Source organism: Mus musculus, chromosome 5 (genome assembly GCF_000001635.26).
Source record: "Mus musculus strain C57BL/6J chromosome 5, GRCm38.p6 C57BL/6J".
In the NCBI taxonomy this organism is placed as follows: domain Eukaryota; kingdom Metazoa; phylum Chordata; class Mammalia; order Rodentia; family Muridae; genus Mus; species Mus musculus.
In genome coordinates, this window is record NC_000071.6 from 138,588,282 (window position 1) to 138,659,926 (window position 71,645).

At 41.3% G+C, this 71,645-nt stretch overlaps 2 protein-coding genes across 4 annotated transcripts; one reads left to right on the top strand and one right to left on the bottom strand.

Annotated features, from left to right (window-relative positions):
• Positions 1-15,370: 15,370 nt before the first annotated feature.
• Positions 15,371-31,462, bottom strand: Zfp68 (zinc finger protein 68). 3 transcript variants are annotated; one of them, NM_001163797.1, is made up of 6 exons: positions 31,328-31,462; positions 28,774-28,886; positions 28,189-28,278; positions 23,758-23,884; positions 23,543-23,632; positions 15,371-19,540 (listed from the first exon to the last, which is right to left on the bottom strand). In NM_001163797.1, exons 3-6 carry the CDS (start codon positions 28,207-28,209, stop codon positions 17,958-17,960), a joined length of 1,821 nt encoding a protein of 606 aa, NP_001157269.1. In that variant the 5' UTR covers positions 28,210-28,278; positions 28,774-28,886; positions 31,328-31,462; the 3' UTR covers positions 15,371-17,957. The 3 variants fall into 3 exon arrangements, with proteins under 3 accessions (NP_001157269.1, NP_038872.1, NP_001038212.1); NM_013844.2 differs by having other exon boundaries at positions 28,189-28,284; NM_001044747.2 differs by lacking the exon at positions 28,189-28,278.
• Positions 31,463-34,577: 3,115 nt separating this feature from the next.
• A430033K04Rik (RIKEN cDNA A430033K04 gene) lies at positions 34,578-60,636 on the top strand. The gene is made up of 4 exons (NM_183025.2): positions 34,578-34,707; positions 47,883-48,009; positions 51,214-51,306; positions 57,833-60,636. The coding sequence occupies exons 1-4, from the start codon at positions 34,669-34,671 to the stop codon at positions 59,614-59,616; spliced, it is 2,043 nt and encodes a 680-aa protein (NP_898846.2). The 5' UTR covers positions 34,578-34,668; the 3' UTR covers positions 59,617-60,636.
• Positions 60,637-71,645: the final 11,009 nt, after the last annotated feature.

Below are 71,645 nucleotides of genomic sequence, written 5' to 3' on the forward strand. Positions count from 1 at the left end.
CTTCCCCAGCAGCTTCCTCTTCCTCCGTCCTTCTTGCAGCTTTTCTTACAACCTCTTCACTTCGGCAAGGGTAACAACAACCAAACTCCTATACTCGAGTCAACTGACCTCTTCTAGCTCCACCCCACCTCATCCAATCAGAATTCACACACGCTCCAGGCACAAACTCAGGTCGGTCACTGATAGGCTGACAGGTCTGGATCATGAGGAACACTCCAGCCTGGCAGGCAGCCCACACATGCTTTTTCACTGCTCATGCTCGGGCAAGGCAGTAAACAAGTGGGGTTCACAACCCTGGCAATGGGCCAGGGCGCCATTCCCACACAAGATAGCTCTCTAGGTAGCTCAGCTCTTGCAGATCAAAACCCAGTCTTTAATTTGCACCAGCTACTTCCTTAGGAATTGCATATCATTTCAATCACATACCCCATATTCTCTTTTGATTATCTCATGAATCAGCATTTTATGACCTTAACCCCTTGACTCTTAGGAAAAAAACTGAAATACAGAGCACATTTGAGACAAAAGAAACACAGCAAAATCATTTTTAACATAGCAAGTCCTATGAAGTTTGCTAGGTACAATATTTATGGTTGCCAATTCTAGACATTAGGCTATTTTTATGTGAGAAACTTAGCTTTCTGTTTTGCAACTCCTTCACTGTCTATGCTTGGTTGACTTGGAACTTGCTCTGTAGACAGACCTTAAACTCAGAGATCTATATTGGCTCTGTCTCCTGAATGCTGGGATTAAAGATATGTAACACAACACCTAGAACTAAGCTTTTCTTCCACTATAATTTGCTCTGTTCTAGACCAGTCTTGAACTCAGAAATCTGCCTGCCTTTGTAAACACAAACAATAAGCTTAGATCGTGCCCTGAGATCTCCACTCCATAAATTTCTTTATCTCCTTCTTAATATCTTTCTGACAAGCTGACTCATTAGTGCAGTTCCCTCTGATCTTTTAGGTCTGTGAAGCCTCTCATACAATTTATATTGTGTGCTGGGCCTACCGACATGAAGTCAAACAGCCTCTGAGGAGGGAATGAGGATGATTATAGGAAAGGTCAAATAAGAATGCAAGAGTCAGATACAGGAGGGCTGTAGGTCAATACCATATCAGCCTCTAGTTTATTTTTCTTAGATTTTTACATTTCAAAATACCTTGGGAAGTAAAGCCACAAGCTAGCAGAAACAATTACTGAAATATACACATAAGTTATCATCCAAAATCTTTTCTGTTCCTTCCAAGAAGGTCAATAGAATCTTCAGTCTCTTGCCTTGAGCTTCAAGTGCACCTCCTCTTATTGTTCCATGACTCAGCAGGTCAGGAAATCTGCCAACAGACCTCAACCTGACTTGACTCTGCCTGATAGGCAGATCTCTCTCTCTCTCTCTCTCTCTCTCTCTCTCTCTCTCTCTCTCTCTCTCTCTCTCTCTCTCTCTCTCTGCTTCAGAGAAACAGGCAAATGGCTCCCAGCAATATTACATCCTTATATTTTGCATAGTTGAGAAATCTCATAAAGATAAATTCTTACACTGATTCATATATATATTCTTGAACACATGTGGTTCTTTCCCACAGCCTCAAGGGCTTTTCTGAAAGTCTCAGATCACAGAGACACATTCTCAATTCCTGGAATTGTGCTGTCTCTGATTATCAAGGAGTCGTTAACCATGGCAGGAAGAACATTCCCCAATAACTTTGGCATGAAGAGCATTCCCTGAAGGAGGAACATGAAGCAAAATATGTACATTATTATACAAAAAAGCCTTACATGTACAACAACCATCAGCACTTGAGAAGACCCATACCCTGCTGGCTGTGCCCCAAGGGTAGGAATTGTATCACACTGTCTCTTGCTTGGCCATGCTAGACCTGGCATCCTTGATCCTTCTATTTACCTAAAGATTTTATGATCTCATACTTCTTTAAAGCTGTAGATATTATCCTGATACCCATAGATAAGTGTAGCTATCACCATCATGAAAGGAACATCTCTCTACAGGAAATGAAGACCATCATAGAAAAGCAAAACAGGACACTTTGCAAAGAGCAATAGGTAGTGGAGAACCCTCTGTATGAATACATCTGCAGCACAATTTCAAAATCTATGGCTCAGTGAACACTGAAGCAAAGGGAGTGGGTATAGTGTAAGAATCAGAATAATAGGAAGTCTGCTGGGAGACTGTCTCTCTTAGAAATAGCTGCATAAGTGAAGCCTCACCAGGATCCCACCACTCTGAACAAAAGCCAGGAGTGCTCTTTCAGTAGGTTGTGTGGATTAAAGGGTTTTTGCAATTGGCGGGTCTTCAGTATGATCGTTAAATTTAAGATTTAAAAATGACTGGTCAGCACCTCCACCTGCACCCATGACAAATGGGATGGTTGCCCCTACCATGGGGTCCAAAGCCTGCCTGTCTCCCAGGAGTTATGCCCTAACCAGGAACACAGGTGAGACCCCTGCCTCAATAACAGCTGGAATCCCCACAGAGTGCAGTAGATGTAGAATCTATCCCATACTGTCTGAGCCCCACCACCCTTCCAGGCCACACTTCCATGTACACCTATGAGCAATTGGTATGTGTGCCCCCCCACCACACTCTACAGCCTACCTGTCTCCCAGGAGGTCTGCCCTAACCAGGGACATAAGGGGCCTGTTCTAACTAGGGAAACAGGAGGCCTTCCCTAACCAGACACAGCACTGCCTGCCTCCCAAGAGGCCTGATCTAACCCAGGTCAAACAGCTCTAACTGCCCCCAAGAAGGCCTGATCCAATATGAGACATCCAGGCCAGTTAACACCAGAAATAACCAGATGGAAAATGCAAGCACAAGAACATAAGCAATAGAAGCAAAAGTAATTTGGCACCATCAGAACCCAGTTCTCTCACCACACCAAGTCTTGGATACCCTAACACACCTGAAAAGCAAGATTGTGACCTAAAAACCCATCTCATGAAGATGAGAGAGGTCTTCAAGGATGATATAAATAACTCCCTTAAAGAAATACAAGAAAACAGACAAACAGGTAGAAGTCCTAAACAAAAAAAGACAAATTAATCCCTTAAAGAAATACAGGAAAACACAATCAAACAGGAAAGAAATTGGGAAAAAAATGGCCCAAGACCTCAAAATGGAAATATAAACAACAAAGGCATCAAAAATGGAGGCAAACCTAGAGATGGAAAACCTAGGAAAGTGAACAGGAGCTACAGAATCAGGCATCATCAATGGAATAAAAGAGATGTAAGAGTGACACTCAGGTGTAGAAGATACCATAGAAAATGCAAAGTATAAAAAGATCTTAACCCAAATTATCCAGGAAATTTATCCAGGACTCAGTGAAAAGACCAAACCAAAGAATAATAGGAATAGAAGAGGGTGAAGATTCACAATTAAAAGGGTCAGAAAACATCTTACAGTTAAAAGGGCCAGAAAATGTCTTCAACAAAATCACAGAAGAAAACTCCCTCAACGTAAAGAAAGAGATGCCCATAAACATAAAAGAATCCCATAGAGCATCAAATAGACTGGAAAGGAAAAGAAAATCCTCCCACCACATAATAATCGAAACTCTAAATGTATAGACCAAAAAAAAAAAAAAAGAATATTAAAATCTATAAGGGAAAAAGGTACTAATATATAAAGGCAGACTTATCAGAATTACATTAGACTTCTCAACAGAGACTCTAAAAGCCTGGACAAGTGTCATGCAAACCCTAAGAGACCACAGATGCCAGCCCAGGCTACTATACCCAGCAAAACTCTCAATCACAATAGATGGAGAAACCAATAAATTCCATTACAAATCCAAATTTAAACTATATCTTTCTACTAATCCAGCCCTACAGAGGATATTAGAAGGAAAACTCCAAAACAAGGAGGATAACTACACCCAAGAAAAGATAAGGAATTAATCATCTCACAACAAACCCAAAAAAAAGAGAATCACACGCATATAATACCACCCCCAACAACAAAAATAAAAGGATCTAACAAGCATTGGTCTTTAATATCTCTCAACATCAATGGACTCAATTTCCCAATAAAAAGACATAGGCTAACTGAATACATAAACAGGATCCAGCATTTTGCTGCATACAAGAAACACACCTCAGTGACAAAGACACACTATCTCAGAGTAAAAGACTAAAAAAAGTTTTCAAGTAAATGGTCCCAAGAAATAGGCTGGAACAGCAATTCTAATATTCGATGAAATAAACATTCAACCAAAAGTTATCAAAAGAGATAGGGATGGACACTTTATACTCATCAAAGGAAAAAAATCCAACAAGACGAAGTCTTAGTTCTGAACATCTATGCCCCAAATGCAAGGGCAACCATATTCATAAATGAAACTTTACTAAAACTCAAAACACACATTGAACCTCACCCAATAGTAGTGGGAGATTTCAGCACTTCACTCTCACCAATAGACAAGTCATGGCAACAAAAATTAAACAGAGACACAATGAAACTAACAGAATATATTAACCAAATGGATTTAATAGGTATCTACAGAACATTTTACCCTAAAACAAAAGTATACACCTTCTTCTCAGCACCGCATGGTACCTTCTCCAAAATGGACTATATAATGGTACATAAAACAAGCCTCACCAGATACAAGAAGACTGTACTCAGTGATAATTTAGTCAGGGAAGAAATAAAGAAATTAAAGAAGTTTTAGAATTCAATGAAACTGAAAGCACAGCATACCTAAACTTATGGGACACAATGAAAGCAGTGCTTAAAGGCAAATTCATAGCACTAAGTGCCTTCATAAAGAAATTGGAGAGATCCTACACTAACAACTTAACAGCAAGCCTGAAAACTCTAGCAAAAAAAGAAGAAAACACACCCAAGAGGAGTAGACAGCAGTAAATAGTCAAACTCAGGCTGAAATCAATCAAGTAGACACAAAGACAACAATGCAAAGAATCAACAAAACCAAGCAATGATTCTTTGAGAAAATCAACAAGACAGATAAACACTTAGCCAAACTAACTAAAAGGCACAGAGACAGTATCCAAATTAACAAAATCAGAAATGAAAAGAGAGGCTTAACAACAGAAATTGAGGAAATTCAAAAAATCATCAGATCCTACTACAAAAGCCTATACTCAACAAAACTGTAAAATCTAGGGGGAAAAATTGATGATTTTTTAGACAGATATCATGTACCAAAGTTAAATTAAGATCAGGGAAATGATCTAAAGGTCCCATAGCCCCTAAGGAAATAGAAGCAGTCATTAAAAGTTTCTAAAACAAAATCAGACCAAGGACCAAATAATTTTAGACTTTCAAAGTAGAGCTAATACCAATACTCCTCAAACTATTCTACAAAATAGAAGCAGAAGGGACAGAACTTAATTCATTCTATGAAGCCACAACTACTCTGACATCTAAACCACACACACACACACAAAAAAAAAAAAAACAACAAAGAAAGAAAACTTCAGACCAATTTCACTTATAAATATCGATGCAAAAATACTCAATAAAATTCTCACAAACTGAATCCAAAAGCACATCAAAAAAACATCATTCCCCACAATCAAGTAGGCTTCATTCCAGAAATGCAGTGATGAATCAATATATGGAAATCCTGTAATTCTTTAAGAGATTTTTGAGTTTCCTCTTTAAGGGCTTCTACCTGTTTACCTGTGTTCTCCTGTATTTCTTTAAGGGAGTTATTTATGTCCTTCTTAAAGTCCTCTATCATCTTCATGAGATGTGATTTTAAATCAGAGTCTTGTTTTTTCCGTTATCTTGGGGTATCCAGGGCTTGCTGTGATGGGAAAACTGGGTTCTAATGATGCCAAGTAGCCTTGGTTTCTGTTGCTAATATTCTTGGCCTTGTCTGTCACAATCTGGTTATCTCAAGTGTTAGCTGGTCTTGCTGTCTCTGACTGTGGCTTGTCCCTCCTGTAAGCCTGTGTGTTAGCACTCCTGGGAGACCAGTTCTCTCTGGGAGGAATTTAGGTATAGAGAGCTGTAGTACAGGGTCAGCCCAGGGCACAGACAGAAACCTGAAGGATCCTGTCCCAAGCCATTCCTTGGTTCCTGTTTCCTGATGGCTCTGGGGAGACCCATCTTGGGCCAGGAATTTGAGCAGAAGGCATGGTCTCACCTGTGCTGTCAGGTACGTCAGCACTCTTGGGAGACAAGCTCTCTCCCGGTGGAATCTGGGTACGAAGAGCTGGGGCACAGGGTCTGCTCCAGGGGCAGATGAAAATGAGAAGGGTCCTGTCGCAGGCTGCTCCTCAGTTCTTGTGTCCCGAGGACTCCGGGCAGGTCTCTTGAAGCAGAAGAGAGGTCCTACCTGTGCTCACAGCTGTGTCAGTACCCCTAGGAGACCAGCTCACTTATGGCGGGACCTGTGTATGGAGAGCTGTGGCACAGGGTCCGCTCCAGGCACAGATGGAAACCAGAAGAATCCCATCTCAGGCTGCTCCTCAGTTCCTATGTCCTGAGAGCCCCAGACAGGTCCCATAGAGCAGAAGTGGTGGTCCTACCTGTGCTCTCAGCTGTGTCAGCACCCCAGGGAGACAAACAGAGTGGATACATAAAACAGGACCCAGCATTTTGCTACATCCAGGAAATGGATCTCAGTGACAAAGACAAGCTGGAGTAGCCATTCTAATATTGAATAAAATTGACTTAACAGATATCTATAGAACATTTCATCCTAAAACAAAAGAATATAACTTCTGCTCAGCACCTCATGGTACCTTCTCTAAAACTGGCCATATAATTGTTCACAAAACAGGCCTCAACAAATACAAGGAGATGGAAATAATCTCATGCACCCTATCAGATCACCGCCATAGACTAAGGGTGGTCTTCAATAGCAACAAAAACAACAGAAAGACCACATACATGTGGAATCTCAACAGTTATCTATTCAATGATAACTCCGTCAGGGAAGAAATAAAGAAAGATATTAAGGACTTTTTACAATTCACTGAAAATGAAGGCACAACATATCCAAACTTATGGGACACAATAAAAGCATTGCTAAGAGGAAAACTTATAGCTCTGAACAAAAAGAATCAAATACACATAAGAGACTCCTCTTGGGCAGGATATAATCAAACTCAGGGCTCAAATCAACCAAGTAGAAACAAAAAGAACTATACAAAGAATCAACAAAACCAGGGCCTGGTTCTTTGAGAAAATCAACAAGATAGAAAAATCCTTAGCCAGACTAACTAGAGGGCACAGAGACAGTATCCAAATTAACAAAATCATGAATGAAAAGGGAGTATAACAACAGAAACTTAAGAAATTTGTAAAATCACTAGATCCTACTACAAAAGCCTATACTCAACAAAACTGGAAAACCTGGATGAAATGGACAATTTTCTAGACAGATACCAGGTACCAAAGTTAAATCAATATCGGATAAACCATCTAAACAAACCCATAACTCCTAAAGAAATAGAAGCAGTCATTAAAAGTCTCCCAATCAAAAAAAAAAAAAAAAAAAGCCCAAGACCAGATGGGTTTAGCGCAGAATTCTATGAGACCTTCAAAGAAGACCTAATACCAATACTCTTCAAACTACTCCACAAAATAAAAACAGAAAGACTACTACCCAATTTGTTCTATGAAGCCACAGTTATGCTGATACCAAAACCACACAGACTCAACAAAGAAAGAGAACTTCAGACCATCTCTCTTATGTATATCGATGCAAAATACTCAATCAAATTCTCAAAAACAGAATCCAAGAACACATCAAAACTATCATTCACAACAATCAAGTCGGCTTCATTCCAGGGATGCAGGGATGGCTCGATATATGGAAATTCATCACTATAATCCACTACATAAACAAAATAAAACAAACAAAAACATGATTATATCATTAGATAATGAAAAAGCATTCGAAAATTCAACATCCCTTAATGTTAAAAGTCTTGGAAAGATCAGGAATTCAAGGCCCATAAATAAACATAGTAAAAGCAATATACAGCAAACCAGTAGCCAATATCAAACTAAATGGAGAGAAACTTAAAGCAATCCCACTAAAATCAAGGCTGCCTACTCTCTCCCTATCTATTCAATATAGTACTTGATGTTCTAGCTAGACAACAAAAGGAGGTCAAAGGGATACAAATTGGAAAGGAAGAAGTCAAAATGTCACTATTTGCAGATTATATGATAGTATACTTTAGTGACCCTAGAAATTCCATCAGAGAACTACTACAGCTGAAAAACAACTTCAGCAAAGTGGCTGGATATAAAATTAACTCAAAACAAATAAGTAGCCTTCCTATACTCAAAGGATAAACAGGCTGAGAAAGAAATTAGGGAAATGACACTCTTCACAATAGTCGCAAACAATATAAAATATCTTGGTGTGACTCTAACCAAACAAGTGAAAGATCTGTATGACAAGAACTTCAAGTCTTTGAAGAAAGAAATCAAAGATCTCAGAAGATGGAAAGATCTTCCATGCTCATGGATTGGCAGGATTAATATAGTAAAAATGGCCATCTTGCCAAAAGCAATCTACAGATTCAATGCAATCCTGACCAAAATTCCAACTCAATTCTTCATAGAGTTAGAAAAAGCAATTCTCAAATTATTTTGGAATAACAAAAAAAGCCCAGGATAGCAAAAAACTATTCCCAAGAGTAAAAGAACATCTGAGGGAATCACCATCCCTGACCTCAAGCTGTGCTACAGAGCAATAGTGATTAAAAACAAAAAAAAAAAAAAAAAAAAAAAACCTGCATGGTATTGGTACAGAGACAGGCAGATAGATCAATGGAATAGAATTGAAGACCCAGAAATGAACCCACACACCTATGGTCACTTGATATTTGACAAAGGAGCTAAAACCATCCAGTGGAAAGAAGACAGCATTTTCAACAAATGGTGCTGGCACAACTGGCAGTCAGCATGTAGAAGAATGCAAATCGATTCATTCTTATCTCCTTGTACAAAGCTCAAGTCCAAGTAGATCAAGGACCTCCACATAAAACCAGATACACTGAACCTAATAGAAGAGAAAGTGGGAGAAAGCCTTGAATACATGGGCAAAAAGGAAATTTTCCTGAACAGAACACCAATGTCTTATGCTCTAAGAACAAGGATCAACAAATGGGACCTCATAAAATTGAAAAGCTTGTTTAAGGCAAAGGACACTGTCAATAGGACAAGACAGCAACAGCAACAGATTGGGAAAAGATCTTTCCCAACCTTATATCACTACAGGGCTAATATCCAACATATACAAAGAACTCAAGAAGTTAGACTCCAGAGAACCAAATAGCCCTATTTTAAAATGGGTAACAGATCTAAACAGAGAATTCTCAACTGATGAAACTCGAATGGCTGAGAAGCACCTAAAGAAATGTTGAGCATCTTTTGTCATCAGAAAAATGCAAATCAAAATGACCCTGAGATTCTACCTCACAGCAATCAGAATGACTAAGACAAAAAATTCAGGTGACAGCAGATGCTGGCAAGAATGTGGAAAAAGAGGAACACTCTTCCATTGCTGGAGGGATTGCAAGCTCTGGAAATCAGTTTGGCAGTCCCTTGGAAAATGGACATAGTAGTAACTGAGGACTCAGTATATGCCACTCCTGGACATATACCCAGAAGATGCTACAACCTGTAATAAGAACACATGCTCTTCTATGTTCATAGCAGCCATATTTACAATAGCCAGAAGCTGGAAACAACTCAGATGTCCCTCAACAGAGGAATGGATACAGAAAATATTGTATATTTACACAATGGAATACTACTCAGCTATTAAAAACAATGACTTCATGAAATTCGCCGGCAAATCTAGAAGATATCATCCTGAATAAGGTAACTCACTGATAAGTGGGTATTAGTCAAAAAGTGTGGTATATCCACGATACAACTAAGGGACCACATGAAATTCAAGAGGAAGGAAAACAAAGAATAGATGATTCAGTCCTTCTTAGAACAAAATAATCTAGGGAAATAGAGGGTGGAGGGACTTGGGAGGAAGAGAAGAGGGGAAAGCAAAAAAGAGAATCAAGTATGGGAGAAGATGGAAATGTACAAAGGGTCAGGAAATTAAACAGAAGTGTGTAGCAATGGGGGATGGGGAAGTAGGGGTAGCAACCAGAAAGTCACAATAGGTACTCACTGATAAGTGGATATTAGCCCAGAAACTTACGATACCCAAGATGTAAGATACAATTTGCTAAACGCATGAAACTCAAGAAGAATGAAGACCAAAGTGTGGACACTTTGCCCCTTCTTAGAATTGGAAACAAAACACCCATGGAAGGAGTTACAGAGACAAAGTTTGGAGCTGTGACAAAAGGATGGACCAACTAGAGACTGCCATATCTGGGGATCCATCCCATAATCAGCTTCCAAACGCTGACACCATTGCATACACTAGCAAGATTTTGCTGAAAGGACCCAGATATAGCTGTCTCTTGTGAGACTATGCCGGGGCCTAGCAAGCACATAAGTGGATGCTCACAGTCAGCTATTGGATGGATCACAGGGCTCCCAATGGAGGAGCTAGAGAAAGTACCCAAGGAGCTAAAGGAATCTGCAACCCTATAGGTGGAACAACAATATGAACTAACCAGTACCCCAGAGCTCTTGACTCTAGCTGCATATGTATCAAAAGATGGCCTAGTCGGCCATCACTGGAAAGAAAGGCCCACTGGACTTGCAAACTTTATATGCCCCAGTACAGGAGAATGCCAAGGCCAAAAAGTGGGAGTGGGTGGGTAGGGGAGTGGGGGGAGAGGGTATGGGGGACTTTTGGGATAGCATTGGAAATGTAAATGAGGAAAATACCTAATAAAAATATTAAAATATATATATGGAAATCTATCAATATAATCCACTATATAAACAAACTCAAAAAAAAGTCACATGATCATCTAATTAGATGCTGAAAAGGCCTTTGACAAAGTCCAAAACCCCTGCATGTTAAAAGCTTTAGAAAGATCAAGAATTCATTTAAGCATAATAAAAGCAATATACAGCAAACCAACAGCCAACATCAAATTAAATGGAGAGAAACTTGAAGCAATCTCACTAAAATCAGGGACACAACAAGGCTACCTACTCTCTCCCTATCTATTCAATACAGTACTTGAAGTTCTAGCTAGAACAATTAGACAACTAAAGGAGATCAAAGGGATACAAATTGTAAAGAAGAAGTCAAGGTATCACTATTTGCAGATGATATTTTAGTATATACAAGTCACCCCCCAAAATCTACCAGAGAACACCTACAGCTGATAAAGAACTTCAGCAAAGTGGCTGGATATAAAATTAATTCAAACAAATCAGTAGCCTTCCTTTATACAAAAGATAAATGGGCTGAGAAAGAAATTAGGGAAACAATAGCCTCGAATAGTATAAAATATCTTGGTATAACTCTAACAAAGCAATCTACAAAGTCAATGAAATTTGCATAAAAATCTCAACTCAATTCTTCACAGACATGGAAAGAGCAATTCTCAACTTCATATGAAAAAACACAAAACAAAAAACCAGGACAATAATTCTGAACAATAAAAGAACTTCTGGGGGAACCACCATCCCTGAGCTCAACCTTTACTATAGAGCAACATTGATAAAAACTGCATGGTATTGTACACAGGTCGGCAGGTCAATCAATGGAATGCAATTGAAGACTCAGAAAAAAAAATACATACACTTATGGACAATTGATCTTTGACAAAGAGGCCAAAACCATATAGTGGAAAAAGAAAGCATCTTCAACAAATGGTGCTGATCTAACTGGTGGTCTGCGTGTAGCATAAGGCAAATTGATCCATGTTTATCACCATGTACAAAGCTCAAGTCCAAGTGAATCAAGGACCTCAACATAAAATCAGATACAATGAATTTAGTAGAAGAGAAAGAGAGAAATAATCTGGAAATATTGGCACAGGGGAAAATTCCTGAATAGAACACTATTCTGTAAGATCAACATGTTGTAAGATCAACAGTTGATAAATGAGACCTCGTGCAACTGAAAGCTTCTGTAAGGCAAAGGGCACTGTGAATAGGACAATACAGCAACCTACAGGTTAGGGAAAGATCTTCCCTAACCCTACATCCAGTAGAGGGCTAATATCCAAAATATATAAGGAACTCAAGAAGTTAGCCTCCAAAAAAAACAAATAACCCAGTTAAAAATGGGGCACAGAGCTAAACAGAATTTTCAACAGAGGAATCTCGAATGGCCCAGAAGCACTTTAGGAAATGTTCAAAAACCTTAGTCATCAGGGAAATGAAAATCAAAATGACCCTAAGATTCCACATTATACCATTCAGAATGGCTAAGATCAAAAACTCAAGCAACAACACATGCTGGGGAGGATGTGGAGAAAGAGGAACAAAGATTGCAAACTGGTACAACCACCCTAGAAATCAATCTGAAGGTTTCTCAGAAAATTGGAAATAGTTCTATGTGACGACCCAGCTACACTACTCCGGGCATATACCCAAAAGATGTTTCACCATACTACAAGGACACTTGCTCCACTATGTTCCTTAGCAGCCTTATTTATAATGGCCAGAAACTTAAAAGCAACCCAGATGTCCCTTAACCAAAGAATAGATACAGAAAATGTGGCTCATTCACATAATGGAACACTATTCAGCTATTTAAAATGAGACATCATGAATTTTGCAAGCAAATGGATGGTACTGAAAAACATCACCCCGAGTGTGGTAACCCAGACCCAAAAGGACATGCATGGTACTCACTCATAAATGGATATTATCCAAAAAGTATAAAATATCCATGATACAAGTCACAGACCATCATAAGAATTTTAACAAAAGGAAGGCCCAAGTAAGGACACTTCAATCTCACTTAGAAGGATGAACAACATAATCACAGGGGGCAAAGGGAAGTAGGAACCTGGGTAGAAAAGAGAGGGGGAATGGAAAGGGGACAGTATCAGGTATGGGGGAAGATGAGAAAAGCCCAGAGGGTTAGGAGAATGAACAGACATATGCAGCTGCTAGGGGTGAGTGGTGAGAGGAACCTCTAGAAAATACCAGACCTGAGATGTAAGAGGCTCCTAAGACTCAATGGGGATGATCTTAGGTGAAATGCCCAACAGTGGGGAGATTGAACCTGAAGAGACCACCTCCAGTAGATAGTCAAGGCCTCCAGTGAAGGCTTGGGGTCACCAACCCATCCTCAAAATGTTTGACCCAGAATTGTTCCTGTATAAAAGAAATGCAGGGACCAAAATGGAGTAGAGACTGAGGGAAAAAATCCCAGCTTGGTGTTCACCCCATGGGCAACACCAAACCCTGACACTACTACTGATGCTATGTTGTGTTTGCAGACAGCAGCCCAGCCTCTAAGAGGCTCTACCAGCAGCTGACTGAAAGAGATGCAGATACTTAGAACCAGACATTGTACTTAGGTCTGGGACCCCTATGGAAGAGTAAGGGCAAGTGTTGAAGGAGCTAAAGAGAATGGCAACCCCTTAGGGAGACCAACAACAGTGTCAACTAATCCGGAACTCTAAGAGCTTCCAAAGACTAAGCCACCATCCAAAGAGCATACATGTGCTGGTCCAAGGCCCTCAGAACATATGTAGCAGAGGACTGCCTTCTCTGGCCTCAGTGGAAGAGGAGGTGCCTAATCCTGTAGAATTCAGAAAAGGGGGATGCCAGGAGTGGGGAGCACCCTCTCAAAGGTAAAGGGGAGGGGGCAGGGTGAAGAACTATGGGAGTGGGGACCAAGATGGGGGGACAACATTTGGGACCTAAATAAATAAAATAAATTTTTAAAAGATTATAAAAGAAAGAAAGGAAGCAAGATAGGAGGAAGGGAGGGAGGGAGGGAAGGAGAGAGGGAGGGAAGGAGGGAGGGAGGGAGGGAGGGAGGGAGGGAGGGAGGGAGGGAGGGAAGGGAGATAGATTTGCATAAATGTGGTTTGGAAGAGAATGCCCCCCATAGGCTTATATGTTTGAATTCTTGGTCCCCAGTTGATGGAACTGTTTGAAAGGACTAGTTGGACTTTATTGGAAGAAGTGAGCCACTAGAGGGTACTTTGAAGTTTCAAAAGCCCATACCAGGATCAGTCTTTATCTGTCTCTGTCTTTAACTTGAAGTTGTAAACCCTCAGCTGATCCAGCACCATGCCTACCTGCCTACCTGCTGCTATGCTCTCTGCCATGGTTGTCATGGACTCACCCTCTGGAACTGTAAGCAAGGCCCAATTAAATGCTGAAATAGCTATTCATTGTTTCAACTTAACTACATCTAGAATTAACTAAAATCCAAAAATGATTTGCACACCTGGGAGGAATATTTTTTTTTCTTAAATGGAAGTAGGTAGATCTATTTCTAATTCGGAATCCAGAAGACATAAATTTTTAATCCAAATTTTGAGATAGGAAGACACACCTTTAATCTGGGACACACCTTCTGCTGGAAACCTATATAAAGATATGAAAGAGGAAGCTTTTAGTCTTTGCTTGCCCTCACCTTGCTAACAAATCCATTCCTTCATAGGCACTAGAACCTACATCTTAGGAATTCCAACATGTGCTGAAAACCAGAGAAGGCATCCAGCCTCCGGGACTGAGGATCTGCTGGATTCTTGGAACTTTCTATTCACAGGCAGAAATTGTTGGATTAGCTGGACTGTATATAGCCTAAGTCAATTCTAATAAATCCCCTCTCTATAGAGAGAGTCATTCTATAAGTTCTGTTACTCTAAAGAACCCTAACACAAATAATTTCTTCTATAAATTGCCTTGATCATGGCATCGTGGACAATGTTTTGACACATTTTCTGGAATTTGATATATTCCACACTCTATACCTTGGCCTCCACCCTGGTAAGACACTCTACCAAATAAGTTTGAGATGTTCTGCTAAATTCCTACATAACTAAAAACCTTTGCAAATCCCCTGGCCTTGCAATTTGGTGGTTAGATCTTTTAATAATTTTTTTCTCCTGTTTGGGGCTATACTAACTTATGAAGGTAGGCTTAAGAGAAAATAAAGCTTGCTTAATTCCAGTTTAAAAAAAAAAGTCAGTGATCTTTACTCTCATTTAGTGGCACTAACATGACTACTGACAAACAGAATTATTCTCTCCCAGAAATGAACCCCAATTAGTTAGATTGATTATCCACTTTGTAGTGGTCAGTCCTGAATCTGCATACACACCAACAAAAATGACCTCAATGGGTTATAGTTATGTATTTGTAGGTATACCTGTATCTATAATAAAGAGGCTATCAATTTGAGTGAGGAGTTGGGCACTGGACAGAGAACCCAGAAAGGAAAAGGGTAAGGGAGGCAACTGGTACTTTTATATTAACTAAAAGGGGGAAAAAAAAGAAATTAAAATGAGAATTGTTTACCAAAAATGCTTTAATCAGATGTCAACTATGTACCAGTTTCTGCATTTCAACATGACTTTATATTAGACAGAATATGAAGTCCTATGTTGATTAAACTTTGAAAATGCAGTATCAATAACCCACTTGGAGCAGTGGATAGCTTGTCAGTTTCAATCTGAATAGTTTTATAAAAATATCCATACAACACTATATGAACATGATATATTTAACAACATATGAATGGGTTGGTTGTTTACCGTGAAACTGCATATATTGACTTGGATCTGAAATGTTCCCTGAAGGCTTATGTATCGGATGCTTGATTCTCCAATGGTGGCAATACTCTAGGAGGTGATATAAAAAGTCCTTTTGCTTGCCTTTTTTGTGGGAGAGGGGATATATTTGTTTTTCATATACGTTGCTGTTGTATATCGTTAAAAAGTAAACCTGGTACTCAGCCACTTCTTTGCTGTTTCCTATTTGTTTTAATGTTAAACAGTGCTTGCTAACCCTCTCGCCGACCATGACCTATCCATGGGAAGGGGGTCAAGTAACTATTGACTATTTGAAATGATGGCCTAAAATAAATATTTACACCCTGAAACTGGTTCTGTCAGATAGCTGGTCACAGCAATACCAAGTTAAATCATACAACCACAGTGATTTAATACTGTTAAGTCTGAAATTGCAATAAGAACTATGAACATAAAAAGGCCATGTACCCTACCTCTTTGGTCTCTCGATGCATTTGTTTCATTACATATATTACAAATTTCATGTACTTAAGCTAAGTGCCTTCATTTGGATTTCTAAAACTATATAATACAGAATGTACTTATGAGCTTGTCCACTAGATTCCAGTATCACTATCAACTTTCATTTATGTCAACCACAAATGCCCCAGAATGGAGGTCAACTTATGCTGACTGGGAATGACCATCCTGCTTGTTCATACACAACTGCTGAATACAACTTAAAATAATATTTTTAAATCATTTATTACTTCCAATTTAACACTCAAATAATATAATCAGAATACTTTTACATTGTAGGATTTTAATACAGTCCAAATGAGAGTATGTTGTATTTCACTATTCATTCTTTTTCAGCTTCCCCGACTTCTTTTCTGTGAGGGCCAAGATACAGAGACCTGATGCAGCAAACTTTGAAATTTCCCATTACCATCATTTCTCTTGATGTCAAGAGATTTGCCATCCCTTCACTGAGCTGTAAAATCAGATCTTTCATTTGCTCAATTTGTGTGTGTGTGTGAGACACACTGATGGGGTATTTAGAACATGAACATAGTATCCAGTAACTCCAGAAATTTTCATTAATTTTTTTATGCCTTAAAATTCTATGGGTGGGCATAGTAGCACATACATTTAATCTGAGCACTCACAAAGCTGAGGCAAGATAAGGAGGACTTTGCTATCAGCCAAAGCATTTGTGCCAAGACCTTATCTGCAAGCTGAAGTTAGGGAGACTTAAAAAAAAAGTGATAAAAAGAAATGTCCTTCCTGTCCTTCCCAGTAGAGCATTCTGGACTAGGTGAAAATACCTCCAGAATTACTTGTAACTTACAACAGTTGTTAAGTATAAAATACAAAAGCAGGAGAGATGGCTCAGAGAGTAAAGATGTTTTCTGCCAAGCCTGATAACCTGCGTTTGATACTAAGAACCCGCCAGGTAGAAGAGAACTGGCCTTGGGATTTGTCCTCTGACCTTGATCTATGTGCTGTGGAGTGCATGCACAGATAAAGCCTCTAAGGTGATAATATTTATAATATGTGTAATTTATATGAAAGACAGGTTACAATAATAGCAGCCAAACACTTCACTGAGCTACATCCACAACCCTAACTGCCTAAATTCAAGTGGACTCTTATGAGTGAAGCTCAGGGTCATGTAATTTCCACAAAGTTCCACACGTTTCCACATAATTCACACAAATAGGACTCTTATAGCATCTCTGATTCAAATGGAAGTGAGGTATAGCAACATTTAACCCGATCTGTATTGTCCTTTGTCCCCTTTATATGGTTTGTGAAGTTTAGATTCTCAGATTCTTATTTTTAATCAATTGTCTTTAAAAAAAAAAGTCCTCATGTACCCCAGGCTGGGTTTGAAATTGCTTTGTAGCAAAGGTTAGACTACAACTCCTCACCTCTTTCTTCACCCTGCCAAATATTAAGATTACAGGCATGTCCCCAAACACCCAACAATGAGTTCCAAATTGCATTCAGAGTTTGGGGCACTCCTCACTTTCGCTGGTTTCACACCCCTGGGTTCTGGTAGTCAGGAGAACCTCAAGTAGAAAACTGCCCTATTTGTTCTTAAATCACGGTGTCTTCCTCTATTGCCTGAGTGCAAGTGATCCTCTACCATAAACATCGGTCTTATGTTGGGTTAATGTACCTGGCTAAATTATCTGCCACAGTCAATTGTGAGTTCTTTGATAAACAAACAAAGATCAAGGTTTTCCTTCACCGTTTATTCATTTGGTTTAATCCCTTGAATAAGTGCTCCAATGTACAGTAAGATCTGACCTTTGGATAAGTGTTTTCCAATCACAGGGTCCCCTTAGCTGTAAGAAGAATGTTTAAGTAAAGTTTGTTTTCTGGTGGAAAGCTTTCTTGCATTCTTCATATTCATAATACATCGTCTGATGTTGAGAAGTATCACTCAGAAAAAAGTTGTTAGACTGTTTGCTCTCAGAGGCTTTCTTCATACTATGAATCTTCTGATGCCGCTTAAGGTTTGACTTATCATAGAAAGCTTTCCTACATTCCTTACATTCATAAGGTTTCTCACCCGTATGAGTTCGCTGATGTACAATGAGGTGTGAAGTGCAGTAAAAAGCTTTCTGACATAATTGACATTCATAGCGTTTGTCACCTGTGTGAGTTCTCTGGTGTCGAGTCAGGCCTGACTTACGGTAGAAGGTCTTCATACACTGCTTACATTCGTAAGGTTTCTCACCTGTATGAGTTCTCCAATGATGACTGAAACTTGACTTACAGATAAATGACTTCCTACATACTGTACATTCGTAAGGTTTCTCACCTGTGTGAGTTCTCTGATGGACAGTTAAATAGGACTTAGTGGAGAAGGCTTTCCCACATTCTGCACACTCATAGGGCTTCTCACCTGTATGAATTCTCTGATGTAGAGTAAGTTGGGGCTTTTGGCAAAAAGCTTTCCCACATTCCTTACATTCATATGGCTTCTCACCTGTATGAATTCTCTGATGGTCAGTAAGCTCTGATTTACGATAGAAAGCTTTCCTGCATTCAAAGCATATGTATGGTCTCTCGCCTGTGTGAACTCTCTGGTGCTGAGTGAGGTGTGACTTCTGGCAGAACGCTTTACTGCATTCTGTACATTCATAGGGCTTCTCACCAGTGTGAGTGCTCTGATGTCTATTGAAGCTGGTTTTCCAATAAAAGCACTTGCCACATATTTTACATTCATAGGTTTTTTTCCCTCTGCGGATTTTCTGATGAAGACTCACTTCTGACTGCTGAGAAAACTCATATTCCTTCTGGATAAAGAGCTTCTCATGCTGCCCCTTATGTTTTGGAAGGTATGATTCAATAATAAAAGGGTTCTCAAAGTTACTACATTTGTAATGTTTCTCTCCCATGTGCGTGGGTTCATTTTCATTAAGGTCAGACTTGCTACAGTTTATCTCTGATACATTACATTCAAAGGATTTCACCCTTATCTGAGCCATCTCTTTGTCAATAAATGCTGTATCACCTAAGGATTTTGCATATTCACTGAACTTATGAGTAAGTAATACTGCTTTTGTGTTGAAGGATTTCCCTGGTATCAGACTTTGAAAGTAACTCTGTGACCTTTGAAACCTGTATAGACTAACTTGCTCGGGGTGTGTGACAGATTCTGCAGTTCCATTAAGATCTTCAGGTTCTTCTCCAACTTCTATCTCATCAGCATCAGTGTGGAGATACACGTCCTTCCACAGAATAAACTTTCTAGGACTCATTCCTAGTGAGTTCTCATTCTTGATAGTCTGATCTGAAATATGGTTTGTGCTCACATTGCAAGTATTCCCTATTCCAGCCAACTCCTTTGATGTTTCACTGTTGAGGGCAACTTGCCACACGTGTCTTGCTTTGGTATCTGGACTGCTCTTATTCAGGGTACTCATATTCTGGAAATCTAAAATGATAGTTAAGACATATTAATAAGCACAAACTGGACATCCTAGGATAACACACACACACCACACAAATTCTTAATCTATGCTTTACCCATCTATTTGCTTTTAAATCATTTTACCAAAAACGAAAAATCTAAGAAGTTGTTAGATTGCTTACCAAAATGACATGAATTTTCCTTTACCTAACTCAATGTCATATGTGACTTCTAAGTTTAGCATATTAATATGTATTGTGTTTTTATCCATGTATACCATTGAATACTGTCTTGGTTTTGTATGTGAACACGATGTACAGTGATGATGCTCATCTCTACTTTCTTGCCCACGCCTGCAGGCTCTCTCCCTCCGTCCACACACTCCCCTTCTACCTGCAGGCTCTCTCCCTCCGTCCACACACTCCCCCGCCCACGCCTGCAGGCTCTCTTCCCTCCGTCCACACACTCCCCTTTTACTTTTCTGAGTTTACTTCGTCCTAGGAGATTTAACTCCCATACTTTTACGAGCCACTGATCACTCAAAACTGTTCAAACACATATTTGTTTCTTTAATTTCTCTGGCTATTGGGTTTTAGCATTTCCGGTTTTGATTTTAAAAGATTAAAGAAATTATTTTCAATGTTTTTTTGTTTATTAGAGATAGCTTTACAACTTCAAATTTCATTTGTTTTAGACAAAGCTTAGATGTGTATTTCACAGCCACTGGGACAGTATACACTAAACCGTCTCTGCAGGCTCATTGATGCACACTATTGTTCAACTATAAAGTTTCCCTGCGAAATCTTGTTCCTGAGTTAGCTGTTGATGATAATAAACTATTTTAGCTACTTAACTCGAGTATTTCATTCATGAAAGCGGATGTCGCCTCAGCCGGATGTCTTTGCTGCATTGTCGCTGATGCACATTATTCACTCCAGGGATGCTAATTAATTAATTAATGCACATTATTCACTCCAGGGATGCTAATTAATTAATTAATGCACATTATTCACTCCAGGGATGCTAATTAATTAATTAATGCACATTGTTCACTCCAGGGATGCTAATTAATTAATTAATGCACATTATTCACTCCAGGATGCTAATTAATTAATTAATGCACATTATTCACTCCAGGACGCTAATTAATTAATTAATGCACATTATTCACTCCAGGACGCTAATTAATTAATTAATGCACATTATTCACTCCAGGACGCTAATTAATTAATTAATGCACATTATTCACTCCAGGGATGCTAATTAATTAATTAATGCGCATTATTCACTCCAGGACGCTAACGCGTGATCTAAAACTTGTCTTCTTTGGTTTTTTTTAATGGAACCCAGAACACCAAAATTTAGTGCATAAGAATTTGGAATAATTATATTTTAATGGATTGGCTCCTTTATAAATATTCAGATTATTTCTTTATCCCATCTAAATTAATCTGGTGTGAGGATGGCTTACTGAGGAGTGCCTTTACAGTATTTGTCTCAAAAAATATTATTCATATTTTCGGTTCATAAGTACTTTGGCCAATAAGAGGAGATGCTACATAGAGCAAGTAACATCTTAGTTTTTATTCCACCTGGCCATCTGCTTTATATTTAAGAAGACTTAAATTTAGGATTCTTATTGGAAGATACTAATTAGATCTTTATCTTAAAAGGTCTTCCAGTTTGTTCAATTAATAATGGTGAAAGCATGTCTATACTCTCTGTGATGTGTGATTATTTCTTGATTTCAGGTCCACAGTCTCTCAGTCTCAAAAACAGAATGAGTGCCACCACAACTACTTCTCTCAAGTTGGATTCTAGGTATAGCACTTGAAGGTAAGGGAGCAATCTAAGTGGTTTCTCCTCCAAGGCTAGTCTGTAATGAAGTCACTTTCCGACAAGGAACACTCAACTGGATCTAGCCTTTTTGACAACTGTGGGTTTCTCCTCTATCCAGTTGTCCCTAGGGCTGCCTACATTCTCCAGACTTAGCCTGCGCTTACTGCTTTGGGTTTTTTCTGCACAAGGAGATAATTATAGGCTACTTAGTGTGTATGTGCATTATAGTTCGGGGGGGGGGGGAGGCTATGGGGGGGGGGGGCATGCACAAACGCATTATAGTTTTGTTTTCTTCTTTTTAGTTGCCCTAAAGACTTGGGATAGTTTGTCCTTTGCTACCTTCTATCTTTTTGTTCAGAGAATCGTAAAGCACTCTGAACCTACTGCTTTACTCTAGAACACTCTAACGCTATTCTCTCAGCTGCTTTACTCTAGAACACTCTAACGCTGTTCTCTCAGCTGCTTTACTCTAGAACACTCTAACGCTGTTCTCTCAGCTGCTTTACTCTAGAACACTAACGCTGTTCTCTCAGCTGCTTTACTCTAGAACACTAACGCTGTTCTCTCAGCTGCTTTACTCTAGAACACTAACGCTGTTCTCTCAGCTGCTTTACTCTAGAACTCTCTAACGCTGTTCTCTCAGCTGCTTTACTCTAGAACTCTCTAACGCTGTTCTCTCAGCTGCTTTACTCTAGAACTCTCTAACGCTGTTCTCTCAGCTGCTTTACTCTAGAACTCTCTAACGCTGTTCTCTCAGCTGCTTTACTCTAGAACACTCTAACGCTATTCTCTCAGATTTCACCTGTCCATGTGCAGCAATACCTATAATTTAATACTAGCCTTAAGTGGCTCATTCATAAATTTGTATCTCTGTTACTAATATCCATGACTAAGGTTTTGGTAGACAGTTACCTGCATATTATGTAGTAAACCTGAAAAATACTCATCTCATAGTTTAATTACATAAATAAAATAAATGCCTATCTACTTCCATACAACTCAGTTTATTAGACTTTTCCTAAAATAAAACAATATATGTTCTTTCTCTAAGATCCATATAGGGGCTCCTCTTCCTGTAAGCAGCCAGAGGTCACCTGCCAAAATGGTTCACTACTCTCTTGACCCAGAAAACCCCACAAAATCATGCAAATCAAGAGGTTCAAACCCAAACCTTCGCGTTCACTTTAAGAACACCCGGGAAACTGCTCAGGCCATCAAGGGTTTGCATATCCGCAAGGCCACCAAGTATCTGAAGGATGTCACTTTAAAGAAGCAGTGTGTGCCATTCCTGCGGTATAATGGTGGAGTCGGTAGGTGTGCCCAGGCCAAACAGTGGGGCTGGACATGGACGATGGCCAAAAAAGAGTGCTGAATTTTTGCTGCACATGCTTAAAAATGCCGAGAGTAACGCTGAACTTAAGGGTTTAGACGTAGATTCTCTTGTCATTGAACACATCCAGACGAACATAAGATGCGCCAACGAACCTACAGAGCTCATGGACGGATTAACCCACACATGAGCTCCCCTGCCACAGTGAGATGATCCTCACTGAGAAGGAACAGATCGTTCCAAAGCCAGCAGAGGAGGCTGCACAGAAGAAAAAGATATCCCAGGAGAAACTGAAGAAACAAAAACTCACGGCCCAGGAATAAATTCAGCATAAAATAAATGCAGATAAAGTTTAAAAAAATCCATATAGGGAAATAAATTTATAGTAAATCAAAAAAAATAGCATATTGATGGTTTGTATATGCTTGGCCAAGAGAGTGGCACTAGTAGGAGGTGTGGCCTTGTTGGAGTAGGTGTGTCACTGTGGGCTTGGACTAAAGACCCTCATCCTAGCTGCCTCGAAGGCAGACCTCCACTAGCAGCCTTCAGATGAAGATGTAGATCTCTCAGCTCATCCAGTGCCATGCCTACCTAGAAGCTGCCATGTCCCACCTTCATGATAAAGACTAAACCTCTGAACCTGCAAGCCAGCTCCAATTAAGGTTGTCCTTATAAGAGTTGTCTTGGTCATGGTGTCTGTTCACAGCAGTAAAACCCTAACTAAGTCAGACAGTGTATTAGACAAATGTCTTAATCATGAGATTAGCCATCTTTAGGACTGGGACATGGAGATAGATTGTTACTGTATCTGATTAGTTCTCATCATCTTAATCCCTAAATACTATGCACTGACGTACCTGGGACACACTGGTGTGAGGCTTCTACAATCCATGACCCAAGTCTTTGCTCCAAATTGAAGATCAGCTCCGGTTTGGTTTTGCAGTGCCCTGTAAATGGAAACTATTAGCCTTCTAAGCCAGGCAGAGAGAAGAAAGAATCTTCATTTGAGGAGACATCCCATGATGAGGACAATTAGTTTTGATAGACAGCTTATATTCCATCTTCCACTCACCCAAGAACAGCAAGTTGCTGTAGTTCTCCAGCATCACATCCCTGTAGAGAGTTCTCTGACCTTCATTCAGGTCCTGCCATTCCTGCCAGGTGAATTCCACAGCTATATCCTCAAATGACACCAGCCCCTGTAAATGACACATTTCTCCTGAGCTCATCATTCTATGTGGATACCTGTCTTACATAACACAAAATTGGATCTGTATTCTGTATTATGGGAGAAAGTATTATGTTATCTATACATGAATTTAATAATTAAAGAAAATGTAATTATCCAGTTTTCCTTAAAGATGCTGAACAATCCTTATTACTAGGAATAAATGGATTAATAAAATTCTCCTCAGAAAAGCACCTAATATAGTCCAAAGACACAAGGACAAACATATTGCTGATGTATACAAAAAGAGGCAATGTTCTATGTACAACAGGACAGTGATGTAGAAAATAGAAAGCATATGCTACTTACAAAAGACAGAAATATCAAATGTTTTCATGTATGTGTTCTCATGAAAATGAAGTAACAGAAGTCCAATTATAACACCACAAAGCTAGGCTTAACAGAACTATGCAGAATACTGTGTCTAAGAATGCTCATATAGTGAGTATTAATATCAGTAAATGTTCAAATCATTTATTATCCAGTAATTTTTGTATCTAAGTAATTATAACAGTTTATTGTCAAGGACATGTTAATAGTCGATTATATACATAAGTAACTGTCCAAGGCTGGAGAGATGGCTCATCAGTTAAGAGTACTGACTGTTCTTCCAAGGAATCCAGATTGGATTCCCTGCACCTACATGGTAGGTCACAACCATCTAGAACTCCAATTCAGAAGATCTATTGGTGTTCAAGGGCCCCATGCACAGTCATGTTACAGAGACATGTGAGTAAAACACTCAAACACCCATATACATAAAATTTTTCAAAATTAAACCTGCTTTAAAAAATAACTGCAGCTACGGCCAATCCTGTATTGTCTTACTAAACAAAAATAACTGCTACTGCTAGCATCCACATAAAAGTAACTATTACCCATTTCCTAAATCAAGAGTCTAAAAGGAGGCATGCAATATGTAAATTAACATGAACCAAGGTAACGCTACATCATTAACTCTGACCTCTGATTTAGAGACAGTTGTTATAAGGAGAGGGGCTCCAACCCTTCTCAAAGATGTACAGACAATTAGAGAGACATTCCCTTCCGTGGAGTAGCTGCTTAAGAGTTAACAGTGCTCCTATTAAGGAGCCCTAAGTAACGCTCACTGAGCAGGACTTGGGTAGAATAGTTTCTTTCACCTATTCATTGGTGTGTTATCTGGGTGAATAGAACTTGATGCCTCCCTAAGAAATACTCACAACACTGCAGAGGTAACATGCCCAATGGCAGAAACATTTATCACTCTATAATGGGAACTTGCAAATCCAATGAAACAGAAATGAGGAAGACTATCATCTTCATGTACCTAGCATATACCTAAAATCCAAAGAGAAGTCCCTGGACACGATTCCAAATAGTATGATTGAATAAACACACTCTATAGGCGACAAAAAGGCTGGGACTGTAGCTCAGCGGTAGCTTTCCTAGCACATGAAGCCCTGGTTTCGACACCCAGTAAAGCAAATAAATAATAACACAGCAAACTGTTTTAATTTGCTTCTGATCAAAATCAACTTTAAGAGAAAAAAAATTTATTACACCCTTCAGCTTAGATATTGTCCATCATCAAAGGGTACTAAGTCCAGAACTCAAATAGGAACCAGTAGGCAGGAACAGAAGCAGAAACAACAGAGAAATGCTCCTTAGTGGCTCTCTCCCTCTAGCTTAGTCAATCGTCTTTCTTATACAGCCCAGGCCAACTTGCCCACAATCGTGTCACCCACAGTGAGCTGGGATTTCTACATCAATCAGCAACCAATAAAATTCTTGACAGATATGACCACAGGTCAATCTAATAGAGGCAACTGCTCAACTGAAGTGGCCTCTTCCCAGCAATGTCAAGTTGACAAGCAAGATTAGCCATCACTGAAAATGTTCACACATAAGAATATGTCCAGACAATAACAAATAAAGTCTCCCTTCTTGACAGCCTAATCAGAGTGTCTTTAAGAACAAGTTAATTCTCCCTTCCTCTTATTTTCATGTCTTCAATTCTAAGGTTCAAATTGTAGCTTTGGGCATGACAGATAAACGCTCTTACACTGTGCTAGCACCCGGCTTTTCCTCCTCTTTTGGATGAGGGAAGTACAACCATACAGTGTTAGCACCCCACACATATTTCCTTATTTAATACTAAATACTTGCTATAAGCCCTATCTTCACATACAGTTGGCATGTGGATTTGGATATAGGCTTCAATAGAGAGGTTATGGGAAAAAGGGCAACACTTCAACTATCATAGCTCTGATTTATCATGGCTTTACCAGAGAAAAATACCGAAGGATCCCAACATTCACATGAGCCAACCTGAAGTCTGCCTTTGCTATCTGGGCTCCCTCTGCACTGTGAATGCAAGTGATGTACAGTCTTCTAAGCAGAAGTCAGGAGTATCATCCACACGTTCACATTTTCCCTGTGTCATGAGATTTGAGAATGTACTACACAGAGGGAAAAAATGTTTTTTTCTCTGGTACTATGAGTCGGAGAAGTAAATGCTCTATGCTCCTGATGACAGATTAGTATGAGAAAAAAAAATTGCTTCTGATCTTATTGGAAAATTAATCATCATAGTGAAAATCATCTGAAATAACAAACAGTGTAAGGATGCTGTTATACACTGTCCTAAATGCTAATTAAAACTCAACAAACATTACAAATAAGAATGGCACTTCAGCCCTACTAAGCGGTGTGACATAATATAAGTGCTGCATAGCATGCCCTGTGCTTACCATAGGGACTTAAAACAAAAATGACAGCAGTATATCTCAGGTAGTGGCCATTACATTTAGCAAAAGTATCCACAGTTATGACTAGACAGTGTAAGCGTGCCAGTGTATAGTGGGTAACGAGGAACAAGGAGCCAGTAGACATCTGAGGACATGCAGGACTAAAACCTAGCTATGTTCCTATCTTTTATGCTTTAAAATAAATTAAAAGCTGCCACCTCTAGTTCGGGGCGGGGGTGGGGTGGGGAGTTCATAGCAGTGAGCTAAGATGTGTGAAGTTCCAAGTTTGACACAATTCTTTAAGTCCTACAATGAAAAAGACATCAAGTAAAAAAGAAAGTTAAAATTGATTGAAAATGGGAACTTCTTGGGTCAGGCTGAGGAACAGAAGTTGTCTAGAGGTGACCGAAGAGCGAGAAGATCATGGCAACAAAAGACAGACTTTATTCTGAACAGAGGAGAAGAATCCTGGGAAAAGAGGAGACTTGAAGTTGAAAATGCAGTGAGATAGACAGACAGGGCAGTGAGATAGACAGACAGGGCAGTGAGGTAGACAGACAGGGCAGTGAGATACACAGACAGGGCAGTGAGATACACAGGCAGGGCAGTGAGACAGACAGAGAGGTGAGAGAGATAGGCAGGGCAGTGAGATAGACAGACAGGGCAGTGAAACAGACAGACAGGGCAGTGAGAGAGATAGACAGGGCAGTGAGAAGCCAAGATGGCCAGTGGCCTCAGCTCAAGCAACACAGAGTGGAAGGAGGCCAAAGGCCAAAAGTACACCAACAAGTAGGCCATGTAGCCTTGGGAAAAAGAGGCTGACAGTGGCCACCTACACAAGAGGGGACCCAGTGCAATCCATCATGGGTAGGGGAGGGTCTCATAAGGCTCCACCATTCCTTACGAAGTATGAGCAGAATGTAAGTGTTTAATATTCCTTAGTATTGCCTCTGATTAAAGTATCCTTGCAGTCAATAATCCCCCAGCCACACTCACGCTAGCAACCCTACTGAAATGCAGTGGGCCATTAAAAATATATAAAATATAAATTAAAAATAATTCAAAAACAAACAAACAAGAAAGAGAAGGTCTTGTTGGGAAGGAATATTCGGTGAGAAGGGACAATGACAAAAGGACAATAGGGTATTAATCAAAGTATACTATGCATACGTATGAAATCGTAAAACAATTTTTTAAAGTTGTATCATTTGTACTAAATGTTAAAGTCATGATACTTTAAAAACTTTTTTTTTTTAATCATTTGGAACAGAACAGAATGTACCCTGTGCCCATTGATGGCCCAACCTGCTGCCCTACGGTCAGTAGGGAACTAACGGCACAAAGAGTTCCAACAGGAGTTGAAGTCCTCTTGCAGGAATGAGACAGGCCACCTGGGTCCCAATTACCAGCCCATCACCCACCCCACAGAGAGAGGGGACCTGGGGCCCAGTGACTCAGTACAGGCTTCTGACCTGTAGACTCCAGAGCCACAAATGATCCCCACCAATTATAGACCCTGGTTCAAAACACTGACCCACACACTCACCATTTCTGGCTTCCAGGACATGGAGCGTCCTCCCTATGGAACTCCCCGCACCAGCACGTCACAGGGTAACAGAGTCTACAGCACAGCCACCTAGACCTCCAGAGTAGAGGAGACTGAGCCTAGGGACGCATCCCAAGATGGCGAGCTTCAGAGTAAAAGGCCCTAGCGAGACTGGGAAAACTTGCCCCCTACTGTTCATCTGCCTGATTCCTCAACCCAGTGCCTTCCATTGTACAGGAGGGGCTGCCTTTGGGGCCCTAAGTAACAGCAGAGTCACCAACCCGTAAATTAATAAAGCCAGCCTAACAGGTACTGTGAGTTGAACACCAATCCTACGTATACATGTCTACATTTTTTCCATGTGACTCATCTTTCAGTTAGAGGAAACCACTACCTATAAAGTACCTACTGCTTTGCCAATATTAACAAAGAGTCATTAAAGTTTGGAATCCTGTCTATCGTAGGGGGTGATAATTATCTACACTAGGTAACAAGCCCCTTCAAAATTTTTTAAATACAATATGATTGGGCTGGTCAGTAATTTAGGCTAGGATCAGGTGGGCTCTTTTTGGTATGTGCACTTACCTGATGGTTGAAGAGGCAGATGAGCTTCAGAGGGTCACCTGACTGTCAACTGCAGCATCTTGATTCTCCTCCTCCCGTGGCCTACTGTGGTCCTCCATTCAGACAGCAGGGATCTGAAAGACGGGTGAATGCTCTCCAGGACCTCTGCAGTGCGGGCGGGCGCCAGACCTGCACTTTCCCATTGACAGCCTCACAAGCAATGCGTCAAGCAGCCAGAATCGAAGGTTTAGGAAACAGAGCTCCTTTCAATGGGACTGTCCTGGTTATGGACAGAGAACTCCTGGCAAGTTGCTGACATTCAAAGCTCACTCTCACTCAGCCTCTGCTTGTAGATGAGGTTTCTGTACCTGTTCCAAGTCAAGGGACTCCCAACAGGTATTAGGCAGCTGGCCTAACTAATTAGACTCTGGGTGATATGAATAAAGGGGACAATAAGAGTAGGAGAAGGGCCTATTGGGGGTGCCTAAGGGGAGCAGGGGTAACTTGATTAAGACACTCTGTATCCATGTATGAAACTGTTAGAGAATCAATAAAAAATACCGCTGTTTGTATTGTGGTAAAGGTGTGTAACCTTTAATGGCTAAGCCAGCTCTCCAGTCCTTAAAAATGAAAAATAAAAAAAAAAAATTAAAAAAAAAAAACTTGGATCCAGGACTTGAACCAAATGCAACCTGACAACCAAAACCAATGGTCACCACTAAACAACAAGTCTCCTCCGGTCATTGATCTGGTCCTTCTCAGTCCTCCATAAAGGACACTTGTTCTAATAGCAGAACCCAAGAAATCAAGGAGCAACAGTCTGTTTCTGACTTCTCATCTCAGGAGAAATCTGCAAACATGGCTAATGCTCCCACAGGCACACCAATTATTATTTTCTTCACTTTTAGTACTTATAGGTCACTTATGATTTCTGTAGATAAATACAAATCACGGTGCATGGAACACCTTACTGTGAAAGTGACCCGAAGACATGATTCTACAAAGCATTTTGTCTTGTTGGAATGTGGAGAAAGATACAGCTAAGTATCCTGAATTTGTTCTTTCCCTTTCACTAAGCAAAGCTGTTCTCAAACACTTGACATTGATCCTGCAATATAACTAATACTTGTAGCACATTGAAAATGTTTCTAGAACCCTGAACTCCCATTCCTAACCCCCAGAAAGACTTAAAATCTCCAAAATTCAAGTTGCAATGAGTCAATGAAATATGAATCGCTATACTGGCCCACTTAGAAATGAATACTCTTTAATGTTCTTCAGGTGTATGCAATGTGAGGGCAGGGCCAAACCCGTGACTTTTTAAACCATCATCTTTTGTTGACTTCTCTGTAAGTCAGTCTTAGGTAATATAAAAATCTTAGGGCTCGAGAACTGGCTCAGTATTTAAGAATACTTGATTCTTAATAAAGCCAGCCTTCCAGAGGACCCAAGTTCAGTTCCCAGATGCCTCACAACTTGTTACAGCAGCTGCAGTGGGTCCAGTGCCCTCTTCTGGCCTCCAAGGTACTGCATGCTAATGGCAAACAATCACACAAATAAACATATTTACATATAAGTAAAATAATCTACTACTTACTAAGTTGTGGTGTTTTGGTCTTTACCTATGTTTTCTAAATAATATCATTTGCTCAACTTGGCAATGAGTTGGTTCTTGATTGAACTGAATTCCAGACATGGCCTACTGTGCATAAAGATGCCCCAAGGATGAGCCCATAAACAACTTAAAATACAATCGAACTTTTGAGGACATTTGTAAACATGACCAGCATTAAAACAAAACTAAACTGTTATGCTCAGATACTTTGGTATGCAAATAGTTAACAAGTATTCCATTTTGTTGCTATATGGTAATATGCATGCTGAAACACATTAACAGAGCATTCATGTAAAACTCAATGACTTTTCCCACAATGTTCAGGAGTCAAATGATTTGTTTTCCTTTCTGTTTTCGTGATGTGTTCACAAACAGAAAAAAAAAAATTTAAAGTTCTTGAGAGTGTACTTTTCTCTAGTACTCTAGAAATTGAAAAAAAAAACTACATTATACAATACTGCATATTTGAAATGTACAATGAATAACAGTTAACATAATGGAAACTGGAAGTTGGTATTTGAGAAAATAGGCAAAAAGGTAAATATAGGGGCAGGGAACGCTTATAAAGAATATGGAGGGGCGGGGCTGGCATTCAGGATTCTGGATTTGAGACTGGATGCCCAACCCTCTATAAAAATTAGAGGAAACCAGCAGGCTCATAAGAAGGAAGGAGAAACTAAGTATCCGGTGGGCCACACTCACTCTCGTAGAAAAAGCCTCACAGACGGAATGGAAAAGAACCCAACACAACACAACCTGCGGGAACCAAGCAGCCTTCTCAGAGTAGCCCAGAGCCCGCTGAAGTCACCGCATCCGGAGGGACAGGACGCCCGGGCTCGAGCAGTCCCACAGCCCCGGGGATCCAGCGCGAGCGCCCGCGAGGCCTGACTGCAGACCCCGTTCCGCAACAGCGCGCCCAGCTCCCGCGCCATCACCTCCGGACACCACCCGCACACTCACCAAGTCCACTTCTGCGAGACGCTGGTGTCCTCCCACCATCGTCCAGCACCCACAGCGTCACTACGCCAACAAAGCTGCGCAGGAGGCTCCTGGGCAGGAACACCGAGCCCAAGATGGCGGCTCCCAGACAAAGGACCGGTGACAGCCAAAGCCCGCCCCCCGCCCTCCCTCTGTGTGTCTGATTGGACACTTCTCAACTCAGTGCCTCCGATTGGACAGGGCTCCGGGTCCAGCCCCTTGAGTGACAGTAGATGGCGCCAACGCACAGCTGTAGGAGCTCAGAATGACAGGTTCTTGGCTGCAGCTAATTTTAAGACAGAGGGTTTCTTGTGAAACTCAGCATATTCCTTATATTCCTATACCTAAAATCACATAAACGTGTGGCGTGATTTTACACACACACAAAGCTTGCTATGTACAGTGTCTGCCTCCATAATTTATAGCGAATAAGCTAGGTCACATGGTTTGCTCAAAAGAATGAGGATCTGGGTTCTATTTCAGGCTTACCTAGAGCCTTTTTTCTGGTACAGCTGTGACGGTCTGGACTTTCCAAAATGTACTAGAAAAGGATTCAAGGCAAAAATTATATACTGTCTTAAGTGTGTGACCTTTTGTGATGAAAATAATTAAGTTTTTTTTTTCCTTTGAGTGATACTGGTGTATATGGGGTTTTTCTTTTAAATTCTTTTAAATATATTTACATCATTTCTTTCTTTCCTTTCCTCTCTCCAACTCTTACCATGTCTTCTTCCTCCAAACCCTTTCATATCCCCTCCCTCTCTCCATCTCAAATTCATGGTCTTTTCTATATTAACCTGATGAGTTATTTTTACCATTTCCTCTATGTTTATAATTTCGGGGCCGGTCACTTGATTTTGAACAACAAAGGTGCACACCATGACCAAGACAATTCTTATAAAAGAAAGCATTTAACTGGGAGGGGGGATAGGAGGGGCTGCTGACAGTTTCAGAGGTTAGTCTGTTATTATTGTTATCACAGTTGTGGGGAGCATGGTGAAGTACCTGGTGCTGAAGTGGTAGCTGAGAGCTACATCCTGATCCACACGTGGAAAGGAGGAGAAAGAGCCTGGACTTGGTATCTCTTCACAGAAATAAAACAGACTTCTGTTTGAATGACTTAGCAAACTCACAAAGCTCCTTTGTAGTGTAGCATACTTCCTCGAGGACTATACTTTCTACCTCCCCTCTAGGGGCCTGCTTTGCCTTGAGTCTGCTTATAGGTCTAGAGGCAACTATTGGTGAGCCTTGAGTATTGTCATGACATCAGTATTGTCTTGCCTGGTATTTTCTTTAGAGAAAATCACTGCTGGTTTACCGAACAATGAAGGGCGTGTTATCCAACCTTATGTGACTGTAATACAAATTACATAAGCAAACGGTCATGTGCTATTTCAAGTGTTTTAAAAGCAGACTCGGGCAGCAAGAAGGCCCTCCTCCCTGTTCTCCTCCCCAAACTCCCTGTCCTGAGTCAGGCTGACTTGCCAGCTCTGTAACAAGGAGAGCAAAAAAGACAAAACAAAGCAAAACAAAACACAAGCATGCTAGACTATTGAGCACAGTGCATCAATAGCAACCGCTAAAAGATAAACCACTTTCAACAAACATTACTATTGTTCATACTGTGGTAAAAATCCCTGCATTAGGAAGGAGAAGCCAGGAAAAGATTCATGGTGGAAAAGATTATAATCAGGAACCCCAGGTGACTGCCTTGATGGCCCCTGATCAACTCCTGCTGCATGACTGTAAACACTACCAATTTCTCATTTTGTCACTTTGGTGCCTCTGTGTGTGTGTGTGTGTGTGTGTGTGTGTGTGTGTGTACATATATGTGTTTGTGTAAGTGTATGCAGACATGTACATGAAGGTGCCCCGAAGGCCAGAAGAGAGCATACGATCCCTTGGAACTGAAGTTACAGATGGTTTTGAGTCACCTGATATGAGTGCTGGATTTGAACTCTGGTCCTCAGGACAGAACTTTAAACGTTCTTAAGCCATTTCTCCAGCCTGTTAGCTCTCTTAGTCAGGTTCCTCCAGCTGTCCTTACTGAGTATTGTAAACTCTGCTGGTTCTGTCAATCAACGACATGCAATTTATCCTTTTACTTTTTTTCCTTGCTATATACTCAGTAAACACATTTATTCAAAACCCCAGATCATTCCCTGGACTACAGAGAAAAGCAGGTTACGAGGACTTGATACTGCTTACAAGTCACTTGACTAACAAAAGGTGCCGAATAGACACTGATCTCCATCTCCTCTTATTAGATGTTGCTGAGCTTACAAAAATATGTATAGAGCAGTCCCTTCTACTTCCTGAGACCAGGAAAGTCATAGCTCTCAAAAGGATTTTGTAGCTGTTCTGAGTGGAGGCAAGCTAGAATCTAAATACGTTTGAAGATCTTGTCCCAATAGCACATAAAAGTCATCAAGTTTTCACTGGTCAGATTATAAAGATATTTTAGGTGCAATGGGTCATTGCAATCAACATCACGTGTATTCATTTATTTCAAGTCAGGGTTTAGATATGCGTCCCAAGGTGCCATAAAACTCATCCTGTAGCCAAGCTGAACTTGAGATTGCGATTTCCCTGACTCTGTCTTTCAAGTGCTAAGGAGTACATACAGGCACGCGCCACCAAGGTTGACTTTGCCTGCAATTTTTAATCTGAATATAAGAAAACTTTTACAAGTCTCTTTCCATTTTGAAGGCAAAGCTAATGAGAGCAGATTTCAGAAATTTTGAGATGATTTTGAAAACGGACATCTTCCCATTTGTTTATTCGACTAAACACATGTACACATACTTAACTCATAATCACATATGACTTTATGTATAGAATTAAAAGCAAATGTGAGCTGTGGTCCAGAGAGGACTTTAGCAGGCTAAAAGCAACGCGTATGGACCTGAAGGCATAAGGTTTTAACAGAGGCTGAAGTCTTTGTGCATATACGCGACAGGACTCGTGGCTACCCCATAGCTGGAGAAGACCGAGGGTCAGGCCTCCTATAGAAGTCCAAACTTGGAGACGTGACAGGAGCCAGAGTCCCCAACAGCTGCAGCTAAGAACCTGTTAACCTGAGCTCCTTCAGCTGTGAGCTGGAGCCAACTACTGTCTTTCAGAGGACAGAGAACCTGAAGCTCTGTCCAATCAGAGGCCCTAGCCTCAAGACGTGCCCAATCAGACACACAAACGGAGGGTAGGGGCGGGCTTTGGCTGTCAACCAGCCTTTGTCTGGGACCCTCCATATTGGAATCACTGTATGCTGCTAGGGAAGCTGTTGCTCAGCTTCGGTGGCGCGGTGACGCTGTAAGTGCTGGGCGATGGTGAGAAGACGCCAGCGGCTCCCAGAAGTGGACATGGTGAGTGTACGTGTGGCGCCCGGAGGTGACAGTGCGGGAAGCGCTGTGGCAGAGCAGGGTCTGCGGTGAGGCCTCCTGGGCAGCTGATCTGGATCCCCTGGGCTGCGGGGTTGCTGGAGCCTGGGCGTCCTGTCCTTCTACCTGAGGGTTCTGGCGCCTTTTCTGAGCAGCTCTGCTCTGGCTGCCTGTTTGCTCCGGATCATGCGTGGCGAGGACTTGGTGGATCATCAGGGGAGAGTCTCTGAATGTGACGGTCATTCACTAAAGGAACTATGTTTTCTAGAATCCCCAGTCCCTTCGTTCTCTCCGTGGCCCACCTAGCCCGAACTTCACAAATGAATGGGAAACAGGGTCGCAAACCCAGAACCTAAGCCAGCTCCACTGCAGTCTACTACCTGTTCTTCCACATCCTCGCCCACACTCCCAACACGAAAATTTCCCCTTTCACCCATTTTGTATGGTCCTGGGCTTACTACAGGTACTCTGCAGAGCAGCTGCACTTTTGAAAGCCTCCCATTTATTCCAAATGATATATTTTCCTTATGGTAATCTCAAACCAATATTTTTTTCAAAAAAAAAAAGTTTTGTTTTCCTCCAGGTACGAGAAAAATTGATTTTTAAGTGTGTTTGTGTGTGTCTGTGTGTGTCTGTGTGTGTCTGAGTGCACCAAATGAGGGCAGTGCCAGAAAATGGCGTGTGATTGATTCCCCTGAAGTGAAGTTACAGCAGGCTGTGAGTTTCCCCATGTGGATGCTGGGAACCAAGCCCCGGGTCCCCTGGAAGAGCAGCAATTGCTCTTAACTGCTGAGCTGTCTCTCTAGTCCTGAGGATGTTTGTGTGTGAAGAGAGTAAAGTAGAGAAGAAACCCCTGAGTCCTTGTTTTAAAAAGACTGTGTCTTCTGTCCTACCCCCCCCCCCCCACTCTAGGCTAGGACAATTTATGAGAATACCTTTGTCTACTTCCCCCATAGGAACTGTGAGATGTCCTCATCCCCACCTCCATGTCTTTTCCAGGTAGTAGGTTTCTGAAGTGCCTGAACCGAAATGCTTATAATCGTCCCGTCTCGGGTCTCTTGGAGTATTTAGCAATACTGAGTAGACCTGAAATGTGGGGTGAACTGTGGAAGAGTGTGATGGAAGTGCCAAGGCCCTATAAGGCTGCCAAGAGGTCCAGTGCTGCTCGTTGTGTGTGTGTGTGTTTTCTACTACATAGTAATTAATTTCTAATTAACTAGTAATTCTATTTTTATCTGTTATACTGATATGTCTGTGTTGCTCTTAACAATACCATCCTTTGATCCATGTACATCCATCGATAGATGACTTTTGTAGCATTGGAACCCTTGGATATTTTATCACAGTATTTGAATTACAAACTGCATGCTAGTGTCGTGTAATGATAGCTGATCTTACTGATCTTATTCTAGGGCACTGGGTCCTCTCCTCATCTAAGAGGATTTTTGAGGTGTGGGGGTGCAGTCTCTCAGGGGAGCACCCAGATGCCCTGCTGCCAGAAGGAAAGTCCTGGTATACTGTCATCTAAAAGAAACTCTGTTGTTCCATTGTTTTGATAATATTTATTCTGTGCTGAAGCTACAGGAGGTCTGTTGTTTGGAATAACCAGTCCCTGGTGGGATTCAAGTGGCTACTGGGGGAGCATTCAAAGCCTTTTCAGGGTTCACACTGGTCTGTGACCTTTCATTTCTTCATTAATGCTGGGAGTTGAGCACCAACCAAGTGCTTTTGTGCCTGCCTAACACTTAGGGCTGGCTTACAGTTTCACAGGTCCATTATCATCATGGTGGAAAGCATGGAAGCATGCAGGCGGACTTGGTGCTAAAGGAGCTGAAAGTACTACATCTTAATCCATAGGTAGCAGAAAGGGACTACTTCCAACTGGGCAGAGTTTGCGCATAGGAGACCTCAAAGCCCGCCCCCAATAAAGCCTTACCTCCTCCAATAAGGCCAGCCGTCCTAATAGTGCCACTCCCTATGGCCAAGCATTCAAACACGTGCATCTTAATGGGCTAAACCTAACTAAGTTGGGTTTTGCTGGGATTCATAGCTATTTGCATAGGCCCAGTCTTTTCTGCTTCCAGCATTCAGAGGATTAGGATTAATTAATTAAAATGGGATACAGTAAAACTGAGACACTTGTTGCATATTAAAACTCGTTCCAGGAGAGACTGATGGACCTTGTTGTTGGGGTGAGCTGGAGGAGGGGAGGGAGCTTAGGAGGTGCTGAGCATCCATTCTGAATGCCAAAGCTTTACTCTTTTATTTATTTTTTCCTACTAACCAATAATGTTTTTATGAGATTGGATTAATATATGCCTTTTGTTGCTCTTAATACAAACTTCACATCCATATAAATCCATCAGCATATTTTATTTATATTAGGATAACTTGGACTTTGTTATTACAGTACTAGTGTTATATAATATGTTACTATCATGTTAGTAGCCAATCTTATTGCTCTTTCCTAGATTAATTTCATATATACTGTGGATACATACATGCACACACACACATATATTATGCATTTACACATGCATATATTGAATCTTACAGAAATTTTCCAGGGTTTCGTGCTTTTTTTCCTTCTAGTAAGAATTAAGCAAGTTGAAATTTTGATGCAATAATATTATTAATTAACTTAGGAGAAAATGATTCTATTTATAAGCTTTTCAACACAAGTGGTATATGAAGCTTAGTCTTTCTATGTGCCTCTGTGAGTTTTTATTTTCCCCGAAATTCTGCCTATTTCCTTTACAAATTTTGTGTCTAAGTGAAACATCCCTACATATAATATCGATGCAAAACTTAGCCCATGCTTCATTGTTTACCCACACATAAAAGCTCTTGGGTGTGATTGGCACCTAAATACATCATCATTTGTCATTTCCAGGTTACACCTTCTCTTGTCTCCGTCTCCCAGGATTTCAGCTCTTTCTGTGTTTCCTGTGTTATCAGGACATACATTAATACCCATGACAGAGAATAATTTGTCTCTGTCCAAGCCACTTCCTCCAAAAGAATAACTACATATACTCCATCTTGAATGTGTGTTCAGTTAGTCCATGTGTTCATTAACACTGCTTGTCTACCTTGTTATTTTGTTTTATGGGTCCTTTTTCTCATTTCTAAATGTGTTCTACATTTCTTATAGATACTGGGCGTGAATATGCTTACTGTATAAAACAGCTTTTCAAATCTCTTGCCTAATTTTCTTCCTAGGTCTCTATCTTTTCCTTCCCTATTAAAAGTGATGAGATATATATAAGATGATTGTTTTCTCCCATGGGGCCACGTCGTCTTCTTTACCCTTTGTTTTATTTCATGAATACAATGAATTCAGTGTAGTTGAAATTATGGATATGTTTTTCTTTTTAAAACACAGATTTGTGTACAATTAAAGAAAGCACTCCATCTCCTATAGCACCTTTTGAATGTCTTAGTGTGCTTTTAGATTTATATACTTAGTATCAATGGAAATGATTTCTCACGTGGTATGAGGAAAGCTTATGCAGATATTTGTAGCCATACTGTTCCTCTGCTCTTCCAGTTTTCATGGGAAAAGGAGTATTTCTCTATTGCTGTGCAGCCCAATTTCTATCACTTATGATCCAAAAGACGTGAATTTCCTGAAGGACTCTGTCTTCATAGACACAGTTCTATTAATCTTATTGCCAAGTTTATAAGCTGTAGCTTTATAATATATGGAAGCACGTGACACATCAAGATGTGATGTTAATGGTAGATTCATATATGACAATGGCTCTAACATATAACTGAGGTTTGTATGTTTACTCCATAATGTTAACAGAATGTCAGCATCATCTCTCATAGGGCATCTCCAGTATGATATGAGATATATTCAAATATATAATGCAAATGAACATTGAACTCTTCCATATTGAAGATACCTAGAATTGCTGACGTTCTCTGTAATATGGTCCTTTTCCATACCCTTAACTTTTTTCTTTACTTTTGGAGGTGGTTGTTGTTGTTGTTGTTGTTGTTGTTGTTGTTGTTTTTTGTTCTCCCTCCAGCCTATTTTGAAAAGTGCATTTATTTACTTATTTTTGTGTGTATGAGTGAATGAATGAGTGAGGCAAACAACTATATGGATTTCAAAAGAAAAATTTCAGGAGTCACTTTCTTCTTCCACTATGTGGGTCTTGGAGATCAAACTGAGGTCAAAAGCCCTTTGTCTCTACCAAAGAAGCCATCTATCTTGTCAGCCCCATCTTTTTTTTTTTAAGCAAATTTTTTCATTACTGAGATCGAAGATTAGGCAATGAATTCTTAGTCTCTTTGTTGTTTTACCAAATATTGTTTATCTCTAATGAAGATTGTGTGCTTCATTTTTAATACTAGGATTGGATGTATCTTCTCTCTTTTTAAGTTTATTGGCTTATAATTGACATTATATATATATATATATATATTTGTTTCCTAGCATACTTATATTCATAACCCCAGAACTGTAGCCAGCAGAATTAGCATGCTCATGACCACACTTTTTTTAGTGTCTTTATACAAAGCCCTCCTTTTCATGTTTCCATACATCATATTTTACGTAATAAACCTTTCTTTGAACAAAAGAAAAATGTGGCAAACATCAAAATTATATAGCTTAGAGAAGGACCGCAAGGGACAAGTAATTACTACCACCTGTGTTAAAAAAAAATGATGCCTTTTGTAGCAGGTAAAATGTTTAGACTGGGTTAATTTAGCAGACCACCGGCTCCCACCACCCAAAGCTAACTACAGATAGCTTATGCTAGAAGGTTGCTCACTTTGCTTTAACCCATTATGTTGATTTACATGAGAAATGTCACCCACACCCACAGGCTGGTGTATTTGAACATTTGGTCCCCAGTTCGTTGTGCTAGTTTGAACTTCTACAAGGTACAGCCTTGCTGGAGGAAGTACATCACTGGGCAGGCTTTGAGGATTTATAGGTTTGCCCCACTTCCTGTTCTCCCTCTGTTTCCTATGCATGGATAAAAATGCGATCAGCTGGTTTTCTGTTTCTGCCACTGTACCATGCTTTCCGTGTTATGATGAACTCTCATTCCTCATAAGCCATAAGCCAAAATAAACTCTTCCTTCAGTTGCTTTTGGTCATGATATTTTATCATAGCACCCCCATAAAAGTGGAAGGAAGGAATCAACTCCACAGAGCTGTTCTCTGTTCTCACATGGACCACGGTGCACATATGTGCATCCCTGCCCTAAATACACATAAAGAAAAAAATTTAGTTGAAGGCCATCCTCTACTACATAGAAAGTACAAAGTCAACATGACCTTCGTGAGACTCAGAAAAACAGCAACTACAACAAAAACAAGAGCCAGATAGAAAATGCTAAACCATCAATAAATGGGTAAATGAAATAGGCACTTCTCGGTGGCACAGCTTGGTAGGCTTTTTCTATCCCTTGGTGATGCAGATATAGTACAGGTTAAAGGTAGATAAAGGCAGGTTTGTTAGGAAGAGGCTCCCAGGTGGGTTCACTGATCTCACAGGTGGAGGTCAGTAAAGTCATGAGTCAGGGCTAAAGCAAGAGACTTTATAGAGTTTAGGCAAGGAGTGATGGCGTGTCAGCTAGGAGCTGGGCTTGTGTCCATACATGGTCAAAAACTGAGCCCCTGGGCGACACTCTTGGCCAGAAATGAAGAGATGCAGAGTGATGGCATATTAGCCCAGAGTTTTTTCAAATGGGATGGGGAGTTTTCTCTGTGCCAGAGGGGTTAGGAGAAGGAGGGCAGATGGGGTTTCCTAGCTTGTGTGAGGTATGACCAGGAGTTCCAGCCTAATAGTCTTTAGTTCCAGAACTTGAGATGCAGAGGCAGATGGATCTCTGTGAGTTTAAAGCCAACCTGGCCTACATAGTGAGTTTCAGGACAGCCAGAATTATGTAGAGAATCTTTATCTCAGAAAAATAAATGTTCTTGAAAGAAGAAATAAAAATGGTCAGTAAATATCTAAAGAGTATTAAACATCCTTGAACCACTGGGAAAGTGCTGTGAGATTCCACCTCACCTAAGTTAGACTACAAAGTGAGAGAACAAATGAGTGCTGGTGAAGCTGAGAGCACAAGGTGGGGCTCTTATATAACACTGATGGGAATACAAACTATTCTAGACAGTGGACATCAGTATGGAGAGTCTCCATGGAAATACAAATTACTCCAGCCAGTGGACATCAGTGTGGAGAGTCTCCAAAATATTTCAAGTAGTTCTTTGACCCAGATATATCACTACTGAATATATATCCAAAAATACTACTGTGTCTGTTTATTGCAGCATTATTTAAACTAGACAACTTACAGAATTAGCCTAGATTTCAAACAGAAAACTGGATAAAAAGGAATGTGTGCTTTATTCAAACACAAAAAAAATTAAGGTTTTTTTTTCAGGAAAATGGGTATAACTGGAGATCATCATATGAAATGAAATATGTTAGACTCAAACAAATTTTCTCACTATATATCCTAAATTATATGGAGATACATAGAATCATATATACACATATGTGACATGAAAGTAAGCAGCAAGACCGTAGAAACAGAATAGAGGAGGAGGAAGAAAAGGGATGGCAGGGTGCAGGTGATCAAATTACATGATATGTGTGCATTTAAGATGTCTTTGTGAAACCTATTACCATGCATAATGAATATGCATCAGCATTCCTAATTAAAGTCATTTAAATATTTACATTTATTTACTTAATGGTTGTCTTAATCACTGTTTTATTGCTGTGAAGAGACACCATGATCAAGGCAATTCTTATAGACGAAAGTATTTCATTGGAGCTTGCTTACAGTTTCAGAGGGTGAATCTATTATCATCATGGAAAGAATGGTGACACGCTGTCAGACATGGGGATGGAGAATAGCTGAGAGTTCTACATGCTGATTTAGAAGCAGCAGGAAGAGCAAGCCTAGCATGGGCTTTTGAAGCACCAAAGCCTACCCCCCAGTAACACACTTCCTTCAACAAGGCCACCCCTACTCCTACAAGACCTCCCCTACTCCTTCTCAAGTAGTGGCACTCCCTGATGACTCAATATTCAAATATAAGCCTGTAGGGTCATTCTTATTCAAACCACCACAGTAGTTGCACACAAGGACATACAAGCATCCAACAATACATATGTGAGGGTCAGACAACTTGCAGGAGTCAATTCTCATCTTTCAGCTTGCGAGTTCTGGGCATTGAACTAGAGTAGTGACACAGTGGCAGGTGCCTTGATTCACTGAACCACCTCCACAGCCCGCTGTCATTGCTCCAGAGGTGGTGGGACCTGAAAGAATGGAGGCAAAGAATAAGGCCGACAAAAGTCTCATTCAATTGACACCTTTCTTTAGAGCATCAAAAAATTCATACTGTGAGGGTTAAGAAAGGTCATATGAGTAAAATTTATATGAGTTCAGGTCACAAACGTTCTGAATAATAATAGCAAGTGCCAGTGGGTACTCTGAAGCAAGTCCACTCCTATCTTCTACACCTAGGAGGGACACAAAGACATATTCCATGGATGATCCCATAGGTCAGTAGACTCTTGTTCTTTTTTCTTGGGTTGTTCTCACAAACACTCTAAATTTTCTTCACACTGCTCCATCCCTGGATCATGTTCTGGTGGCCCACTTAAAATACTTTTATAAAGTGTGTTGTGGCCAGCCAGCAGCTCGCAACGGGAACGGTTCGACTGAGAAGGCCACCCGAGCTGCAAGAGAGGAATCTAGACGGGGTGAAAGAAGAAACGGAGCTAAGACAAATTCATTCTGATCAAAGCTCAAATTTTATTGTTGCGACACTGGTTATGAAGGAAGGGGGAGGGGACCCGATTCCTGCCGAATAATCTCGGGTCCAGTAGAAGGGTGAGCACATGGTGGCACCAACAGCAAAGCAGCACTGTCCAGCAGTGGGCGTGACAGAACGAATGAGCAGGAAGCTCCACCCCTGAGCAAGCAGGTTTCAGGCTGGGGGAGGGGAGACTACAAAAGTGGGCTAAAGAAATGGCTCAGAGTTTAAGAACACTTGCTGCTCCTGGAGAGGACTGGGGTTTAGTTCCCAGCATCCATATGATAGCTCACAACCATCTGTAACTCCAGCAACAGAGGCTCTAGTGCCATATTCTGGCCTCTGCGGTTAACGAACGGGCCTGCATGCGACACACATAAAAGCAGACAAACATATATAAATAATATAATTTTTTAGAATTTGTTTCCGAGTTTTCCTAGTTGACCTGAAATATTGTTGAATAGACCAGGTAGGCCTCAGCTCAGGGAGTCACCTTAATCGATCTCCTACATGCTGGGGGAAAATGTCTTTTTAAAACATTTATGCTAGGTAGTAGTGGCGCACGCCTTTAATCCTAGCACTCAGGAGGCAGAGGCAGATGGATATCTGAGTTCAAGGACAACCTGGTCTACAGAATGAGTTCCAAGTCAGTCAATGCGACACAGGGAAATTCTGTCTTGAAAAAAAGAAAATTTCACAAATCAATAAAATTACACTTCTGCCTTTTTATTTTACTTGCATCATATATTATTCATAGAATAATATTCACATAATTATATGAACTCATATAATTCATGAGCTGATAACATGTACAATGGTGAGCTAGATTCTCCCACAGAAAACGCTGCCATAAAAGACCTGTGGATAAGAACTTGCCATTCTGGTTTCACTCATGCATGGGTTAGTGCCATCCTCTGTCATTTAGGGTCTGAGAGAATGAGACATGAGGTCCGGTTCTGACAGTGATAAATGTCCAATTAGGCACAATTACAGAGAGATTTTTGATAGTCTGTCTTGCTGGGGTTTTTATTTGACCCATCATCTTGTTTGCCTGCTATTTTGAGATCTTTCACTACAACCCATCTCTGTTCAGGAGGCTCACAAAGTTCTATTGCAACCATTGTCATCCTGTGACATACAAGTAGGAAAATATAAGGGCGGAAAGGGAATGCCTTGGAAGCTGGGAAGTGTAGGCTGGTGTCCTGAGCTAGGAGAGGGAGCTGTTTGTAAAGAGGCATCCAGGACTCCCTATCTTCTACTTCACACTACACAGGTCCAAATCCTCCCTTTGAGTTGCCATGTCCTCCATCTTCTCCAGCTATAGGCTGGGCCTGTTGCTGTCTGAACTAAAATGTGTGGTGTAGCTCCTTTAGCCAAGACAGTTAATGCTAAAGGAACAGTTAAATATGCGTTGTTAAAAATGATAGCTCTCTTAAGGGTCAAATAAATAAAAGCTACAGATTCCTGTCCCCCTGGCTGGGGGGCATAAGTAAGAGCTGGTCCCCAACAAGAACATTTCCTGAATGCAAGGCAAAGCTGGCTTTGATGGTGACTGTAAGAGCAAAGTCGCCAAATGCCTTTCCCCCGAGAGCAGATCCCCAGTCAGAGGGTGACAGGAGTCCTGTGAGGTGTCCCGAGTCACACTTTTAGCTTTATTTTCAATAATGTATAAAATTATTGAATATAAAATATAATAATGTATATAATTGTATTCAATGTATAAAATTTCTTGTGGTGTCTAACAGAACTCATTCGGTTAGCTTTCCATATGTGAATATACTAAGCAGCCCGTATTTTTCAGAGTTGAAACATCCTTTTGAGGCTAAGCCATGTGATTTCCCTGGTACAAGTGCATTTTCCTTGAGCGTCATGTTTAGGTACCAAGATCACGGCTGCAAAGATAGATCTTACATCAAAGGGAAGATGAGATGATTTGTTTTAGAGCAAGGTATGAGTGACTGTGTCCTGTGAACGCATACGTGTCTCCATTTGGTAACAGTTCTTCGTAGCATTTTCTACATGGACACTTTAAAACACATGATAGAAACGTCCTGCAGGCAGGGTTACCACAAAGCAGATAAATCTCTGTTGTGGCCCTCAGATGTTTATCTGATGACATTCTAAGCCTTTGTGTTAATATAGCATAAGAGGAAAGAGAGTTAAAGGGAGGTGGCTGTTGTTCTCCCTAACACACATGGGCTTCTCAGGAGTAGACATTCACAGTATCAGGGTCCATATTGGAGTCCCTTCTTTCTGGGCTCCTTTGGCTCTTTTGTAAACCAAGAGTTCTTGGTAAAAGACCATGAAGGCTTGTATATATGGCATCTCTGACCATTTTTTTCTCTCATAATGTAAGTCTAATTATGCTACAGTATAAGTCGGGCTGCCACTAAACTGCCATTGCTCTGGTTTGTCTGATTTATTTGTAATTGGGCTATTTTGTAGAAAAATAAATAAAGGTGCTTTTTCTCTTTAGCTTATCTGAGTCAAATTGGTTTTAGTAGTTAAATATATAGCCAATTGGAGGTATTGAAGGAATATTCTAATAGAGATCTAAGGACAATAAAGATAGAGATCATTGAAGATTTATATATATATATATATATATATATATATATACATATATGTGCACATATGTATATGTATATGTATATGTATATATGTATGTATGTGTATATATATATATATACATACATACATACATACACACACACACACACTTTTAGATGTATTCTTATCCATGACTCAACTTTTGGGTATCAGACCTCTCTGGATCTTAGATGGACATACCCACTTTTTTCTGTTATATCCAATCTCCAAGCGTTCCCGCCTGTCCTTAGAAGGACCAAATACCCTGCCAGTGGTTGTGAGTCAGCATACAAGTGCTGAGAACCAAACCCAGGTCCTCTGGAAGAGCTGCCAATACTCTTATCTGCTGAACACTCTCTCTAGCCCAGGGCATTCATTTTAAATCCCATCAGGTTTCCTTCTTGCCACCCAAGTGTCCTCTCCAAGGTATTTGTGTCTGTTAGTGTTGTAATCCTAGCACTGACCACTGAGCTCAGGCCACAGGGGTTCTGCAATGTGTTCTGGGATGTGTGCATTCCACAATGAAAATGTATAAGAGCCCAAGCTGCTAAGTAGGCTCTGGAAACGTGTATTTAAATGTTCTTCTGGGAATAAGTGAGAATCTGTGGCTTCCAATCCCTCCCTGTATTCATGCTAGAGGTTTGAGTCCATGGAGGAAGTGTATGCCCACCTAGGACATTTGTATTTCTGGGATCCAGTGAAATTTACACATGTCCAGGTGCCTTTGATCTCCGAGCTTGGAGATTTGGCATATATTCCCTCAAATAAAATGTGTTAAAGTTGAGACCCTCAGTGCATGCCAAATTCTATCTTGGAGGAACTGGAGGATCTGGACTATATCAATGTGATAAGCAATGGGGAGGGCTCCGGATATGCAGCGTTCCCAGGCTAGCTCCCAGAGGCCTACTGACCTTCACTGCATTAACTCTTTAAGGAAGGATATCTAAAAGCCTCATTATCTACTCAGCAATTAGTAGACTATGCTAATATATCTGCCAGAGATAAACTGTGTCTCCTCTGCCCTGCTACCAGGGGTTAAAGCCAAGGAGAGTACCTGTGAGCCCATCAAACCCATGAGTTTATTCTGTGGTCTAGGTAGACTCATGCTTGATTAGACCTGAATGCCTGCCCCACCAGTATGAGATGACTTAAGGTTCACTCATAGAAGACTACAGAGATAGGGCGCCATATGCCTTTTCCAAATCTTCTTCTGGTGTTATTTATTAATTTATTATTTATTCACGTTGCCCAAGCCAGACTTTATGCCCAGATGTGACTCTGCTTCCGCTTCATATTTGATGGAGGGAGTCCTCACAGGTTCTGATGTCTGTCAACTCATTCATGACTTGAAGAGAGACTTAAAACATGTGGGTGTTCATCCAGACTCTCCGTGAATGGAGTAAAGATGTATGGCATACAGTGTACCATAGTCCGGTGCTACCAGCACCAACATAGACCTTTTCATTGGGTGGTTTCCTCTTTTCAGGTTTGATTTTATTTTTATGGTTACATTTATAGAGACTGTTAGGTGGGGGTGGGGTGGGTGTGGCCCATGCACATAAATGTCCAAGCATACACATACATAGAGTCAGAGGTAGACATTAGGTGTCTTTCTCTACCATTCTTCATTTTGTTTTCCTGAGAGATGGTTTTTCATTGAACTAAATAGTCACTATTTCACCTAAGCTGGCTGGATAGCAAGCTCTCAGGATCCACCAGTCTCCACTCCCTAGTACTGGGATTATAGATACACAAAACCATGCCAGCTTTTGATTCAAGCTCAGGTCCTCACAGTTGCATAGGAAATGCTTTTTACCCCCTGAGCCATCTTTATGATCTCTATTACTCTTTTGAAAAAGACTTTATTTTATGTATGTGAGTGTCTCGCATAGGGTTTCAGTTGCTGCAACCAAACACCATGACCAAAGCAACTTGAGGGGGAAAGGGTTTATTTGTCTTCCACGTTGGAGTCCATCATTGAAGGACATCAGGACAGGAACTCAAGCTGAGCTGGAACCTAGAGGCAGAAGCTGATGCAAAGAGGATGAAGGGGTGCCGTTTACCAGCCTGCTCAGCCTACTTTCTTACAGTATTCAGGACCACCAGCCTAGGGATGGCACCACCCACAATGGGCTGGACCCTTCCCAAACAATCACTAATTAAGAGGATGCCTTACAGGCCTGCCTACAACTGGAACTTATCAAGCTATTTTCTAAATTGGAGTTCCCTCCTCTTAGATGACTTTAGTTGTCATAAAACTATCCAGCACAATGCTTTGCCTACATGTATTTATGTACACCACAGAGATGGTACCCACAGAGATCAAAAGAAGTTGTCAGCTCCCCCAGAACTGGAGTTATTGATGGTTGGAGCAGCCATGTGGGTGCTGTGAATTGAACCTGGGACTTCTGGAGACGCAGCTGCTGGTCTTTAACAACTAAGAGCCATCCCTCCAGTACATCCATTATTGTAATTCTGTTTTTTAAATTAATAAAGAAACTTCTTATGTTTATTCACATATTAACTTTCTACTGTGGCTCCTTGGGAATTCCTTGTAATATTTTCTTGAATCCATGAGTTAGCCAGGGGTAGGGTATTTGCAATCAGTTTTCTTTGTCACATAATACTGAATAGAAATTAAGCTGTACCTGCTATTAATCACTAGCAAGACAGTAGTGAGGAGAGGTGGGGTGTGTGTGTGTGATGAATGATCTCTCTGATTTGGTGTTCTCAAGGCTAAGACCTTGGGTTAACGAGCAGTGTGTCGTTGCAGGGGTTGGTGTCATTTGAAGACGTAGCAGTGGACTTCACTTGGCAGGAATGGCAGGAGCTGGATGCTGCTCAGAGGACCCTCTACAGGGACGTGATGCTGGAGAACTATAGGAGCCTGGTGTGGCTGGGTGAGTCAGAGCCCTCTGCAACACTCATTAGCAATTACTTTCTTCTTTGCTGATAAGGACAGTAACCAGTGCCATCTTTTCATACTAGTAGGTATTATACATTTTAACTGCCATGTAGTACTGGGACTATACATTAGAAATTACTCCCTTTCACTGTACCCAAGATGTACTAAGAACCCAGCTTCCCCTACTCATTTTCCATATGCTGTAGCCACCATTCCATCTTTTACTTCTTTGAGTCAACTTAAGCTTTCAAGTGTAATGAGAGCATGCAGCACTGTCCTTTTTTTTCTTTCTTTTCTTTTTCCTTCTTAAAAAAAAAAAAAAAAAACACCTGATATATATCACTTATGTATTGTGTCTTTCCTGGAGAGACATAGAAGAAACTCTGACCACCCCAGATAAGTGGGAGCTGATGGGGACTGCTCCAGATAAGAGGGAGCTGATGGAAGAAATATCTGTCTGTTCTAGTTTATTAACATACAGTTGAGCGGGAGAGAGCCATTATTGGAATCTCATGTCCTGTGTTAATGACTGTCTTTCGAGGGAATGTTATGTTAACATCCATGACTATTATCAAAGACCTAGATGTCTGCTGCTTTATGGTTCACTCCGTTCTATTGTCATAACTGGGCCAGGGCTTCCTGTATACCACAGCTATCTTGCTTCAAGATGATGACAACTGTTCACAGAGGAACTAGCTGTACTATACCCATAACAACTCTCCCTTTCTGTCATGTGACAAAATTTTCACTTATTTTAATAGAAAATATTCCATTTCTATATATACTACATCCTATCTTTTTAAAATATTTCTGGGTTAATGAACATCTACATTGATCACATATTTTTGTTTTGTAAACAATACCATAATGACCACAAGACTGTTGGTTTTAAAACAGGAATGAATGGTAGAGAGTAGAGAAGCAAAGGGCAGCCATGGCCACATGGAAAGAGGGGGAGGAGGAAGGGGAAGAGGGAGGGCGAAAGGCAAGATTAAGAACAAGAGGGTAAGAGAGGGAGCAAGACAGTGAGGAGGGGGCAAGCAGCTCCTTTAATAGTGGGCTGGGCCATTCTGCCTGCTGCCAGGTAACTGTGGGGATGGAGTCTGGACAGCCTAGGAGACTGAAGGCCACATAATTATGGAGCTGGGGCCTCGTGTCAGGAGCCTAGTGTCTGGGAGAATGTGGCAAACTTCCTTCCGTCCCTTGCAGATTAATCTGCTGGGTCTCTGGGGTTTAAACCTAGCTCTTCCAGGTTGCCTTTCATGGTCCCACATACATGCAGGCAAAACACTCCTAAGATAAATAAATCAAAAATAGAATCATGTTTATAATCTTTTTATATTCCATTCTACTTAATTTTCTGTCTTGCTGAGAACTGAGGTCTACTAGCCTGCAGTTTGCTGTGTCCACTGTAGCTTTTTAAATCACTACAGTGTTGGTCTGTACGGCTGACTTGTCTTACTTTTCTATTGCGACGAGGAGACTCCATGATCAAGGTAACTTATAAAACAAAACATATGATTTGGGGCTTCCTTATTTATAGTTTTCAAGGATAAGTCTGTAACCATCATGGCAGGGGGGCATAGCAGCAAGCAGGCAGGCAGGAATGGCACTGGAGCAGTAGCTAAGAGTTTATATTTTATCCACAAGTAAGATAGAGGGAGAGAGAGAGAGAAAGAGAGAGAGAGGAGGAGGAGGAGGAGGGAGAGGAGGAGGAGGAGGAGGAGGAGGAGGAGGAGAAGAAGAAGAAGAAGGAGGAGGAGGAGGAGGAGGAGGAGGAGGAGGAGGAGGAGGAGAGGGAGGAAGGTAAAGAGAGAGAGAAGAAGGAGGAGGGAGGGAGGGAGAGAGAGAGAGAGAGAGAGAGAGAGAGAGAGAGAGAGAGAGAGAGAGAGAGAGAGAGAGAGAGAACAAGCGCTGGGCCTGGCATGAGCTTTAGAAATCTCAAAGCCCATGTCTAGTGAAACATCTCCTCCAACAAGGCCACACCTCCTAATCCTTCCCAAACAGTTCCACCAACGTGGAACTAAGCATTCAAACGTGTGAGCATACGGGGGTCATCCTCATCCAAACCACCACATTCCTTTAGTGCTGTTTTATAAATTAGTGTAGGTTTTTCTCCAGTATATTTTAGAAATATTTTGGCCATGGCATTTTATCTGTTTGACTCTAATATGACTCAAAGTTATTCCTGATCCAGTCTTATAGGAGTTCTTTAGCATCCTCAGTCTGGACATAAACATCTTCTTATACATAAAATCCTTACATTCAATCTCTGTGTTAATGCCCCTTTTCCTTTTGGAAAACCATGACAAAATGCTTACTTTCTCCACAGCAGTGCATGCCCATCAATGGCCTTATCACTCTTTATTATTTCTTTCAGTTTTGTAAACTTGCATGGGTTATTTTTAAATTGCCTGAAATCCATTCTCCTGACTGAGAAGCTCTGTGGTTGCATTTATCAACCTTCTCCTATTATCTCGTTAATTGAGACCTTTGCATCCAAAACTTCTGGCTAGTTCTCTTTTATGGTTACTATCTACTTTCTCCAATTCTCTTAAAGACCATGAGTTATGATTCCACTTGTCTTAGTTAGAGATTTACTGCTGTGAACAGACACCATGGCCAAGGAAACTTATAAGGAAAACATTTAATTGGGGCTGGCTTACAAGTTCAGAGATTCAGTCCATTATCATCAAGATGGGAATATGGCAGCATCCAGGCAGGCATGGTACAGAAGGAGCTGAGAATTCTACATCTTCATCTGAAGGATGCTAGTAGAATACTCACTTCCAGGCAGCTAGGATGAAGGTCTTAAAAACCACGCCCACAGTGACACACCTATTCCAACAAGGCCACACCTCCAACAGGGCCACGCCTTCTACTAGTGCCACTCCGTGGGTGGAGCATATACAAACCATCACACCAATGTCTCTTGTTTTGTTTTTTTGATTGTTTGTTCATTTTGTTTTGTTTTTCTTCACTTCTTCTGTTTCTTCCAGTTTTCTTACATCATTGCATTGGGTTATGTATTAATTAGTTTAATCCCACATAAGAGTGATAGACTGTGAGGTAAATCCTCTCTAACTCAAGTTCTAATTCATCCATTGTGGCAAAGACCCTAAAAATAGGACTGTTGTCTCCTGTCCATAAACCTGGCTTAGCACTTTGGTACAAATATCTTATTATTTCCCATTTACAGGGCACTGTTTAGCCAAACCTGAGTTGATCTCCAAGTTGGAAGAAGGATTTGAACCGTGGGGTGTTGCAGAAGCCACAGAGCAGTGCCTACCAGGTCAGTCAATGCTATTGGGCAAGAATCAGCAAGACGTGAGCTCTTCAGCTATCAGTCATATGTCAATGTTTTCACCAGCTTTAGTAAAGCCAGCTCTAGACTGGGTTGGCTGATAAATTAGACACTCATTTTATAAACTTTTCTTTCTTTCTATTTATTTATTTATTTATTTATTTATTTATTTATTTATTTATTTATTGAGACAGGGTTTCTCTGTGTAGCCCTGGCTGTCCTGGAACTCAATCTGTAGACCAGGCTGGCCTCGAACTCAGAAATTTACCTGCCTCTGCCTCCCAAGTGCTGGGATTAAAGGCGTGGGCCACCATGCCCAGCCTTTATAAACTTTTCAAATTGGGATTCCCTGTTTTGGTTTGGTTTGGTTGTTGTTGTTGAAGAATCGTTTTATTTGCCCAAACTCTCTACTGCTCTGTGGGACTTCTCATGCTTTCCCTGTTTTTCTATTTTCTTTATTTAAGGTGCTGAGGATCAAACCCAGGGCTTTAGACATTCTAGAAAAACACTCTAGCAACTAAGTTACATCCCCACCTCCACCCATCACTTGTCTTTTCCTCCTTTTCATAGACCAATTTGTATTAGACCTTCATTGACTTTTTCTTTTATATTTAGTTAGTTAGTTAGTTCTTGCCATATAGGTTGCTGTCTTTGTAATTGTTTAGGTAGCAGTAGTGATCCCACAAATGTATCATCTTTTGGAATTTATATTCAGTGAGAAGAAAAAAAAATGAAACAAAGAGAGAAGGGTCACAAAGTTTTTGAGTTTTTTTTTGTTTTGTTTTGGTTTGGTTTGGTTTGTTTGCAAGAGGAAAGGAAAAAACAGGAGTTATATTTTTAAGAAGAGCATCAAGCAAGCCGGCATCCAGTGAGTTACTTATTTACCAACTGAGCACTGCATCATGATTGTGGGAGCTACTTTTGTGTCATCAACATAGGCCAGGGTCACAATTTGCCGTAGGCAAGCCTGTGGACAATTTTCTTAATTAGTGATTGATGTGGGGAGGTCTCGGCCTCCTGTGTGGGGTGCCTCCCTGGGCAGTGGCTGTGGATGCTCTAATAGAGCAGGCTGAGCAAGCCATGGGGAGCGAGCCAGAGATCCGTGGTCCCCCACGGTCTATGCTTCAGATCCTGCCTCCAGGTTCCTGCTTTGATGTCCTGCCCTGGCTTCCATCAGTCATGGAGTATGGGAAAGATGTGTAAACCAAATAAACTTTTTTATCCTCAGGTTGCTTTTGTTTATGGTGTTTTATCACAGCAACAAAGACCAGTGGTCTTGGTTAACTCAGATATACAAATGTGAAAAATAATGGCCTACCATTTTAAAGTTTTAAAGATAACAGTTATCAGTGCAGTTACCTGTGAAATCTTTAAGGAAACAATAAGAGAATGAAGCAGAGGCTTAGGAGGAAAGAGGGCGTTAGAAAGTTTTACTGACTTGGGAATGGGAAGACCAGGGTGTAGCAAAGGAGAGAATATATTCTAAGGACAGAAAGAGAACAAGCCCATATGGCTACAAAGATGTTGTGAGGATAGCTGAAAAAGAGAAAACCAGAAAGGCAAAAGTAGACAAAAATGGGAGCCACTCAAGTCCAGCCTCATCTCCTGAGAGTAAAAGGAGCCTAAAGTCACACCTATAGTCTGGCCTAGGGCCCTGCTGCTGGTGGATCCACACTCCGCACTGTGAATTCTAGGACCTTTCCATCCCTTGAGGTGGTTTGGTTTTGTCTGACTTTTTTTTTTTTTTTTAACTGCAGACTATCGTGGAGACGTTCTTTGCATTTCTCCACATTTCTTGGGATGCTAGAAAGGGCTACCACCTTTATAGGGGCCCTGTTGTTTTAGACCAAGCTGTTCATGGGGCCTAAAACTTGGAAATAATCACAAAACAAGGAGGTGCTGAACACACTTGCAGGGATTCTATGCAGGAAAATGGCCACAAGACACAGATGTGTTGGTTAGCACGGTCTGGTGCCGACTCACTGAGAAGCCTAAGCCAGCGTAAATTCAGAGGGTAGAGTGTCTGCTGGTCTTTCCCCCTATGCTGAGCTATGAGCCCCAGTCACTTCTGGGTTTCCTGAGAGAAGAACAGCAAGACTCAGCCTGCAATCAGCAGGCTTTAGACTTCTACAGTCTAAAAGCTCAATCAGTCTCAAGTAGACATCACCTTCCCTCAATGCACAAAAAAGTCTCTGGAGCAAGTGGGATCCTGACTAGCACACACACCACGAACTGTGTTGAAGTTAGCAGTGACTCTTTTTATGGAAGCAGGAAAATTTCAAAATGAAATGCAGCCCTGTCACTTACAACATGACCTTGAAGAGCCCAGCCCTCTTTCAGCACCCAAGCCCAGTATCCAGCACCCAGCATGCAGCACCCAGTACCACCTGATAAGATGATAGAGACTCCAGGTGTGTTAGACTCCAGGCAGAACTTCAGTCTCCACCCCTCGATACTAGAGGCGATGTTAGACTTTAAGCTTCACCAGTTCCTTCTATGGCCTAGTTTATTTGTGCTAGGTAATTAGTATTACTGTTTCCTTTCATTTTTTAAGTCATCTATTCTATTTTTAGTTTCTTTGTACCTCTATTTTTACGTGTTTTGTTCTTACAATGCAAGTTCTTTTTAACTTATATTTTTATATATATTATATTATATTATATATTTTATATATAATTGATATAATAAAATAATATAAATATATAAACTTATATTAAGTTCTGAAATAAGTTCTTTTCATTTATATGCTTTCTTCCACATATGCTTTGCTTCTGGTCTGTATTTTATTTTACTTTATTTTCTTTTTGAGACTTGTCTGTCTATTGTGGCCCTGGCTTCCCTGGTCTCACTATGCAGACCAGGCTGCCCTCAGACTCACAGAGTTCTGCCTGCCTCTGCCTCCCGGGTGCTGGGATTAAAGGTGTACGCCACCATGCCTGGCCTTTTTCTGTGTTATTTAACTTCCATTCTCTCTTGTATCCCTTTCTCTCCCTCCTTCCTTTAGCTCATTTTTTTCATTATTCATTTAAGTTTTGTTTTTAACCTCACAGTTTATTCTCCACTGTTTATTGCCTGTTCTTCCCATGGGCATTGGAGGGGCTGGCAATTGTCTTTATGTTTTATGTCTGTATCTGGTTTGTTTAAGTGGTGGTGTTCAATTTCTGTGTAATCTTCTTCATGTGCTCTCAAATTGGGTTTTCAAGAGTTATCGTGGGTCTTTGTATCTGCAACCATAAGGAAAATTGCCCTATCATTTTCTTATATCTTTATCAGGTTTGGATATTAGTCTCAGGATGAGTTGGGTGTAGTGTGGTGCACGAAAACTCTAACCCCAATAAGGCCATGCAAAGAACACACAACTCAGTTACAATTTTTATAAGCTGCACACCGCGATTGGGCAGGTCTACACTACTCTATTCCCCAGCTATGAGATCCCTTGCTACTTGTGGCTTCTCCAGGCCACGTGGTTCTGCTCCATCTTCCTCCCACCTCCTCCTCCTCCGTCTTCCTCGGTCTCCCACATTTCCTTGTCTCCTCTCCTCCTTCCTCTCTTCCTCCCTCTAAAACCTCCAGTCCCACTCTTCCCTTCCACTGCCCAATCACAGGCTCTAGCCTTTATTTATTGGACCAGTTAAAATGGGAAGACGGTTCACATGAAATCATCCACTCCTGTTTGGGCAGCCCCTCTTGAGGAAGCAGAATCAATGTCAAAACACAAACAGCATCAGGGCAATCCACAACAGTAGTGTTCCTCTTCCTTTACGGAAAAGTGTGAGGAAGGCACTGTTGTCAGATCCTCTTTAAAGAGATGGCAGAACTCCACAGGGAATCCAACTGATTCTGAACCTCTCTTGATTGGATTTTTCACTGCTGTTTCAGTCTTTAAAAAGAAAAATATGTATTCTACTTACAGTTATGGGCTTTGGGCCAGGTTTATAGTAGTAGGCATAGAATACTTCCAGTGAAGCTTGCCTCAGATCCAGGCAAAAATGGCTGCCATCACCACTGTTGTACCTGCGGGCAAATCTCGACAGGAAGGTCAGTATTGTAACATGCAAGGTCTAGCACTGAGTGAGACCTCTGATGCCTTTCCTCCCCTGACAGACTGCATAGCATTTTCTAGCACTGTGTAAGCTCCCCAGCAGAGACAGAGCCTCCTACTCAGCCAAGGTTGACTTCTGTATGTCTGTATCCACAGTGAGTAGTGCCTTCAGTAGCAGAGTACTACCAGCTAGTTATAGTGGGCAACCAAGAGTCAAGTCAACAGGCTGTGTTGTTTTGGGTGCCTCTGAGGTCTCAGTGACCAATAACTCATAGGGAGGAATCCCATGCCTTGGACTGAGGATTTCATTAGATAAATCATGACTTATGTATTGTCCACTCATAGAGAGTACTTCCAATCAAACTCCTCTTTCTCTGTCTCTATCTCTCTGTCTCTCTCTGTCTTTGTCTCTGTCTCTCTCTGTCTTTCTCTCTCTCTGTCTCTGTCTCTCTCTCTCTCGTGTGTGTGTGTGTGTGTGTGTGTGTGTGTGTATTAAACTACTTTACAAACTTTAATGGATTTTCATAAGCCTTATTCATATTCTTAGTTTTGGCTAATCCACTCCCTTCCCTCTCTTCTCCCTGATCCATCTATCTACTTAATATTTTACACAAACACACACACACAGCCTGTGTTCTGCTAGCTCCCCTTTCCCTTCCCAGTATCCTCTGTAGAGCTAGTTTATTGGTCATAAGTTCCTGTAATCTTCTTCTCAGTTGGCAGTTGACCTCTCAGAGCTTGGAATACATCTTTCCAGGCGCTTCTGATGTTTAAAGGTTCTACGGCACAATCTACTGCTATTCTGCTGGCCTGCATTTATACGTGATTTGACCTTTCTCTTTTGTAGCTTCCACACCCTTTCTCTACTTTTTAGTGCTTTAACTATCAGATGTTGTGGGAAGCTGTGTTTCTTTTCTGGTCGAGTTTATTTGGTATTCTGTAGGCCTCTTGTGCCTGGATAGGCGTATTCTTTTTCTAAATTTTGGGACACCTCTTTTATGATTTTATATTTATGCCTTTGTTGTAATAGTCTTCCTTTCCTATGGCCATAATTCAAAGGTTAGATACTTTTATGGTGTCCCATGTTGTATTCATAGTTTTTAATGTATCATTGACTTTTATTGGGTAATATAATTCCCCTCCCTGTCTTCTAGCCTGGACACTGGTTTCCACATCATCTATTCTATTGAGGAGACTTTCCACTGAAGGTTTTATTTGGCTTGTTAAGCTTTTAATTTCTAGTATTTGATGCAGTTTGGATTTTCTTCAGAAATTCTGTCTCTGTTGAATTCTATTTTCAAGTCTTAGACTGAGCGCCTCATTTCATTCCACTCTGTTTTTATTCTCTTGGAATATATTCATCCCTCTTTTGAATTGTTTGAACATAGTTAAGATCATTCTTTTGAATTTGTTGCCTGAGAATTTTTCCAGGTCATTCCATTGGGGTCATGATTGTGGGATTAATAGTTGGGAGAGCACAAGTTGTCATAATTTTCATGTTACATTTGTTCCTATGCAAGTCTGACATGAAGTAACTTGGTGTTTTGTTTTGTTTTGTTTTGTTTTGTTTGAGTTTTTCTTTCCTTTTTTGCTCAAATCCCTTTCTCTTTCAGTGGAGGTATGAGCACTGTTCAGAAGAGGACTAATATGTAGAGGGTTGGGACTTTATTTCCTCTGTAGGGTTAGTATTAAGGCCTACAGGTTCTGTCCTTAATAGTCTCTTTAGAATACTTTACTGTCATCCAGTGATCAACACAGCCCTTGCTAGCCCTCTCTTTCACAGCTTCCTGGTGTCTCTCATTGCTTGAATGCCCTACTTTGAGTAAGATGTGATCCACTGGTGGATTGGGGGCACAAGATTCTAGGGAACCTAGATGTGAAATTAGAAGGCCTATAGGACAAGGAGAGTGGCTCTACTTAGTTGCATTGGGAAGTGAAATCCTAGAGGATCCTGAAAGACTGTAGAAACAGAGGACTGACTGGGGGCATTGAGATGCAGTATCCCAGAGAAGAAGGGTGGCCTGGCAGTCATCATAGAGGATTGAGGTTCTGAAGTAACCAGATATAAAGTCTGTTGCCTAGTGGCACACAGAAGTATGATATTGGAAGAGGCAGGTGTCCTATGGGGTGAAGAAGAGCGGGGCCTACCTGGAGGAATAAAGAAGCAATATTTCAGAGGAATCTAATGACTAATGATGTGTGAAGGTGTGGATCCTATTTCTCAATTCTTCATTTTTACATACAGCAAAATTCACTTTTCTACTTAGTACATAGTCGTGTAACCATCACTACCACAATCAGGATATACAAAAGAGTTTATGCACTCCCAGATACATGTTTATTAAAAATGACACAATTTCTCAGACTGATATCAAATTCTATAAATAGCTGTGAATGTCAAATGTGATTTTTAATGTTGACTCTTAAGAACATTTATCACTTATTAAATTATCATTTTAAATATCAATTTAGGTGTCCGTAAATGGAGTGCCCCAGTTGAAAAAGGCCAGCAAAGTCAAGAGAAGTATTTGAGGCAAGTCAAAATCATCAAGAAAAATACACCAGATGAAGATAAGGTTGAAGTAGAAAACACATACAATGTGGACTCAAACTGCATTTCAAATATGACTCTGAAGAATGAAGTCTGTTCTAGAGTGTTCTTTCAGGAGCTTGTTAATCCATTGCTAGATGTACCTTTGCCTACTGAGGCTGGCGAGAGGCAGAGTACAGAAGTACCTCATGATCTGAATAGAACTCAGGAAGTTCTCTCATATCCCAAGCATTTCACTCACCATAGCAAGGATCAGTATTCACAGTGTTGTTTTCAGTACTTTGGACCAGATGAAGCCTTCCACACAAAAGCAATATTAACACCTGAGATGTTTTATGTTCAGGAAACCTCTAGGACATGCAATAACTATGATAAATCCTTTGATGAGGTAACAATTCCTGCCCAATATATGACTCAGTTAAGAAAGCAAACTTTGGGATGGAATATATGTCATAAAATATTCCCTAACAAGACCGAACTTAGCAACCATGACGCTATGCACACTGGAGAGAATGATGATAAATGTGATTACGAGAAGCCTATCATTAACAAGTCATTATACCTTACAAAACATCAGGAAGCACATGCAGGGATAGAGCCCCAAGCACACAAAGAAAACATCAAATTCTTCTGCCTAGATGCCGAGCTGCAAACAGTTGATCCAGAACTTCACGGAGAGAAACAAGTTTACGAATGTAAAGTATCAGGGAAAACCTTCCGCCACCAGCCAGAGCACATCAGCCAACAGAGACCACACGCCTGTGAGAGAGCCTGCCAGGCTAAGGAACATGGGGAAGCTGGCTGTGATGAGCCAGCCCTCACCCAACACCAGAGACTTTGTACAGAGGAGAAGGCCTGTGAGGGGAAAGCATGCAGCAAGGCTTTCCACCACAAGTCACTGCTGCCTCAGTATCAGAGCGCTCGCGCAGATGAACAGCAAAGTGACTGCAAAGAATTAATGAAAATTTACTTCTACGTTTCAAGCCCCACGCAGCATCACGGACCTCCTCCTCCTGAGAAACCTTTCAGGTGTAATGATTGTCTGAAGACTTTCTCCCACAAGTCACAGCTCGAGCGACATCAGAGAATGCACACAGGGGAGAAACCCCATGAATGCAAAGAATGCAGGAAAGCCTTCTGTCACAAGTCCCACTTAATCCGGCATCAGGGAATCCATGCGCCTGAGAAACCCTACGAATGTAACGAATGTAAGAAATCTTTCTACCTGAGGTCACAGCTCACTCTACATGAGAGGACGCACACCGGGGAGAAGCCCTTCGAGTGTAAAGAATGCCGGAAAGCTTTCTCCCGTAATTCACACCTCACTCAACATCAGAAGATTCATACAGGGGAGAAGCCACATAAGTGTAAAGAATGTGGGAATGCGTTTGCCCGCAAGTCACATCTCATTCAGCATCAGAAAACCCACACAGGGGAGAGGCCCTATGAATGTAAAGAGTGCAGGAAAGCTTTCTCTCGTAAGTCCCAACTGATGCAGCACGAGACAACTCACACTGGTGAGAGAGCCTACGAATGCAAAGAATGCAGGAAGACTTTCTATCTCAAGGCGTACCTCACTCGCCACCAGGTAATCCATCAGTCTGAAAAGCCGTTTGAATGTAAGAAATGCGGGAAAGCTTTCTCTCGGAAGTCATACCTCACACGACATCAGAAGATACACAAAGGTCAAACCCTATCTGGGTAAGAAACTTTAGGGATGTAAACGATGGAGAAGGTTCTTAAGCTAGTTGGACTTAACAGGTGAGAAGCCCCATGCGTGTAGGAAAATGTGCTATTGTTACGTCTTGGCTGACATCAGAAATCCCATGCTAGTAATGAACAAATGGAAAAGTGTGAAAGAAAGCTTTGCACAGGAGTTATGTCTCACTATAGGTCAGTGAGTATGCCAGTGAGAAGCCATGGGAAATGCAGGGATGCTGTGTTTAAGTTACACCTCATCATACATTCGTAAATGTATACAAGTGAGAAACCCTGTGACTATAAAGGATGTAGTAGAGCTGCCTGAGAACTTATAACTGCCATTTAAGTTTCAATAACAAGGGAAATTTTTCAACAAGGGAGACCCCACCGCCTGACAGAAAACTCCCACCGGTGATAAGCCGCGCTCATCTAGGGGAGTTGAGCGCCTGGCAAGTAAGGACTCCCATGAGTGTAAATGATGCTGAGATGTTTCAAGGAGCGCTTGCTTTTCATCTCTGCTCTCTTAGTGTTGCTGCTTACATCTCACTCATACTGAGACAAAGCTAGCCTGGACGACAGAGTAATACACCTGAGGCAAAGCTAGCCTGGACGACAGAGTAATACACCTGAGACAAGGCTAGCCTGGACAATGGAGTTATACACCTATCTTTTTTTTTTTCTTGAGACTAGATTTCCCTGTGTAGACCAGGCTAGTTTCAGACTCATGGACACTGACCCTCTGCCTCTGCCTCTGCCTCTGCCTCTGCCTCTGCCTCTGCCTCTGCCTCTGCCTCTGCCTCTGCCTCTGCCTCTGCCTCTGCCTCTGCCTCTGCCTCTGCCTCTGCCTCTGCCTCTGCTCTCCTCACAAGTACTTGGATTAAAGGCATATGCTACCACACCTGGCTTGTAGTAAGATGTTTTTAATAAAGAAGGTTCAGTCAAACTGTATTGGACACTCTCCTTATAGGATATGAGAAACACACCCGTTTGGAACCATATGTAAGTATTCTAAAAAAAAAAAAAACCTTATAGTGGGATTTATAGTCTGGCTGGAATCAGAATAGCATGAAGACAGAAGCACAGGAAGAGTACAGGGCCAGTGCTGCTGTACAGGTTCATACTAGAAGCCCCCACATGCCAGGGTTGTGGCATTCCTCAAAGTCACACATCTACAGTCATTGCATCACTTGTGACATCCTCATACCCACCCTTTCAAATTCATACAGGCAGCCTGCTCTGTCCCCTAGGCCAAAAGTAGTTGCAGTCAATTGATAATGCTTTCTTTGGTTGCATTCAGTAAAGTAAGTCTTAACCAATTTTATTTTTAGTTTGTTTATCTTTGTATGTGTGTGTACGGTATATAATTCTTGGGTGCAGACAAGAGCATGCATGTACCACAGCATACGTCTAGAAGTCAGAGGACAGCCTTGGGTGTTATCCTTTGACTACCTCTTTGAGACAGGCTCTGTGTATGCCAGACTAGTTTAACCTGCAAGCTTCTGCAGACACTCCCATCTCCACCTCCAAGTTCACCATATGTCTTAGTTAGGGTTTTATTGCTATGAAGAGACACCACAACCAAGGCAACTCTTATAAAGAAAAACATTTAATTGAGGCTGGCTTATAGTTTCAGAGGTTCAGTCCATTATCATCATGGTGGGAAGCATAGCAGCATCCAGGTAGATCTGGTGCTGGAGAAGCCGAGAGTTCTACATCTTGATTGGCAAGCAGCAGGAGACTATGTATCACACTGAGTATAGCTTGAGCATAGTAGATCACTAAGCCCACCCCCACAGTGACACACTTCCTCCAATAAGTCCTAATAGTACCACTGTCTACGGCCTATGGAGGCCGATTATATTCAAACTACCACATCATAGGACTCCTGAGATTACAAATGTGTGCTGTCATGCTTACCACCATGATGATAATGGACTTAACCTCTGAAACTATAAGCCAGCCCCAATTAACTGTTTTGTTTTGTTTTGTTTTGTTTTTATAAGAGTTGCCTTGGTCATAATGTCTCTGCACAGCAATAAAAGCTGCATCCAGCTTTATATGGGTTCTGGGGATTCAAACTTGGGTCCTCATGGCAAGCACTTTACCTAGTCATCTCCCTAGCCCAGTTTTTTTGTTTGTTTTGGATTTTTTGTTTGGTATTTTAGATGAGGGCTTGATATATAGCCAAGGCTGTCTTCAAACTCCTAATATAACTCTAGACAATCTCACAATCTTGATCTTCCTGCCCAGCCTTATATGTTTTTGGATTACAAGCAACACTTTGCTTGACAAAACAATTGACTTAGTGCCTAGGAATTTAGAGAATATTCTGTAAGTACCAATGTATCAGAGAGCTGTGGAAGAAAGAATCAATTCATAGAACTTGATGTTGTTGTGGTGGTTTTCTTATTTTATTTTATTTTTGGTGTTTGTTTGAGACGGGGTTTCTCTGTATAGCCCTGGCTGTCCTGGAACTCTGTAGACTAGAGTTCTATGGACCAAACACATAGAGATCCACCTGCCTTTTCCTCCCAAGTGCTGAGATTAAAGAAATATACCACCACTGTGTAGCTTGAGGTTGGTTTTCAAACAGACTTATTAATCATGGATTATGAGTCACAGTTTAAATTACAGAAATGTGTGCTAACAAAGAACCATAAGCAGTGGTCTTCTATTACACACACACACACACACACACACACACACACACACACACACACACACACGGCTATGTCTTATAATACTATAGGCTGGTAGTTGACACTGAATTCCAGTATACACAGACCAATCATGCAGTTAAACACTGGACATTGTGCATTTCATCCCATACATGCCTTGAGGGAACCCACCATTACTGTGCAAACAATACATATACAGCAAGCATGACAGGGGGTGTGAGTCTGTCTCCTTCAGTGATAGGGTACATGTTTTTACATGTATGTATCCTCAGGTAAAATCCTCAGTATACATCTGATAGATAGATAGATGGATAGATAGATAGATAGATAGATAGATAGATAGATAGATAGATAATATAATAAGACATAGCTTTGTGTCTAGAGCACCATTTATGATGGTGAAACCCAACCTAAAATTGGGCAGAACTACCTCCTGAACAGAGATCCTGTACTATATAAGGAAAAAAGTTGAGCAGGCACCATCCATCATTCTGCCTTCTGGTGTGGATGCAATATGCCCAGCTGCTTTGAGCTTCATCATGCTGAACTGTACCTTTGAACTAAAGCAAACCCCCTTTTCCCTTAAGTTGGTTTTGTCAGAGTATTGTGTCACAGAAATAGGAAAAGATTATCATAACAATATTGTTGCAGGTTAAATTATGTCTCAAGATATATAAGTCATTGTCTCTGGTTAAAGAGAATGTGGCCTTATTTGATGATCAGTTAGAGAGGTAATATAGGATGACTGGTCATCCAATGTGAATGGAATCCATATATGCAGAGGAAAGCACTATGTGATAAGAGATCAATGAGAATTATAAAACCATGTCCCAAGTATGACTGAGAAGCGGAATACACCTGCAGCCGCTATAGAAAGATAAGTTTTTATCCTGTCTCATGAGATGCATGGTACAGTAAAAACTTAATTTTCAATTTCTGTATTTTCAACCTGTAAAAGAATGTGACAGCTCTCAAGGGAAAGGATATAACATATTGTTGTTGGAAATATTAAAAAATGACAGGCAAGCTTCCCACACTACTGTTGGCCACCGGCAACTCTCTGTCCCATGGGGCTTGGCCAGCCGTGCACTGGTGGGCAATGGCCGACCTATTTTATCTTCCTAGGTTCCCACTGGTGGGTCACTACCACACCAGCCCCATGCTTCAAAGTTCCCAGAGCCTTTGTGGTACACATCAGGTGAACCCACGCTTTGCCACCATACCTTTCTCTCTGGATCCCAGTCAAATTGCAGTGAGAAGAAAACCACCACACAAACTCAGCCCAGAAACAATGGTAACTCAATCTCTGGGTGCAACAACTGAAACCTTATCTTGTAGGCCCTATTAAATCTGATTCCTCCGGTGGCAAATCCTGAAGGATCTGCCATGATACCAGGAAATTCAAGCAGCTACATTTTGCCCTTATTCTATCCCTGTTCCAAAAGGCCTCTAACCCTCTCCTCCTTCTCTTCTGTCATCCAACCCGGAAGTTCCCCCTACTCGCCCAGTGATTGGTTCCTTTATTCATTAGGGGATTGGTTCACAAGAAGTCACCTGAGTACTCACTCCTTGTCTGCAGCCTCTTCTAGGAGAGTGGAATTAGCATATACCAACAGAAGCAGGCCCATCCACAACAACATACATTTCCAGATAACACAGAAAAACAACGGGAAGTGTGTACCTATCACAGGAAAGTCATCCTTTCTCTAGAGGTGAGAGTGGCTTTATTAAAGCTGTAGTTGCTATGTGCAGATTATGCAGAAGTTCTGCAGTGCCTTTTCTGGGGTTACCGTAGCTAACCATGTCATTGGAACAGTTGAAACCAATAAAATGGTACACAACCAGACTCTTACCTTGGATTTGTACTTTAAGAGAGAAAGGGACCACACTTTGGGGATCTCAAGTATGGACCAGGCCAGTATCCAAATACCTAGCCAGTATTTAATAAAGCTTGCTTCAAATGTGGTGAAGGAGGAGGAGGGGGAGGAGGAGGAGGTGAAGGAAGGAGAAGAGGCAATAGCAGCTGCTTGGTGGTGGTGGTATATACCTACCTAGCACTCAGAAGGTAGAGACAGATGGATATCTGAGTTTCAGGACAGCCTTGTCTGTAGAATGAATTCCTGGACAGCCAGGGCTACACAGAGAAACCCTGCATAAATAAATAAATAAATAAATAAATAAATAAATAAATAAATAAATAAATAAATAAATAAATAACCAGGGCTACACAGAGAAACCCTGCCTCGATAGATGATAGATAGATAGATAGATAGATAGATAGATAGATAGATAGATAGATAGATAGATAGATAGATAGATAAATGGACATCAAGACCAGACATGTCTACACAAGACCCTTATTCAATAGTCTTAATGTCAACTTGGTACAATCTAGAATCTCTGGGGAGATGAGCCTGAGTGTGACTGTGAGGGACTGTCTTAGCTACATCAGTTGATGTTGAAAGACCTGCCCACTGTATGTTACATCATGCCCTGTGCTTGGAAATCCTGGACTATATAGTTATAGAGATGGGACTAAGGACTAGCATGCACCCATTTTTTCATCTCTCTCCACTTTCTGATGTGGATGTGATATGACCTGCTTCCTCGAGCCCCTGCCACATGATTCCCAGGCTATGGTGAACTATAACCTGGGAACTACATGCTAAATAAGTCCTTTCTCTTGTAAGATGGTTTTGTTGGGATATTTCACCACAGCAAGAGAAAAGAGACTAAGATACACTGTCTCAAAACAAGTTCCCTAATGTCAAAACAAGTTCTCTAATGTCAGTTCTCACCAATGCCCTAACTCTTCCTTCCATGGTCCCTTGCCTTGCCTTGATCATCCAAACCATCCATTTCCATGTTTGAAAACCCACTCCGGAGTTACATCTCTGGCATTCACACTGCTGTTTCGCAACTCTCAATGAGACAAAAGTCACTAAGTTCAGCATACTAAGTATCTAAGTATTTTCCTTGCTAGCTACAGATGGAAGGTCATGATGGATGTCCATCGGATTATCTGTCTTAACCAGTACTGCCATACTGCTCAACTGAATCATTTCACTGTAAATACTACATTGCTAGATCTCTTTTTATGGTGCTAGTAATCAAATCCAATGACTCAGACATGATAGACTGATGCTGTACCATTGAGCAATCTCAATTCAGGTAGGTTATCCTATGAGGCCTGAATGAAAACATACCTAGCTTCTGAAAGCAGTATTCCAATGACGCATTCTTGGATATAGCTCGGTGATGGAGCCTGTGTCTAGGTATGTGGGAGGTCCTGTGTTTGATCTAGAACCACAAAAATATGGATCCAAGGCTGCATCAGATCAATGATTCTGGTTTCAATTCCTATCACAGAAACATACAAGACAATAAATCTCATGTTTCTTTCTTTCTTTTTTCTTTTTTTTTTTTTTTAAGAAGCACTGGGACTCAACATTGAGAGTCTCTCATTTTTTGTCTTCAGCCTGCCTGTCTGAACAGCCCCACCTAGCCTCACATTCACAAGTCCTCCCTCAGTCTTTCCAATGAGTGCTAGGCACCAAGCTAAGGCAGACATATTTTCAAGCCATTTTTTGAAAATGAGAAAGGTAGCTAGATTATCCACATCTCTGAGGGCAGAACTAAGTGGAAAAGATACCAATTCACAAAAGCAAATTCAAGACGTATGTGTCATGGTATACGTTCATTCAAACCTCCATATAAGGTAACAAATTATTAATTAATTAAAATAATTATAAGGCACACCCACTCACTTCTTTCATGGCAGCATTCAGAAGACAGAGGACCACTGAAGTTCTGGCCAGACAGAAACAATATCTCACAAACTGTGTTTGCTATTTCAGGGCTGTAATCCCAGCTACTCTGATAACTGAGAACTATTACAGCTGGTCTGGATTGAGTGACCTTAAAGCCAGCCTTATGCAGGGATGGTCATGAAGGACTCAGACATAAATTAATGACAGAATAGTACACATCTAGCACTACATGTCTGTCTAGAGGCCAGAAAAAGATGGCAGATCCCCTGGAACTGGAGTTACTGACAACTAGGGGCTGCCAAGTGAGTTCTGGGAATGGAATCTGGGTCTTCTACAAGAGCGGCCAATGACCTTAACCTCTGAGCCATTTCTTCAGCCCAAAAGGAAATAATTTAAATACTACTTTTATCATTAAAAAGAAAGCACACTGTTTGTACAAGTTTGTGTTTAGTAGGTCAGTTACCATGTTTTAACGATCTCCTGGGGCTAGCAAGGCAGCTCAATGGGTAAAGATACTACCCCCAAGCTTTAATCCTTGGGGTTCATATAGTAGAAAGAGAGAATTGCCCCCTACAAGTTGACCTCTGGTCTCCACATATGGGTCATGAACTGTGTCTCCCAACCCATGAACACATAGAGGATTAATTATTTTTCTGATGTCATTTCAGTCATATATTCAATACAATCAAGTTAGTGAATATGGTGATTTATTCATTCTCCTTTGTCATATCTTTTCTTTTTATCAATATGAGTTTTTTTTCACTTGATATCCTGATCACTGCCCCCTTCCCAGTTACCCTTTCCCACAATCCCTTCTCCCATGCCCTATGAGGGGGTAGAGGCACCCTGGGTTTCTCCCAACCCTGGTATATCAAGCCTCTGTGAAGCTAGGTGCATCCTCTCCCACTGAGGCCAAACAAGGCAGCCCAGCTAGAAGAACACATCCCTTACAGGCAATAACAGCTTTGGGGTTAGCCCCTCTCCAGTTGTTTGGAACCCACATGAAGACTGAGTTGCACATCTGCTATGCATGTGTGGAGAGGTCTGGCTCCAGCCTATGTATGTTTGGTGGTTCAGTCTCTGAAATCGCAGGTTAGTGAACTTTGTTGGTCTTCCTGTGAAGTTCCTATCCCCTTCAGGGCCCACAATCCTTTCCCTGGTTCTTCCAAAAGAGTCCCTAAGCTCCATCCACTGTTCAGCTGTGAGTCTCTGCATCCATCTGAGTCAGTTGCTGGGTGGAACCTCTCAGAGGACAAGCTTGCTAGACTCCTGTATACAAGCATAACAGTATTATTAATAGAAATTAGTGCTTGCCCATGGGATGGGTTTCAAGTAGGGCGTGTTATTGGATAGCCATTCCCTCCGTCTCTGCTATCCCCCATCCCTGCATTTCTTGTCGACAGGATACATTTGGGGGTTGAGAGTTTTATGGGTGGGTTGCTGCTTCTATTGCTCCACTGGGGTTCCTGCCTAGTCACCAACCCTACTTCTGGCAGAGGGTTGATATCCAAAATTTATAAAGAACTCAAGAAGTTAGGCACCAACAACCCAAATAACCCAATTAAAAATGGGGGTAGAGAGCTAAACAGATACTTCTCAACAGAGGATTCTTGAATGGCCAAGAAACACTTAGATAAGTGTTCAAAGTCCTTAGTCATCAGGGAAATGCAATTTAAAACAACTCTAAGATTCCATCTTACACCTGTCAGAATGACCCGCACATGCTGGCAAGGATGTGGAGCAAAGGGAAACACTCCTCCACTGCTGGTGGGAGGGCAAACTTTTACAACCACGTTGGAAATTAAATTGTCTGTTTCTCGGAAAACTGGGAATAGTTCTACCTCAAGACCCACTCCTGGGAATATACCAAAAAGATGCCCTACTATACCACAGGGACACTTGCTCAACTATGTTCATAGCAGCTTTATTCTTGATAGCCAGAAACTGGAAACAACCTAGATGTTCCTCAACTGAAGAATAGATAAAGAAAATTGGTATGTCTAGACAACGGAATACTATCCAGCTATTAAAAACAAAGGCATCATGAATTTTGTAGACAAAAGGATAGAACTAGAAAATATCATCCTAAGCAAGGTAACCCAGACTCAAAAGGACAAATATGATATGAACTCACTTATAAGTGGATATTAGCCATAAAATACAGGTACTATGCTATACTCCACAGACCACAAGAAGCTAAATAAGAAGGAAAGCCCAACACAGGGTGTTTGAATCTCATGTAAACAGGGAAATAAAATAGCTGTAGGAGACAGATGGGGTGAGGGAGCTGGGTGGGAGAGGGGATGGGAGGGGAATGGGGTAGGGGTTAGGATCAAGTGTGGGGAAGAACAAGAGAGATGCCCAGATGGCCATGAGACTAAATAGAAATCTGCAAGGACATGCCAGAGAGCTGTGATAGTGGAAACACCCCAGAATCAAAGGAGGTAACATTATCTGGACTCACAGCATTAGAGATATGGAACCTGAAGATTGATTTTTTAAAATCACCTCCTTTCTGACCAGAGTTCTGTGCTGTGTGTAGTCTCCATTTTCTGGGACAGAAAACTAAGCATATAACACTATGTAAGCATAGTGTTTGGGCGACCTCCTCTGGCCAACAGATCATCCTGCAGTTTTCCTGAGAAAATGAGGAGGTGTATAGCAGGCCTGGCTGGCCACCTAGAGTCCTCTTTGTTGCAAATGTCATTGGTTGGAAAAAGCTGTAGAATAATTCCTAGGTGGGCACTAACCTGAGCAGATTCCCACCATAATTCCCTCGTTCCTTCCACAGCCACATTCCCCAAGGGAGAATGGTGGGAGCTGTAGAGAAGGCTCAACAGTTGAGAATACTTAACTGCACTTGCATAGGACCTGAGTTACCATCACCAACATCAAGTCACTCACAACCATTTGAGATTTCAGCTTCAGGTAATCTGACACTTATGACCTCCTCAGGCATCTGTATTCACATGCACTCATGCACACACAAATGGGGTGTATGTGGGGTGTGTGTGTGTGTGTGTGTGTGTGTGTGAGTGTGTGTATGTGTGTGTGAGTGTGTGTGTGTGGGTGTGTTTGTGTGTGTGTGAGTGTGTGTGTTTATGTGTGTGAGTGTGTGTTTGTGTGTGTGTGAGTGTGTGTGTTTGTGTGTGTGAGTACGTGTGTGTTTTTGTGTGTGTGTGTGAGTGGGTGTGTGTGTGTATGTGCATACATAAGCACATGCATGCATGCATGCGTGTGTGCGTGTGTAAGACTGTGGTCAGGGAGGGTCAGCACCACTGGCTTGGTAAGGAGACCCATTGTATAGGACAGTCTGTCTACTGTGTGGGCATAGTTTGATGCCATGGGAGAAAAGACCCCATCACCCTCATAAGAGTCAATAAGAAAATGAGCTCAAAATCCCTGCTTCCAGGCTTGGTAAGTTTCTTCCTAGAATTATGAAAAGTGTTGAAGGACTACATTTGGATGTGGGTGGATGAGGAACGAAGGGCTAAAGATATATATTTTTAAAAAAAACCCACAAACAAGTTCTCTACACCACCCACCCACACCTAATTCATCCACTCACCCACTCACCTACCCACCACACCACACCCACAAAACTACCACTGTCAATAGTAACTCTTATCTCTAAGATCTGTACTGTGTTAACAATAGCACCCTAAAGCTCCCTCTAGTGGACACTTAGCTCAGTCTAAGAGAGGTAACCTGGCCGCTGGTCAGACAGAAACAAGTAAGAAAAGAGTGCCCAAGGTCACCAGGTTACAGACATCCGAAGGCACATGTCCAGTTAGCAAAGTGGAGATCCACGGGACTCGAACGACAACCTCCTTGCAAGAACCTCGACCTCAGGTCAAACCTGAAAGTTGGGAAATGCCCCTAATTCTGCTCCCAGGCTGAGGAGCCAGCAAGGAAATCAGTGTCCTCAGAAGAGCGACCAGGCCTGACACTCTACAGGGTCCTATATTCCCTACGTCTATGGATGAGCTTAGATAACCCCAGATGTGGCAGGCAATGAGATGACTTTCCTTTTATTCAATGCCAGTTTTTCAGTGCTGCTCACCCTTTCTGGCTCAACCTTCCAGTCTCCAATTATTCCCCTCACTGGTATTGGTGGCAAGCCTTAGCTGCCTGACTTTATATTCCCTTTTTATATCCCCATGCATAGCGGATAAATATCTATTCATGTCTTTCTTTAAGGTCCCAGCTAGTTGCCCCATTTTCCTCCCATGGTGAGATACCATGTCTAAATTTCAGCCCTGAGTGTCTTTGATTCTCTAGAGGCTCTTATGATATTCCAGACACCAAATACCCAGTCCTAGAATAGCCTAGGACAATATGAGAGCCTCAAAGACCCTCCCTATAGTCTCTATTATAGATCTCTACTTCATCCATGATCTCCCTGAAGCAAGAGATGTCACCAAAATCCATGAGTAGGATAGGGCCAAAGAGGTCCGAAGAGGACCCAGATTCTATTATCTCTGTGAAGTTTGAGATTTCCCACCAGAAAACTACTGCCATCTGTGAAGCAAGTAACCTCAGCTGGAAGTGTGACATCTTACATATCTGACCTAGCACTGCAGAATAAGGTCAATTGTACACATAGAGGAATGTTATAGAGAGTCCTCAGGGTTAGAATCTGACAGTGGGCTAGAGGGGTAGCTGTTCTGGACTGTGTACTTTCCAGGACCCAGAGGGATGCTCCCGTGGACAGATGACCCAAGAGGCTGCGGGCATGAAGGGAAACACAGTACTGAAATTACAACCCTTCCATCATCTCTTAGTGGCCGATATGTACCCTGAGCGCCCCCTTGTGGCCTTCAAGAGGCTCTGCATACACTAGTTAGTCCTGTTGAGTTCTCCAGCTTGCTTAGCATCACAAGTGAGGTTTGTGAAGCAGATGCAGTGAGCTGACAGAAATGAAGACATTCTAAAGAGACACGAGCATCTTTCTGTCTGACTATCAGACTTTTGAAACAATAGACCCCAAAGAAATGGCATTTTCCCCGGAATCTCATGCTAGGTGAAGGGAAAGGCACTAGCCTGAGGAACCTGTTTCCTGAAAAGCAATTTCTCATAATTCTAACAACTCATCAGGGCACCTTATAGGATGAGAGTGAAACTGCAGCCTAGCCAGGACTGCTTAAATGTGCATAATTCTGGATGCTCTATGTAAACTTTCATTTCATTTCCAGTGGCTGGGGTGGGGGTGGGGGTGTCTCTGAAGCCCTTTGACTCTTCCCAATGTGGCCACATTAAATAAATCCCCATTTTCTTCTTCCCACTATTAATTTGGTTCTTTCATTTGGCCTACTGAAAATGGGTAGATGAACCTGGTGGCTACTGAAAAGAGATGGGCAATGGGGCTCGAGAGATGATTCAGTGGTTAAGAGCTGGCCTCTCTTCCAGAGGACCTGAGTTCAATTCCCAGCAACCATGTGAAGCTTACAACTGTCTGCAACTCCAGTTCCAGGGGATCTGACACCCTCACATGGACATATACATGCAGGCAAAACACCAAGGCACATAAAAGTAAAGGTGGTTTTTTAAAAAGGGAAGGAAGAGAGGGAGGGAGGGAGGGAGGT

Bases quoted from the DNA above. Each gene is read 5' to 3' on its own strand.
- Zfp68 (NM_001163797.1), bottom strand. From the start codon at position 28,209: ATGTCCTGGAAGCCAGAAATG. The intron at 23,885-28,188 runs GTGAGTGTGTGG...TGTCATTTACAG, and splicing joins TGTCCTGGAAGCCAGAAATG to GGGCTGGTGTCATTTGAGGA. The intron at 19,541-23,542 runs GTACGTCAGTGC...CTATCATTTTAG, and splicing joins CTCACACCAGTGTGTCCCAG to ATTTCCAGAATATGAGTACC.
- A430033K04Rik (NM_183025.2), top strand. From the start codon at position 34,669: ATGGTGAGAAGACGCCAGCGGCTCCCAGAAGTGGACATG. The intron at 34,708-47,882 runs GTGAGTGTACGT...GTGTCGTTGCAG, and splicing joins GGCTCCCAGAAGTGGACATG to GGGTTGGTGTCATTTGAAGA. The intron at 48,010-51,213 runs GTGAGTCAGAGC...TCCCATTTACAG, and splicing joins TAGGAGCCTGGTGTGGCTGG to GGCACTGTTTAGCCAAACCT.